This window comes from Taudactylus pleione, unplaced genomic scaffold, assembly GCF_031769625.1.
Source record: "Taudactylus pleione unplaced genomic scaffold, aTauple2 ptg000007l, whole genome shotgun sequence".
Taxonomy (NCBI): domain Eukaryota; kingdom Metazoa; phylum Chordata; class Amphibia; order Anura; family Myobatrachidae; genus Taudactylus; species Taudactylus pleione.
The window spans coordinates 4,893,275-4,965,363 of NW_028284410.1; the positions used below are offsets into that span (position 1 = coordinate 4,893,275).

Here is a 72,089-nt window from a genome sequence, read left to right on the forward strand (position 1 = left end):
AAGTGTGAGAGACATGTGCAGGGATGGTCTAGCCTGCCTCGCTGACTTGACATTGGCTGAGTGCAGATGTCAGTCAGTGGCAGCTTGTGCCACTTGCCTCTGACGTTAACGCGGTCTCTTCTGCACATGCGCAGGCTTTCGATGGTAAAAAACATTGATGGTACACCAATGCAAAGGTTCATATCATCAATAGTGCCTTCTATTTTATTTCCCAATTTCCATTGATGGCTACCACTGATGGAGGACACACAGATCAATGGCCATCCCTAAACTAGACATTTGTAAGAGCCTCTACGGGCTGCCTCAGTTAGAAAAAAAAACATCACATACACTTATGGGGCATTGATGATAAGACAGATGCAACCTCAGTATAGAGTAGTTTTGGCTAACCTTGACACTCCAGCCGTTGTGGAACTATATATCCCAGCATGCCCTGCCACAGTTTTAGCATGCCCTAATAGCAAAACTGTAGCAGTGCATGCTGGGTTATGTAGTTCCATAAGAGCTGGAGTGTCAAGGTTAGCCAACACTGGTATAGACCCTCCAACATGACCCCTTCCATCAGGTACAAAATGCTCTGCTCCTGAACTTCCCACCTAATTTATGATTGCTGTCACCTGTGTTTGAACACCATTCTCTTGGGAAGTCCAGGAGCAGAGCATTTTGTAACTGATGGAAGGGGTCATGTTGGAAGGTCTGCTCAGTAGTGTTACTTCCTTACTAATATAAAAGTTACACCTTTGCCTGTATGTGTAACTGTGCAAAAAATATAAGATTTAAGTTGTAATATAAAGAATATAAACAAAATCTGCGTGTGAGTGATCACAGCATCTATTTGGCTTACTCTGTGGACCAATTCTCATAAAGGCCCTCAATTGTCACCATGCACGTAAAGTTGCTGTTATTGCTCATCTCAACACTACCCTCTGGCGGCCGCCTGCGCATCTACTGACTCTGCGGTCGATTATTTCAGCCTGTTCAATATGTCTGCGCCCTACTGATTCTTTACGGTGACCGACTCGGGATGTTTGGGCTGCGGATAGCTGTGTGCGGGGGTCTCCGGACAGCCCCCAGGTTGGTATCAGCAGCGGGAAGACCGATAGCAACGAGTCAGCCATGTCTGGGAGAGAAGAGGGCGGCAGCTGCAGGTATGTGCGGCAGCTGTCCATGACAAGCCGTATAGTATGTTACATGGGGTCACATGTGACGCTCAGAGAGAAAGAACAGGAGCCACAGAATGCGGCTACATGTATGGGAGGCAGATGCCGGGGATGCGCTGAGCTCTGTCACTAAATATATATAATTACTTTTTATTCCGGACTACTGGGAGGTGTGACAGAGCTACACGTTGCTGTGCTGCTGCCAGTGCCAGATTAATGTTGACAAGGGCCTGGAGCTGAAATTTATGAAGGGCCTATTGTGTGCTGCTGCAAGGGGTGTGACCAGCACTGTCGGATTTACCAAGCTACAGAACGTGAATCTTATAGTAGTCTACATTTTGCATGCAGATGCACCCGCAGTCTCACATAGAATATAGGCATGCAGCATATCATTTTAATCAGCATAAGCTGTTTGTGCATCCTATTTGCATTGCTTTGTGACTAAGATGCATTTTAAAGGGAAAAAAGTTGCATGCAAAAGATGCTCGGCACTATCAAGTGCTGTTTAACGCTCAAAGAGGCTAGATGAATGTGGACATATCTGTAATACAGAAAGCATCTCAGTGTCCGCCATATAATACAGAGAGCATTGTAGTGACTGTTATATAATACAGAAAGCATCATAGTGACCGCCATATAATACAGACAGCATTACAGTGACCGCCAAATAATACACCAAGCATCCAAGTGACTGCTAATACACAGCTACACACCATGGCTCCTCCATTGGGATAAATCATACAACAAGCTGCTGGCAGTTCTATATACGTATACAGGGGCAAATGCAGGATCTCTAAAGGGGGGGTTTCCACGTCACACCACTAAAGTGGGCATGACCACCATGCAAGGGGGTGTGGGTATATTTATGGCTAACTCTAGGGCACATCCACATGAAATATGATGCCTTAAGCTAGGTATCCACTAAAGCAACTGAGTGGCTGAACGGCAGCCGGCTGACCAAGTGGCCAATTTGGTAAGTGATACATACTTACCAAAGGGCCGCTCGATGTCTGAAAAAACAACACAACTTGGCGGGCATTTAAATTTGCCCGCCCAGTTGTGATGTAGGGGCGGATCTAGACTTTTCTTTTAGGGGGGGTTCCTCCCATTTTCAGGCAATAACCTTACGTCATCGCTTTGTGTATCCATTCCTGTCTCCATCTATTTATCTTTTTGCTTCTTCTTTCCTTTTTTTCCCCTTTCATTTTCAATTTTACACTCTGCTCCTTTGTTATTATGTGACATGTATGCTGTGTGCATGGCTGCAGTAAGAAGGCCCCCCACATGAAAATACCAAACATAAGGGCTTTGCATAAAAGAAAGAAAAAAACACATAGGCCCCAGCATGAAAAAAAAAACAACAAACATATTCGCTACCACATGAGAAAAAACCCATAAAAAATTTCGATCAATATCCATCACACTTACTGTCAGCCTGATTCTGTGAGCTTGTGGTGGGCTGCTGTGGCATCCTTAATGTAGCTGCTTGGCATTTGTGGCTAGTGCAGACTCAGGGGGAGCAGTGACAGTCCTCTCCTCTGAGCAGTCCTCTCCTGGCACTAAGCAGTCAGTGCCAGGAATCCCTGAATGGTTCCTTGAATGTACTGCAATGCATTCACTGCCACAGCGCAGCCTCCGCCTTCCTCCACTCAAGAAAGCGCCACATTGAAGCTCAATCTTGGGACAGTGAGTCAGAGCAGACTGTGTGTGGGCCGCAGCTGATGCCTGTGCCTGCCCCCTTAGTCCTCTCCTCCTCTGAGCAGCCTCAGTGGCAGGCTGTTAGACAGAGAGGCAGGTGGATCACTCAGTGATGTGGGAGGAAGGGCTTGAAGTGGCAACCACGGGTGCCTCCACAGCTCACCCCGGCCGTCTCCGTCTGCCCTGCCTGGAGCTGCACTGCTGCCTGCAGGATCAGCAGGTGGGTGGGGTTGAGGCTGTTTGTTACGAGGGGCGTTCGCACTTCTCACCCCCACACCCCCCCGCCCGATCCGCCACTGTTGTGATGTCAGTATGGGTGGTTCCTACGGCTAGTGCGTGGGTTGTCAGTGGGTCACCTGTACACACAGGCAGAGATACCAATATATATGCAGGATATATCGGCATTGTCTGTGTTGCAGGGCCGACCTGATATGTCTGTGAACAACGTCGTTCACAGACATATCGTCTGTACAGACCCGCAAATGCACTTTGCTATATGTTATTTGCTGTCTGCACGAACGGCATATGGCATAGTGTGTACCAGCATCACACTCACAAGGCATTAATGAGGCTTAAATGGGCAGTACCTGTATTTTATTTTTTTTATATAGATAAAAGGGACTCACTTGATTCTTCCCCAGTGCAGGTCCCACTTCTCCCTGCACCCCCAGCACTGGGCAAACTAGCAGGCACTGTTTCTGCTCACCTCTTCTCTTGGGTTTCCACTTCATGCACACACTCTCCTACAGAGGGTCCCTGGAACTCTTCTTACAAGCCAGTTCGTCTGCTCCTATCCCTCCTGCACTTCTCAATGCTCGACGACTCCTCCCTATCCCATTCATTGCCTGGCTGCCATAGATGTGTCACTGCAGGGTCCCGTCTGCACCGAGTAACAACACTATGCTTTGCTCCATTGATGACCTGGGGGGCGGAGCTTCGGCCGGTCCGGGGGCGGAGCTTCGGCCGGTCCGGGGGCGGAGCTTCGGCCGATCCGGGGGCGGAGCTTCAGTGGGCCCGAGGGTAGGCGAGGTTTCAGGTGGCCGGGGACTCCAGGGTAGGGTAGCCAGGACTCCAGGAGGCTAATGATCGGAGTAGTGACAGGAAGAAAAAAAATTGCCTGTCATACTGCCTGCTCTACAGAGGATGCTGAGGGCCTATTTTCATGGGGAGGCCTGGAGCTGTAGCTCCACCCGCCCCATTGTTAATCCGGCCCTGGCTGCTGCCATCTCTATGGTAGAGATGTCATATAGGGCTGCTGCACATTTACACACAGATAGTATAAGATGCTGAGTTGTTTGCTTATTGTGTTAGGCGTTGCCATTAATGTTAGCTGAAGTACTGTCAGTTGGGCGTATTCAATAAAGTAATTTTGCAGGAAATCCCCCCCAAAATGACCGTCAGCTGACCATGCATGAGCAGTAGCGCAGCCACCCCCCCAATACAGAAAGTAAAGTGACTACATTAGAAATCACTTTACTGTTACACATTGCAGGGCCGGACCCCTTTTGGAACCCCTGTCCCTGCCTGTGTTTTTTAATACATCTGGGCGCACAATAAGAAATTATAATTATCAGGTCTAAAACCCGATAATAAAAAAGCCCCATAAGCCACAAACTCTGCAAAAAAAAACCCAGCTTCTGTGGGCTTGTAGCTGATATCTAACGCTATCTTACCCTATGGAGAAGAAGGCCCAACCAGAGAGGTGATCCATGTATGGCAGGATTCCTTCCCCTCCCTCTTTTCCCCAATGTTTCTGTGTGTAGGTCACACACACGCAGTGCTATGGCTGGAGCAAGATACAGAAGTATAGTGATAGCAAAAGCTTTCACTACTGTATGCTCTCGCTGGGACAGTATCTTATCAAGACACTATACCTGCAGTAGTTCCTTCATAAATTCTCAACGCTTCAAATAACAGCAATAAGAGATGATCTTTAATGGGTGAAATATGCAATGCTTGATAAATATAGCCCTCAGCACTGTATTTCCAAATGTGACCAACTAATGTATTGATTTTGTTTGCCATGGGTGGTTCTAAAGGAACGTACACACTAGACGATGTATGTAGCCAGCGATATCGGCAGCGGCGGGGGTGCCGGCATCAGTAAGTGCATACACACTTGCCAATGCTGGCAATGACAGTGCGGGAGGGGGTGCGGGGCCATGCTGCATTCGGCAGCATGGCATCGCTAACGATATCTCTAAAGTAAAAGAGAGAAGAGCTAGGATTTGTAGTCAGTGGGTGTACACAGGAAGAATTTCATATATTAAAACATAACTTTTATTCCTATTGGTATAAAATTGTCCCATTCTGTGGGGTACATACAGTGGAATATAGAAGTAATAACTTCTTACTAACTCACGTATATGTAAACTTTGCAAAAAGTTGCAAAATGTAAAAAGATAGTTAAAAAGCAAGGTCCACTACTCATTCTCTTGTAATATAATATTGAACACTGCACAGCAACTAGATGATGTGGATCTGTAGACCACAAATAAAATCTGATATATTTGTGTGTGTGTGTATATATATATATATATATATATATATATATATATATATATATATATATATATATATATATAATGTTCTCTCTATCCATCCACACCACATTAAGCAGGGTGGAATGAATCAAGACAGTCTGTATTCAACGCCTAGCATTGGTGTGTAAACTGCGATCTATGTGAGTGTGTAGCTAGATATATGGGTCATAGAAAATATAAAAATCTTCAGATATATATTTTCATGAGAATATTGTTCAATGTATGGTAGTGTCAGGTTTACTGATTATCTGATTTATTGGCAACTCAGTACAATACAAGTTTTTAACTCATGTAAAATAAATTAGTATTTGCAATTGGTTAGAGCTATTCAAGAACTCACTCAATAACACTAATCCTACTGTGTTCTGCATTATATTCATATCCCTTTATGAAATGCACCGCTCATAGAATGGCTACTATTGGCAGGTTGTAACAATGTTCCTTCTATTACTGCTGCTGGCAGTCCGAGGTTTGCACTGCCCAATATGGTATTAGGGATGATTCGCATAGGTTTTATAAGCCTTGGGTAAGCCACAATGTGACTTTTTAAACACTTATTATAGTTAACACTGCAGTGTTTATTCAAGATTAGAATAACAACATGTCTTTTAAAAATATAAATTATGCCAATTAGGTAGGTATAAGATGTAATCTCCAAGAAATACACTTTATTGTAATTAAAACTGCAAAGTTTGTTCAGGATTAAAAAATCCCCATATGTATTGTCATGGTGCTACCACGTTATTTCACTTCGTTATTAGTGACCATGTGGGTATTACTTTTGTATGATATTCAGCATGCAGCAAATAGTAGTAGCCCTTATACTACCGTAGTATAGTGTTATCCTCCACTAATAATAGCACTCAATGGCTGTTCAACATGTAGCTCAGACCACCTGCCACGCAGCTGCCTGATAATAAGATTGCTATTATCTGTTATGGTGCGTACACACAGCCAGATATTCTGGTCGATATATAAATAATGATATAGTTTATATCGGAATATAACCCCTTTCAACGACTAAACGATGGTCGATGTGTGGGCACGGATCGCACATGCATGCAGGCCAACCTGGTCGATATCGACCAGGTTAGCCTGTTTACTATAGTGACCCGCGATCGTTAAGTTGTTTGGGGGATGCTGGATATTCAATAACAATAACATGCTGGTCGATCAGACAACAATATCCGATCGTTGTCTGATCGACCCGCGTGTATGAGCCATTAATGTCTCTGTAAGCTCTCTCTCTTGCAGCTCAGACCACCACACTATATATTACATAGTTTCAATATTAAGCTAGTTGCAGGCAACTATAGGCATAATTCATTAGAGCATTTAGTGGACCAGCTGAAAAGCTAACACACGTGTTTCACTGTGTAAAACTTATTTATCAAGGCTTTCCCTTTCTAGGATATTGCTAACGATATCCCCAGATTGTACTGCAAACACAGACGACTGGGGATATCGTTAACGACCCGCAGAAGCTCGCATCGTTTACGATATAGTGTGTATGCACTAGACGATTAAACAAAATTGTCGTAACGATGTGTCGTCATCGGCAGTATCTTTTAAAAATCGTCTAGTGTGTACACACCTTTACCCAATAGGACAAAAGTAATTATTATTATTATTACATGTTATAGCAAAGTAATTAAATAAACTGTATCTTATGTTGTATTTGTTTTCAGGCTCAAGTCTTATTCATGTTGCAAGAACATACGCAGTGATGAAAGATGGTCAGTATTGTAATGCTAAAAGAATAAAGTTTCTGCATACTAAAGTACATTTGTTAAAGACTCATTAAATGAAAAGTATAACTAAATGTAACTAAATTAAATGTAATTTCAATAGTCTCAAAATTAGTAAAAGAAATGTAGTGTGTTTACAAGTACATAATTACCTTCAGGGGCAGTGACTAGAAAAACACTAGTTTCTTAAGGCTGCATCACTTTTGTGTATGCAGCATACAGTAAATGTAACAGTTGATGTTGCACTCCTGTAACATCCGAATTCCATCACTTGTTTCAGGTCTTTGGTTTGGGAATAGAAGCTTCTTTCCGTTACAGGCCCGGATTCAATTTGAGGCGAAAAGCAGTTTTCGTGTGTTTTTTGGCAGAAATTTTTCGCCGATGATGTCATTTTCGCCTGTTTTGACTTTCCTCCGTATTCAATTTGGAAGACTTTTGCCTAGGCGGACAGTCAATGCAATGTAATAGGCGGAAAAGTTTTGCCTATGAATAGCAGGCGGAAAAAAGTGCAGAATTGGGATTTTGGGGTGCTACGTTGCGGGAACCCCCGTGCAGTCTTCAGACAGTCCCCCAAAGGTGATCAGTGTTTTTTTTTTTTTTTTAATTTACACAGATCACCCCAAAAAATCACTTTGAATTTGGGGGCGGAAAAAAAAAATGTTGAGGGACAAAGTTAAGAACTAGCAAACTTGACTCTGAGGGGGTCCCCAAGTATGCCCCCGGTGTTTTTTTTCATTGCAGGGGCTTGCGGAAGGTGGATTTTTCACGATTTTTTTAAAACTTAACTTTAGCAACTCTTAAATATGCTGACCCCCATTTTCAAGTACCCCAAATTTACAGGGATAAGTTATTTTCTGCAAAAAAAACCTCCTGAATACTATTCTTCACCACTTATACAGAAACGCTATTTAGCAGCTATTGAGCCCGTTTAAAAACACCAAATACCTTCAGCAAGCCAAATCGGAGGGTACCATACCTAGCCCCCATGTCAGAGCATCTTTTGGGGGGTGTCAGGCTGATTTCTTCAAATCTGACAGGACTTTCCGCTTGTTTAAGTTTTGTCGGGTCCCGTTTTCACGTACTTTCAAATTGAATACGGCGATACGCGGACATGCGCACAATACTTTTACGCCTACAAAACCCTCGATAAGTCTGGGAGGCGGAAAAGTATTGCGGGTCCACTCAAATTGAATACAGCTCACAGTTGAAAAATATGGTACAAAAATAAAACAAATTAGAACACTTTACAGCAAATACACTTTTGTAAATGTACCCATGGTGTGTCTGCTATGGTTTCGAGCTTGCGTGTAACCTTTCACTACTGCATTACTTCTTTTTTGGGATTTGCCTGTTTCATTAATAGTAACTTTTTTTTTTTTTTTTATACTCCACTTAAGGAAATGTGCTCATCCTTTTGGTATGGATAGAGTAGTGCACTGGAATATTTGATGGCTATTAGATTTTTTAATTTGTTTCAAGAATTGCACATAACTAAATCATCTTGGTAAGACAAGAAGAAAGTCAAAATGATCAGTAATAGCAGATGAGGCACGGCAGGGCAACTAGGAGAGGAGTGGAGGATAAACCACGCATAGACGTAGTGGTACAGAAGCAGCTCCAGAAGCCTTGTTTGGCTGGTCCAGAATGGATAGCAATGAAGCTTTCTCAGGTACCAAACAGATGTTGGGTGTGACTTTCCTTTTGTAGGGAGGCCTGCACCCAGTCCCTGCGGAAAATAGTCATAGTTTTTCCCTAAACAAATTCAGTTGTCTGGATCTGTATCTGGAATATACTCCTCCTTCTTTTTTTTTTTTTATTAGTAGTTTTTCTTTATACTACATCAGTGATTCTCAATCTCTGTCCTCAGGACCCCACACAGGTCACGTTTTTCATGTCACCCAGCAGCTGCACAGGTGTATTCAATACTCACTGACAGTGGCGTAACTATAAATTTGGCTCCCCCCTGCCAAAAATGTTTCTGACGCCCTCCCCATGGCATTTTGGTAAAATCATTACAGGGCCATTTATACGCAATTTGGCTCCCAGTGCAAAAGTTTAGAATGTGCCCCCATCCCCCCTAGACAGTTTACAGTATTTTTCGTATTTGTAGTAATGCCCATTACACATTATGCCGCACACCGTAATGCCCCTTACACATTATTCCACAAACCATAATGCCCATTAAACATTATGCCACACACTGTAATGCCTATTACCAAAGTGCCACTTATATATTTGCCCCCTGACACCATTTTATGCCCCACAGTAAGGCTTCTGATTGCTTTTAAATGACCTGCTCGTTGTCAGGGCTCTTATACAGTGCCCCAGGTAGTGGTCCCTCTATGCAGTTCCCCTTACATAATGCCCCCAGTAGTAGTAACCCCCCCCCCCCAGCAATGCCCCCAGTAGTAGTCCCCCACCAGTAAACCACACCTATGCAGTGCCCCCAGCAGTAATCCCACCTATGCAGTGCCCCCAGTAGTGGTCCCACCTGTGCAGTGCCCCCAGCCCCAGTAGTGGTCCCACCAGTGCAGTGCCCCCAGTAGTGGTCCCACCAGTGCAGTGCCCCCAGTAGTGGTCCCACCCCCCCCAGCAATGACTCCAGTAATAGTCCCCCCCCCCCCCCCCCAGAAATTCCTCCAGTAGTATTCCCCCCACAGCAACGCCCCCAGCAATGCCCCCTGTAGCAGTCTACCCCCCCCCCCCTGCCGGTGCCCTCAGCAGCCCCCCCAGGATTGCACCCAGTAGTAGTCCTCCCAGCAGTGCCCCCAGTAGTAGTCCAGCAGTGCCCCAAGTTGTAGTCCCGTCCCCCCCCCTAACAATGCCCCCCGGTAGTAGACCCCCCCCCAGCAGTGCCCCCAGTAGCAGTCCCCCCAGCAGAGCCCCTAGTAGTAGTCCCCCTCTATGCAGTGTCTCCCAGTAGTGGTCCCACCAGTGCGCAGTGCTCCTAGTAGTACCCCCAGCAGTGCCCTTAGCAGTAGTCCCCCCCCTCCCCCCCAGCAGTGCCCTTAGCAGTAGTCCCCCCCCTCCCCCCCAGCAGTGCCCTTAGCAGTAGTCCCCCCCTCCCCCCCAGCAGTGCCCTTAGTAGTAGTCCCTCCCCCCCCCAGCACTGCCCTTAGTAGTAGTAGTGTCCCCCCCCACTGCCCTTAGTAGTAGTCTGTCTCCAAAGCAGTGCACCTCGCCCGTCCAGAGACACAAACACAAAGAAATGAAAACTCCGCTTACCTGGCATGCTCCTCCGTGCAGCGTCCTCCCGGGCCAGCCCGCTCTGCATGATGGGTCCCTCCCATCACTCACTGCAGGAGCCCTAAGCCCGGCTCCCTCAGTGGGCGCAGCAGCCGATGAGTCTGACAGACTCTCATCGGCTGCTAAAACAAACACACAGCTGCCGGCGGCTGTGTGTTTGTTGCTAGTAGTGTAGTGCGGATGGCATTTATGTGCCGTCCACACTACCACCCTGCCTGGGTGACTAACAGATGCTAGAGGTCCAGTAGGATCTCTAGCATATGTCTCCTCCTAGGCGGCGGCCATATTGGGAGGGCTGTTTTCTGCAGATTTCATGCGGACGGCTAGTCCGTATGGATTCTGCAGCCACCTCGACCCACAAGCCTACACGCCCCCAAGCCACCGCGGGGGCTGCGGGGGCAGTAGTTACGCCACTGCTAACTGACACATTTTAAAAGGTTCACAGATGGAACTAATTATTGCACTTGTGATTATGTGAGGAGACCTGGAAAACATGCACTGTTTGGGGTCCTGAGGACCGAGTTTGAGAACCTGTGTACTACATAATACCCTTAAAAAAAGCCAGAGGTACTTTTCATAAAATAAGATTTTTGAATGATCTTTTATCGATGTAGGAGTTGTATTTCTAGATGCATTAGAGTTTGTGTTAGTAATATTGTAGGACACTACAGTCAGCCATTTCTAGTCCCCATTTACAGAAACTGACTTACATTTGAACAATCGCTTTCAGCCAGCTGCATACAGTACCCATTGCAGTTAAAATGCCAAACACTACTTCTATCATTGTGTGTCACATTCTGTCAAGATATCAGGACTTTTACATATATATTTGAGTTAGTAGCTCTTTTGTATAAGGTAATTTTGCCTTTGAGGCACAATAGTTCAATTAATTTAATTACAATCCAGGGACTAAGAACTAATAGATTCTGGTTGTATTTCATGATTTATGACCTACAAAGGAACTCTATGAAGTCTGTACCATTCAAGTCGGATAAGAAAAACAAAACTTGGTTTTAGACAAATTTTCTATCTTAAAATGGTTTGTTTCTATAAAGTGTATTTGTAGAAATAATATATTGGATTACTATGGTAAATAATTAGGGATTATACCACGAATGTGTTTATATGCAATCTATGCTACAGAAGCTGTATACAGAGAAGAATACGATCAGACTGGAAATATAATGGCGGATGGAGGGGGTTTGTGTATTATAATGGAAATGGGCACTAGTGGAGCTTGCTAAATTCATGATGACAAATCATATATTTGAGGTTTGATGTGATCTGGAAACGGTCTGTGTTTTAATATATAAAGTGAAAGCTGCATATAACCTGGTGAATGCATGATGTCACATTTCTTGATTCAGATATTTTCTTTGTCTTCTATTAGGAGCCCCAAGCCAATTGGATGACTTGTCACCTACAATGCTTAAAAAGCAATATGTTGGGGTACAGAGTGTAGAACGGTAAGACAACCTGATGGGGTTTGGTATGATATTCCGACTGTCAAAATCCCGGCAGTCAAATTACCGACACCAAAACCCCAACCAGGTCTAAATCCCTGCAACCATAATACCGACACGGACCAAATACCGACAGGGACATAAGATAGGAATGGACAAAGGGCCTGATTCAGACCCGTACGCTATTTGCTTCCACTTGCTGGCTAAAAGGGTCTGGCTATTTAAATCATGCTCTCGCACTGTCGCGTAAAGCCGCCCACTAAGTAGAAGTAAAATCTAGAGCCTTCGGAGCTGCTCGCAGTGCTTGTGGTAGTCTTTTCCCACCACAAAATTGCGAGCAGTTCAGGCTAAAATACAACCTAGTCACGTGTGTAATGACGCTACTTTGCTAATTATGCACACCCATTAAATGCCGTTCTGACAGTCGGGCACGCCTGCGTTCGCACATCCAAATCGCTCAATCCGAGAGAGCGCAGCATAGCGTCCAGGTCTGAATCAGGCCCAAAAATCAAAATACTGACAGGTCACTATGCCGACACATTCAAAATCCAGGCAAATACAAAATCCCTACATTCAAAATGTATTTACACTCAATATTGGTGTCAATTGTGCAACAAAAGAAATACAACTCCTACATCGATATCATCTGTAGGTATTTTTATTTCATAAAACCATATTATAGCAGATGACATCAATTACTGTGGTTGTGTGACTTGATGGCATCAGTTACTGAGAATATGGGTTTATGAGGACACATCTGTAGGTATTTGTATTTCTTTTATTGCACAATTGCCACCCATACTACAAGTCTCAGCATGGAAATACCTCTTATCATTAAACACTAGGTGTGAGACTTTTTAGCTGATAGGGTTAATTACTGTGGATATAGGTTTATGAGGTTTTTCTTTTGTGGCACAATTGCCACCCATATGGAGTGTAAATACATGGTCGGGATTTTGAATGTCAGGATTTTGTCCTTGCTGGGATTTTGATGTCTGTATTATGTACTTGCTGGGATTTTCATGTGTCTGTTTTTTTTTGTTGGTGTCCGGATTATGTCCACCAGGTTTCATTCAGATGGGATTTTGACTACATTCCACCTGATGGGTGTTAGTTTGTATAACAAATTGTAACAGTAATGACCCCAATATAATCTACAGTAAATGATCATCCACATTTTTACATCATTGTTTGTATTGATAATGATCCTTTCTTCTTCAGGGTCCATAGGGATTAGGGATGTGCAGGCTCGGATAGGTTCGAGTTTGCACGTGGAGTTCGGATTTTTCCCTCCAAAAAAACGGAACTCAGAACGAGGCAAAACGTCATCTTACATGGACGAACATCATCATTCCTGGTCTTTTGTCCAGGAATGATGATGTTCGTCCATGCAAGATGACGTTTTGCCTCGTTCTGAGTTCCGTTTTTTTGGAGGGAAAAATCCGAACTCCACGTGCAAACTCGAACCTATCCGAGCCTGCACATCCCTAATAGGGATCCACATGGATACCATGGGGTAATGTGGTTGGAGAGATCCAGGCATCAAACAGTTAAAGCTTTCAGCTCCCAGGATGCCTCAGGTCCTCCTTCATATATACCCCGCCCCCAACCACAGGCCTTAAGTTGTTTGGTGCGGCAGGATTCAGACGCACCTTTGTAACAGGACTGCTCAGGCAGTCCTAAGCTTTTATTTTATGTTTTATTTTCCATATTTTTGGGTTGGCAGTACTGAGCGTCTGAATTAAGACTCCACTGCATCTACCTCCGCCGGGCCGCAACACGGCTGAGCTCGCTAGCAGTGATTATGGGACCCGGACTGCAACCGAAAGCACAGAGATGTCAGGTAAGGCGATTCCTTGCTTACAGGGAATCACGCGCGGCAGTCCTTGCTTCCAGCGTAGGAGACGCATCGGATTCAGTCAGGGCTCGGAGCGTCCGCGTCCTCACTAGACAACCGGTGCCTTGTTGTCTGACGCCGGGGATCAGCAGCAGACTCTTCTACTGCCACGAGGCCAGAGTACCCGGCCAGTTGATACAGCTTAGGGGAGGTAGGCGCTCCCCCCCCGACCCAGATGCAGTCCCTTCAAAGGTTTTTGTGCGTCTTGGTCGCTGCACCTACCCACCTCGTGTATATGAGACGCTCACAGTCCACTTTTGGTGCACTGATACAGCTGTTGGTCTCAGGAGGTTTTGGGTCAGTCTCCCTGTATACCTAGACCAAAAGGGCCAGGTACATAGTGCTCTATATCCTACCAAGCATTGTGCTTTTGAGTAGTTGATTCAGAGCCCCGTGCAAATTAATTTGCATATGCATTGTATGTGACTGTTTGCTAGCTGCTGTGTTAATACAGTCTTTTATTTCTGACTGTCAGTTATAACTATCACTGTTTTTCTCCTCATCCCTCTGTTGCAGGTGTGTGGGGTTTTCCTTTATACTTCACATTTATTTGTTGTTTGTGAAGGTTGTTACATTACATTGCATTGTTACCATTATAATTGATATGTCAAAAAGTAAAGGTAAGCAGGAGGGGGGAGACCCCTGTGCTGGTTTCATGTAAAGCCTCTTTTTCCAGACTTGTCCTCTTAGGACATTATAAAGCAGGGGTGGGGAACCCTGCTTAGGGATATATATATAACTTGTGGGCCGGTGCAGGCCACGCCCCCTCCATGTGATGTCACATAGGGCGGGTCCACAATCACCGGTGATTACAGCAATAGCCGGAGCATCCTGAGGATACTCTGGGTATTGCTGTAAAGGGCAGCGGTTTGACCGTCTGAAGTGTGATAAGGAGGCTCCAGATGGCACTGCTGCATAGATTCTGGCTGAAGGGCACCCTGCTAGCCAGATCAGGCTAGCAAAACAAAGCTCTGAGGGCCAGACAAAATGATTCTGGGGGTCTTATATGGCCCCCGGGCCTGAGGTTCCCCATCCCTGATATAAAGAATGGTTTGTGTGCTGTCTGTTATAAAGAACCACCTCACCAGTCCAGTATACCAATCCCTGAACAAGAGCCATCTTGGATGTCCTCCTTGTCTCAGATTATGAAGCAGTTTGTGGATCGTACAGCTACTCCAATACTGCCACCTTTTTATGGGGTATCCACAGCATGCTATGTTTGCACCTCCTATACATCCTTCCTGGATGGATGCTTATACCCACTAATGTCAGAGTATGGCTCAGTCAGCTGTTGCAAGCAGACCGGTAGTTACTAAAGTGCCCAAGCGAAAATTATCTGTTTCAGTCTGTTCAGCATATGGATTCAGACGCATCATTAGGGGAATCGGATGATGCGCAGGGTTCTTCTACAGGGTCTAGCTTGGGAGAAGAGGACCATCCGTACACAGTGGATGTTCCTTCTTTGGTGAGGGCAGTTAAATCAATCCTAGATATTCAGGATGATGAACCATCCCCTAGTAAGAAGGCTCCAGAGGGTGGCTAAGAGTTTTCTAAATCCGAGCAGCTCACTGATCTTATGGAAGTATTTGGTAACTCGGATAACCTGTTTTATGTGAATAAAAGATTAACTTTGTATACTTTCCCAGCTTCTGAATGTACTAAGTGGTAGGTACTTCCTACTGTGGATGCTCATGTGATGCACTTAGTCAGAAATGCTACGTTGCTTATTCTGTCAGCATCTTCTCTTAAGGATTCTACAGATAGGAAAATTGAATCCTGTTTTAAGACAATATTTTCTTCATCGGGAGCTGTTCCTCATCCAGCTATGGTTGGAGCCTGGGTAGCCAAAGCTGTTGAAGAATGGGCAGGCTCTCCCAGAATGGAAGACTCTCTACCAGATGCCACCAGAGAACAGATGATGTATATCTCCCACATACAGGAAGCGGTCTCCTCTTTGGGAGGAGCTGCAGTAGATGCTGGAAATTTAACTTCTAAAGCATCAGTAGCTTCAGTAGTGGCATGGAAGGTCCTTTGGTAAAGATCCTGGAAAACTGATACAGCATCAAAGAAGGCTCTGGAAACCTTACATTTCTATGGAAATATACTTTATGGAGCAGAGTTAGATAAGATAATAGCTACTCTGGTGGCTTCAAAGTCTGCAGGTCTTCCATCTGTTGGTACAATAAAATCAAGGCAGTTTTCTTTTTTCTTTCAGGTCCTTTCGTCCTCAGGGACGAGCAAAGGACAATCTTCCTCCAAGCCGTCTAATTTTCGCAGGACATCCAGGCAACAGACTAAGAGGTCTGGTCCAGCTTCTGAGGCCGGACGATAAAACCCCTCGGTCTGATGGGGCAGTCCTTCTCCTGGGGGATCCCAGGGTGGCAGATTGACTTCTTCAGTTTGCGGATGCTGGCATCAAACATTAACAGATGGCTGGGTCTGAGAAGTGGTCTCTTAGAGACATGCTGTTGGTTTCCGGAGGCATCCACCCCAGAAGTTTTTATTTTTTTTTAGTTTTTTTTGCACGGATCCTCCATCAGGTGCGGTCGGGGCCTAGGCCCTTCACTGCAGTCAGGGGTAATAATCCCAGTTCCTGTGTGGCAACAAGGAAGAGGTTCTTCTATTTTTGGTTCAGAAACCGAATGGGTCTCATCGCCCTATTCTAAATCTAAAAATCCTCAACAGGTTTATCCAAGTTCCGTACAGAAACTCTCCGGTCAATTATCTTGGCAATGGAGCATGGGTATTTTATGGTTTCCCTGGACATTCAGGATGCGTTTCTGCTTGTTCCTATTATGCCATCCCATCAACAATTTCTACGGTCTGCTGTCCTACAACAGCATTACTAATTTCAGGCACTGCCCTATGGCCTATCTACGGCCCCCCGGGTATTCACCAAGATAATGGCAGTCCTGAATCAGAATGCTACCATATCTGGACGATCTTCTGATATTGGCACAAACTCCCAGTTGTTTTAAAACGCCATCTTCAACTGACCATAGCCTGATCAAAAGCACGGCTGGGTCATCAATTGGAAGAAATCCACTTTCTCCAACACACCAGATGATACATCTGGGAGCACTTCTGGATTCTCAGATACAAAGGGTGTTTCTACCAGAGGACAAGATTGCGGCCCTATCATTGCGAGTACGCAAACTACTATGCAAGCGAAGGGTATCCATTTTATCAGCAATGCAGGTCCTGGGATCAATGGTATCCACCTTCGACATGGTGGAGTTTGCTCAGTTTCATTCCAGGCATCTGCAAAGATTGATTGGAATGGACAGTATCAGGTAATAAGGTCCCGGAGGATCCTTCTCACTACAAAGGTTCGTCTCACTCCTGTGGTGGCTGAAGAAGGATCATCTGGACAAAGGGCGCCCATTCTGGATTCCAAATTGGGTGCTTCTCACCACGGACCCTAGCCTTCGCGGATGGGGGCAGTGGCATGTCATCACACCTTTCAGGGAAAATGGACAAATCGGGAAAGTCATCTGCCAATAAACATTCTGGAACTGAGCGCAGTATACAAAGAACTTATCATGGCACAGGACCTGCTCCAAGACAAGCTGGTCAAGATCCAGTCCGACAATGCGACTACACTGGCCTATCTCAATCATCAGGGAGGCACGTAAAGTCATGCGGCTATGAAGGAAGTGATAAACATTCTGATTTGGGCAGAACGTCATCTTCTGGCGATCTCTGCAATATTTATCCCAGGAATCCTCAATTGGGAAGCGGACTTCGTAAGTTGTCAGAACACAAATGCTGGGGAGTGGTCTCTCCATCCGGGAGTGTTTCAACTCCTGATGAACAAATTGGCTCTACCAGACATAGACCTTATGGCATCACGTCACAACCACGAGGTTCCCAGGTACGGGTTCAGGACCAGAGATCCCTTAACAACATTCGTGGATGCACTAGCAGTAAGATGGGACTTCAAGCTGGTGTATCTCTTTCCTCCGATTTGCCTCATCCCAAGGGTTCTCAGAAAATTCAAGCAGGAAGGTGGAACAGTAATACTGGTGGCTCCTGCTTGGCCCAGACGTCATTGGTTCACCGACATACAGAATCTATCCATAGACAGTTTGTATCCTCTTCTTCTATGGCTTGATCTGTTAATGCAGGGTCCCTGCAGGCATCCGGACTTACTTCGTCTGTCCTTGACGCTGTGGCTCTTGAATCTTCCATGTTAAGAGCCAAAGGTTTCTCCAACTCTGTAATTCAAACGATGCTTAGGGCACGAAAGCCTGCCTCTGCCCGCATCTAGTACAGGGTTTGGCATTCTTTTGGTCAATGGTGTTCCCACAGGAAGCATGATCCTAAGGTGTTTAGTGTTTCCCGGGTACTGGCTTTTCTCAAGGCTGGTTTTGACCTTGGTCTCCGTCTGACCACTTTTGAGAGTGCAGGTTTCTGCATTATCAGTCTGGTTCCAGAGGAAAATTGCTTCATTACCAGATGTTTGTCAAAAAAATGTTCTGAGAGTTCAGCCTCCTTTTGTCCCACTGGTAGCACCGTGGGATCTGTCTTTGCTTCTTAAGGGGTTACAAGATTCCCCATTTGAACTTCTGGACTCTGAAGACTAGAAATGGTTGACAGCGAAGACACTTTTTTTTTTTCTCTTCACTCTTTCTTCTGCACACAGTGTCTCTGATTTGGCAGCGCTCTCTTGTTGCTCCCATTTTTTATTTTTCACCAGGATAGAGCTGTTCTTCGTACAAGGGAGGGTTACCTTCCTAAGGTAGTGTCCTGTTTTCATGTAAACAAAGAAATTGTAGTTCCAGCTTTTCAGGCTCCAGACCTCTCTGTAGGTGAAGCCTCCCTGGATGTAGTTCGTGCTCTCTGTATATATGTGGCGCGCACAAACTCTATTAGAAAATCAGATGCTCTTTTTGTATTATTTTTTTTACTCAAATGAGGATGGCCAGCTAACAAGCAGACCCTGGCTCGATGGTTACGTATTACAATCTCTTAGGTATACACCCAGGCTGATCTCCCTGTTCCAAACACTGTGACAGCATATTCTACTATGTCTGTAGGGCCATCATGGGCATTTAGTCGTGGTGCCTCTGCTGAACAATTGTGCAAGGCAGCCACGTGGTCTTCTGTCCACACTTTTCTTAGGTTCTACGCCTTTGATACTTTTGCCTCTCAGGATGCTTCCTTTGGGCGACTAGTTCTTCTTTCTGCTCAGGAGCGCCCCCCACCCTTAGGGGATACTGCTTTAGGACATCCCCATGGTATCCCTGTGGATTCCTATGGTTCCTGAAGAAGAAAATAAGTGTTATGGTAGACCATTGATGACTCTTTTTCTTCGAAGTCCACAGGGCAACCACCCTGAGGCACCTGACTTAATTGAGTATTATTTTTTTCAGTCAAGAATTTCCCTCATTTTGTGTGAGCGAGTTTCTGGTGTATGATTGTTCTTCCTTCTCCTCTTTCCTTCCCCTGCCTTGAGGCTTGTTTATAAAACTGAAGGCCTGTGGCTGGGGGCGGGGTATATATGGAGGATGACCCGAGGCATCCTGGGAGCTGAAACTTGTAACTGTTTGGTGCCTGGATCTCTCCAACCACATTACCCCATGGTATCCCTGTGGATCCCTATTGACTTCGAAGAAAAAGAGTTATCAATGGTAAGTCTACCATAACTCTTATTTTTTAGTAGTTGCATGCTATATTGTTGCACAAAGTTTAAAAAAGCTTTTAGTCTCAATTATCTATAATGTAACCTGTTCTACTCCAGGGTAGCCTTGGTAGGTGACTGTTGACATCAAGAGTCTGGTGGTTATAGGCCAAAGCCAAACCGGGCAGCTCAAGGGTAAAATTAGAATCCAGTCCTAGGCAAGGGACTAACAAGCAGTGGGTCCTCATCACAAGCAAACTAATGCAGTTGAACAAGCTGAGCCAGAACACAGTGATTGACATAGAACATAGAGAAGCTTAGACTGCTAAGGTACTGCACCTGTTCCTCATGCATTGGTCACAGGGAAAAAGCGTTTAGAGGGCCACTGACCATGTGAATATGCGTCTGAACATGCGCACCAGTGATGTGCCCAATATTTCTGATGATAAAGGGAGTGTTCTGCTATTTGAGTTATCGAGCCTGCAGTGTCTGAGCCACATGGATAAATATATAATGAAATGACCATCATGCTGTCCATGTAGTTGGCAAGCTAGGTTTTATTCAGCAGAATTAAAAATAAATGTATTCATATACAAAAAAATGACAAACTTTTGGTGGAGACAATATGCTTCTATAAACAGCAGTTAAATAACCAGTTTGACTAAATAGTGTTAGAGGAGGTCTTCCAAATGCAAAACCTTAGTTAAACTACTGTCATACATTTAAGCTGCTTTTTACTTGCCCTCATGGTAGGAGATTTCCAGTATTGGCAAAAGTGGAAACAGGATGTGATTTGGTTCTTGGTGCCTACTGAAATGAGCTAAAAATAAGCTTTCATGTATGCACATGGTTCCCTTATCCCGTGTACCAAGGTAGCATCAAATAAACATGGAGATCTTGGAAATATATAGCAAATGTAATTGTTTTTTTAGGCTCTGTCATCTGAATGTTCAGGAACAGGATATTAAAAAGGTCTATCGATCACTACTGACATTGCAAAGGGCCTTTCTTGGCTTTGTGGCGCAATGCATGGTGGCTAGAAGCAACTTGCAGTACTTTGTGTGAATGATGGAAGTCTCTTGCTTTCAAAAAAAGTTGAACAGAACACAGCTCATGCGGAGGAGTAACGTGGTTGAACTCCTGTTGGAATCCTTGCTAAAAACCTAATTGGGTTTCCAGTGCCGGGTTGAACAAATCTCGGGCACTAGTTAGCTAGTGTATGGCTGATGGCTAGTTTTGAGAATAATTTATTTAGATTGCCAAAATAATGCACATTTTCCCTGATTCTTTTAAATATTCTGATTTCTGCTATAAATGGTTGCCTCCTGAATTCTACGTTACTTATGGCCACCCCATTTCATAAATTTTTCATTTTTTTTCCCTCCAGGGTTGATGATGTTGTTAAACGATTATTGTCCCTAGATATGGCGAGCCAGGTCAGTATTACTTTGTCAATTAATCTTATTGCTACATGAGACCTAAATACATTATTTGCTGATCTTTAAATGACAAAGATCACATTTTACTGGAAAGTGAGATGTCACAACATACAGCCTATGAATTTGAGAGCTCCAGGTGTTACAAAGACCTTTTACAAAAAAATCACAGGTTGTCGTATGGTTTAATGTACCTGGACGTGACACCGAGCGAGGATGGAAGTCTGATTCCATGCCCTTACAGTGCTGTTATTTTGTCCCAGTGTAGTATCTGGCCACCAACAGTAGAAACTTGTGCCCTTGCTTCTCTCACCACGCTTCGGGCAGGTTACTATTACCAATAGATGTTCACGTGTGTGTGTGTGTGTGTGTGTGTGTATATGTATATATGTGTATGTGTGTGTGTGTGTGTATATATATATATATATGTGTGTGTGTGTGTGTGTAGTAAATGATGACATCAGGGTACATTAATTAACTGAAGGGGATATGGCTGTAAACCCTTGTCGTATGGCTTTCCTTTCTATAATTTAGTTTCTCCTGTGTGGAATTTAATTTGTTACTTCATTCATAGTATCAAAACAGACTATTCATTTGATGAGTGTTCTCTATAGGCTTATTGTTCCATAAAATGACTCAGCCTGTTTATCGTGCTGCTCTTATTCTATGCCAGCAGAACATTGTTGATCAGCAAATGTTACACGCAGCACTGACCTTCAGTTTCCAGTTGTCATTTTTTTTTTTTTTTTCTTTTGTCTTATATAAAAGATAAAAACAAGAGACATTATAGCTGTCCGGCACTTACTAAGTAGATGTCCCTCTGTAAGTGTGGAGGTTCTAAGACCCAATGTGCAGAAGCAAAGGTTACATGCAGGGTTGTTACACTTGCAGTAGGCCAGGTGTGTGTCACTGCTTATGCTTCCTGCTTCTTTCTCTAGCTCGTGAGACAAACACAGTATACGGACACTATTTTATTTTAGCTCTTGCAGGTGCAGTTATAGTTTACTTTCTGGCCAGATCTGCCCTCTCTCAATTCGGAATCTGTATGTAATACCGCCTGCCGCATGGCTGGCAGTTCGATTCCCGGCAGCGTGAGGCAGACAGATGAAGAGATCCCGGCAGCGGCAGCCCGATAGCGCTGGAAATACTGATCGTCCCCAGGTAAGTATATACTAACCTAACCTACCCTCCTAACCCTCCCTTAGGGGTGCCTAACCCTAACCTCCCCCCCAAGTGCCTAACCCTAATCCCCCCCCCCCCCCCTTCCCCGCTGCCTAAACCTAAGTCCCTCGCCTCGGGGGGTGCCTAACCCTCCCTCCCCCTAGCCTAACCCTAACCTCCCGGGGGGGTGTCTAACCCTGTCCCCCCGGGAGCCCTAAACCTAACTCTCTACCTCCCCTCGGGGCTGTCCGCTTGCGGCGCCCGGCATCCCCTGGATCGGGATGCCGGTCTCCCGGCATCGGTGAAATGAGCAGCGTCTACATCTAGACGCCGGTCATTTCACCCTCACTGGGGTATGATAGTCAGGAAGCCGGCTGTCGGTATGTCAGCAGGCTTCCTGATTGCATCCCCTCCATTCACTCCGGGAAACCTTTTAAAATGGCTCTTACTTTTGGTAAAGGATCTATCCAATATACAGATGTTTCCTCATTCACCTGGTGTTTTTTGCACCATATGATGTGAGACGTTTGTTTCGACTTAGACGTTCTGCCATGGTTAGTGATGTGTCATTTTTACTAAAGTCGCATTGTAACTGCACATAAAGACCCTTGCAGTGTACGAGGGCAGAGTATAACTGTGAATCTTGTTCTCTGTCATCCTCAAGTTTTACCTCACTAAGCGATGGCTTTCTCAGAGTATGTCCCTAGCTTGAAAGCTGTATCACGCCAGAATTAAGGGATGGAAGATAACATGTGATACATGAGGTAAAGTCGGAATTTCCAGCTTGGAAAGAAGAAACTTTACCAACCACATAACATTTTGGAAGGCTTTAATCTAAAAGTTCTACACTTTTGTATTTAATGTAAACTGTAAAATACTTTTGTAGGTGAGGTCCTCTCTCCCATCTCCAGAGTCCAGATACTGCTGTAAGCTGAGGACCAAACTTGTGTTCCTAAACATCCCAAGATGTATTGGTCAGCAATAAATGTTAGCGCGTATTATATATTAACAATCCCTGAAATGTATGAAATGATACCCTGGAGTACACTGGTGTCATGCTTCTTTCTATGTAACTATTAATAATCCCTGAAATGTATGAAATGATACCCTGGAGTACACTGGTGTCATGCTTCTGTCTATGTAAGTATTAATAATCCCTGAAATGTATGAAATGATACCCTGGAGTACACTGGTGTCATGCTGCTTTCTATGTAAATATTAATAATCCCTGAAATGTATGAAATGATACCCTGGAGTACACTGGTGTCATGCTGCTTTCTATGTAAATATTAATAATCCCTGAAATGTATGAAATGATACCCTGGAGTACACTGGTGTCATACTTCTTTCTATGTAAATATTAACAATCCCTGAAATGTATGAAATGATACCCTGGAGTACACTGGTGTCATACTTCTTTCTATGTAAATATTAATAATCCCTGAAATGTATGAAATGATACCCTGGAGTACACTGGTGTCATACTTCTTTCTATGTAAATATTAAACAGGACCTGGAGGACATGGAAAATGTGTAATTTAAGATCCTAATTTCTTTCTGTTAAAGTATGTGGCAAAAGAACAAAATGTAGAGCTTTATTTTGTGGGAGAAATGTGTCTGATGTATGCCAGTCTTCATTTTGGGAGTTAGTGCCCTTATATGCTAGGAAAAGTTATTTGACCTGTGGTCTATCTGCTGCATAGCATACATGTGACAGCAACTACAATACCTGTTCTCATAGAGATCATTTATAGCAATGGTAAAAGCATCCTCCATAGTCACTGAAGCACTGGACCAATGAAGTATCCATAATGGTTGCAGTGCACATGGGCCCTTTAACATGGACCCGACGTAAACGCTGCAGGCACCACATTTCCTGTGCTCTCTTAAATTATGGCACAGTGCCAGAGTCTTTGCTGTGTCCTGCGCAGATGTAGGTGCCTAATATTTTGTCACAGTATTGACCAGGGCTTCGATATGTACAGATATATATTATTTGTATAGTCACTGCATTAATAAAGAAGCTAACTACAAAACTGGTAAAATGCTATTTTATCTACTATTTGTGCTTCAACATTTAACAAGTGTGCTGTTAGATGTTTTGTAGTAGTTTATCCCTTTGTGGTGAGAGATGCCCCTACAGAATGTGAGAACAGCCTAAAATAGGATTTTATAGTCTAGTACCTCAATTCCCTCTCATTTTGCTGCTCTGTTCATCTTCTCTAGTCTGATAAACTCAAGATTAAAATGCAGCAACTTGTGGATAAAGTGAAGACAAGTCCTGATGACAGTACATCTACAGAAGTTCGCAGTGAGTGTGATGGATCATTAATGGGCTGGGGGTTATGTAGAAATATACTTGTAAACAGAATTTGTGTACATGAAGCTCTAGGATAAACCACTTTAAAGATGTTTTCTTCCAAATGAGCACTCCTTCAAACTTACTGTAGCTACACACATTGTCTATTCTCAAAGAAAAGGTAAAATGTTAACATAATATTTATTGTCAAATGAGTTTACTGTTAATCTGCATAAAATATATTTTAGATTTTTTTTTAACTGACTGTAGAGATCGATATTGTGGCACTTAATCCCAATAGATTATTGTGGTGGAACGCGTGGTTTCACAGGGCTGGGACAACAGTGGTCAGTTCATTCTGCGCTGTGTGGTTTGATGGTGTGGCATAGGGTTTGTTTTACATTCATGAAAATGTTTTTGTTCATTTGAATATTAGAAAACAAATGTGCCACTTCTCATGTATGTTTAAGAAATTGGATCTTTTTTTTTATTTTTGTATTTGTGATTTCAACAAGTTGGCGTTTTCATTTTGGGCGCAGATTAATTTAAAGTTGGTAGGAATAATTTTAATTGGAGTTTGTCTTTCTGTACTGGGCCCTAAAGACCCTGATTCACCTCACGGTTTAATGATTCTTTGTAATCATTTCTGCCATAAAATGAACTTGTGAATAATATTATAGCCCCCAACATGTCATGCAAAAGTGTTATGCTTGAGTAAAAGATTGTTGGTTTAATTATTATTCTTCTTGAAGGCCAATGATTTTAGTGTAAAAGATCCATGCAGCTATACACTGCAGGACAGATAAAGCAGTAAGGATTATGACAATGTAACATGTGTAGGCGGCCAGTGCTGTCCGGCTGACAGGTGATGGTTTATATCGCTGTGGGATTTCATTAGTTTAAACTTTACAGTGTTTCTTTGGTTTGTATGCTGCTAAATATGTAGTTTTACAGTAAATCTCCATAATTTCATTGCTCAAAACTTTCTGTATGTTGGAGATGTAGTAGCTGTTGTGTATTTATGGGCAGTTGCACAGTACCAGTCTACATTTTTTTGTGTGTTGGAGATGATTCTCATTTGCTGCACTTATTTGTGCTTATTTCTGATTAAATGCTGTGCAGTACCACTCATAATGCTTATTATGTTCAATGCATAATATACATATGACTTTATTACAGTATTACAGTACACACATCCTGTGGTGTACTACTGCCGCTGTAGGGGTGCAACCGATACAATGACCACTTTTGTGGAGGTCCTGGCAATGCACAGTCCAGGCTCCCAAAGTCCCGACTCTGCTTTTTATGCTTTGGGATAGTGTACCGGAATCACCGGGCTTTCCCCTCATATTTTGCTGTGGCGTCTGGCGATGCCATGTTCCCACCCCTTTTATTTGTCCATTTTAGATTATCTGTTTGATGGTACATTCACTGGTTATCTTTTTTTTTTTTTTCCTTTTTTTTTTTTATTTTTTTTTTTGCCTCAGATAACTCCATTTTACTGTAGCCAGAGATGTGTTGCGTTTCCAGCTTCCAAATTGACTTCTATTTTTCAGTCTAGAGATGCAGCAAATTGTCTAAGCTGCTCTCACTTTTATTTACATTACACATCTTGCAGCGCTTTTCAATAGTTCAGGATACCTCAACTAACTGCACCCCTGTTTAATTTACTGTATCGTCTATCTAATGTGCTATTTCATTAGTCACAAATCACTGGTTTAGTCTGATCCATACATGTGTTTCTTATGGTGTAATTGCCTAATAGTATACTTTGTTTGTTCAGCACAGAATGCAGCAACAATGATGAATGTTGCAAAATGTGGAACTTATTTCCTGACATTTCTACAATGCAATGTTTTATGATTACCAGAAGCTAGAAAATAAGGCAACACATATATATGTAATGCCCTAGCCACATGGCTGCAATGTTTCTTCATACGTGTGTACAGGATGTAAGGTTGCTCTAACAATCACATAAGATCAGGGAATACTTTTCATTTTTTGTTAGCACACATTCGTAAGTGCTGTAAGTACAAAGAAATTGAAATTCAGGTAGAGATAATTAGTTCATATTTATAACTAACAACCTGTAGTTTGTAATAAGTAATTAATCCAACAATAGTAAGCTATAAAGTCTTATCATCAAGTTAGTGCATATCATTGTGTATGAAGAGATGTCATATTGGTTTGTAACCAGAGAGTTGAAGATAAACCATAATGTATTTTTGGTTTGTGTTTCCTTTTGTATTGGCAGAATGCATTAATATTAAGTTATGGCCTAGTGGTTAGTACAGCAGGCTGTACTAATTTTAATTTGCATCTACACTTTGAACTGCAGAGGTGTAACTGGGTTGTAACGTGTAAACACAACTGCAGGCTTTGTAGAGTTGCCGGTAAGTGCAGATACACGTTTCCAGATATGTTTTTTTTTTTTTTTTTGCCCTTATTATAGGGTGTGCACTGATGATGACTATTAGCAAACCAAAAACCAATCTAATACCCTCAGGTGCTAATCACATGGCTGGTGTATTCAAATTAATAGTCCCAACAAGAAGTAAACCTGGCATACACATAAGGGTGGTTGCATTGAATACAGGCGAATATATCTTTTTTTTTGCATGCATTTTTGGAGCAACATACATCCAGTTCGCCTCCAGATTTGTCAGGCCTGTAGTAGATATGTCGGCCCTTCGCTCGTGCGGTCGTCCGTTGCAACGTTGAGTATACATATCGTTAAATGTGCCCCACCACCCAATATGTCAGTCACGTTGTCGGATTGAGTTGCATGTAGGGCCGATGCGACTGACGACCAAACGGGAGCGTGCGTGGCCAAACAGTGTGAACACATTAGGAAGTTTTGTCGATATGTTGGCCCAATTTGTCGTATCGGGCAACATGTTGTCTAATGTATACCCACCTTAAGTTTCAATGGTTGGATTTGGGATTGGCCTGTTAGGGTGGTGTTGGTAAAATTTGGTTTATTTTCCTGTTCCAGATATTCAGGATAAAGAATCTTCTAATGATTGATTGTTTATACCATTAGAAGAACTAGGTGCCGAAAAGGGGGCGTGGTCTTGAATAGGGGGCATGTCTATAAGACGCGTCCCCTTTTCGTCATACTTGGGGGCGTGCCCGGCACTTATGGACACGCCGGGCAGCCCCCAAGCGCTGCAGCAAGGGAGAATAGATGCCGGGCGAAGGTGCCCGGCGTCTATTCTCCGGCGGTGACCGGGTCACCGCACATTTCTCCACCCGCGGGACACTGCGTCCCGCGGGTGAAGACTGCACCCGCAAGCTGTGAGGACAGGGTGCTTTTCGCCCTCCTCCTGGAGGGCAGGGTGCTTAACAGCCTAGTGGGAAAGCTATGTAAAATATACGACAGTAAAATGTAGAATCTGAAATGTTATATAAATGTTTGTTGTGTATTGTGCCATAGGTGTTACCGTGCGTATCCACCAGGCGATTAAAATGAATGATTGAAGATAACGACATTATCGTTTAATGGTGCATAAATCGGGTATTAAAATGTCGAAAACAACCAGCGCGCTGATCGTTTTCGACCTCAATTATTGCCTGAACATGCAGGTCAATCTACTGATAACGACAGATTGTGCATATTTGGAGATGAGGGAGTTTGCCTGCACTAAACTACATAACGTTCAGTGTAGGCACTTACAGGATGAGGAACAACTGTACGATTTATAATGTTGTAATTGTACTGTCGTTCCTCTATCGGCAAGTAGATATGGATCTTAACATTTAGTTAATCAAGATGGAGCCCTTCTTTTTACTTGCATAATTTCAGATTCCATGTTATTGATAAATAGGAAGGCACGTGCTGTACTGTGCACATTAATGCATCCAATTGTTAAGATCAGCCTGTCTGTCACTGTATATAGGGCCTGATTCAGAGCCGGTCGCTATTTGCGCTCGCTCGTCCAGAAAATAGGGGTGGCTATTCAAATGAACCGTTCGCTGTTTGCGGTCTGTTCACGCCTCTAGGTCTGAACGAGCGAACAAAACTTGCGGTCGTTTTTTGGGAAACTACGCCCCCTGGCCGCTCGCATCCTACGTCATGTCCGCTATTTATTAGATTAATCGAGTACATCGAACAGGGCATGAGCTGCTCGCTATTCTTGTGGTTGGTTTTTGCTACCACAATTTTGCGAGCAGTTCTGGCTATAAAATACCCCAGTGATGTGGTCAATGACGCTGCTGTTTTAAATATGCACACCTATAAAACGCCCGTTTTGACCTTTAAGCACGCCTGCGATCGGATCTCCACTCCCCGTTTTCAAGCACCTTCCCCTGTTACCACCCACATACGCTTCATCCTGTCACTCAAATTAGCAGGCATTCGCTATTTTGCGAGCACATGAATTTCGGCCGCACTGACTGGTTCGCGCATGCGTATAACGATCCGTACGCATGCGCAGTTGGGCAAACATCGCTCGGAGCGAACGAGCTGCCACTTACGAGTGGCTCTGAATCAGGCCCATAGTTCACATATTTTGCAAGAAGGAGGATTAGACCGTGTGCTTTTTTGACTTGTGTTGGGTCACTTGCCTGTATTACACTTAAAGATTGCTGTTTTTTAAGCAACTTTTTAGCTTGACCGTTGATTCTGATGTATCTCAGAGAAGAGGTGTAGGGATTGCAGTTTCTTCCCAGTATGAGGTTAATTTTTTTTTTTTGTTAAAGCTTTGTCATTCATAGGTGTTATGTGGAGACATGGGTGTTCGTTTCTGCAGATACAAGTTCATTTCTTGAAGTCTGGGAATGTGTTTGAATGTCATAGGAGCCTCTAGATAGAAATGCTGGATCTGGGTGCTGGAGGAGGTGATCAGGGATGAGGAGAGGCTCCAGTCATTGACAGAGTGATGTAAGCACAATGAGGTGTGTAAGGGAATGAGGCATGAATTGTATGGGAAATTAGTGTTTGAGGCCTTTGCAGGTGAAGTAAAGGATTTTGAACTAGATTCTGACTGTCAGAGGTGGAGCAAAGGGAAAATGAGGCAGGCAGCAGAGTTAAGGATAGACTTGTAGGGCAAGTTGGGAGACCAGTAGGCCGGTGATTAGTAGTTTAAAGTAGTCTATGCGAGAGATTATGATGGTGTGACTGAGTATATTAGTGGCTTCCTCGATGTGTCGCCAGATCCGGTGGATTGGGCCAACATATCGTCCATGTTGGCAAGTGTGTATGCACTGTGACCGACCATGCGTACACCCGCAGGTTCGTTTATCACGTCGACATATTGAGTGTACATGCCGCTCAATCTGTCAATTTGATGAACGACCACATGCGTTTTGATGCAACTTGTGAACGTCATATCATGCGGTCGTCCACCGGATTGTGTGGTGTGTACAGCCCGCACGATATGACGTACGTCACATCATGGGTCGGCTGGGTACACAGATTGTCTAATGTGTAGCCAGCTTTAACCTGGTCTCAGATAATAAAAACAAAATATTTCTTCTGTGCATCCACTTTGTGACCCATGGCGCGTGTTTTTGTTTTTTTTTAATTGAGAGTTTTCTCATTTAAATGTAGAAGAAACAATAGGTAGTCAGTGCTCTCATCCATTTTCTTTCTTTTTCTCTGTTAATTGTATGGGGTTTTTATTTTTTTTAAATACATTTATTTTTATTTTATAATTGCAGTTGCTTCCTTGACTGCCAGGATCCAAAATTTTAAGGAACATGTTCAGAAGTCTCCAAAGGTGAGCTTGCTGCTGCTTACATAGGAGGCACTGGATTAAGGACACTGGATAATTTGCAGCGATATTCAGCTTTCAGACTAATTTGTAGTATCTTTTACTTGCTGACACTTATTGCTATATGCAGTAATAACACCACAGTAACTAAGTCCGTTGTGTAGTCACAACAGTGAGACCCATGCAGAATGGTTTCGTGTACATGCATGTATAAATGTATCTTGATAGTGTCACTAGATGGCAAATGGCATGCAGCTAGATATGTGCAAGAGGTATGTATACAAAAGTCATGGCACACCTAACCTTGTGGTTCTCCTACATGGAAGTTCTTACTCATATGCACGTTGGACTTATGTTGTTGCCTATTTAGAGAGGCTCCATTTGCTCTCCACAAATCTCCCATTTTGGTGGTACGTATGTAATGATAACGTTATGAGCATATAGTGTAACTTGTGGCTAGATCCCACCACTTTTACAACGTTTCCAGGCAGGCTGGGGAGACCGAGTGGGGCAGAGAGCGAATCTCAAAGCTGCCTTCTATCAGTGTATTATGTTTAAGGGTCATATTCAATTAGCGTCGAAAACGGACGTTTTCTACTTTGGGTTCCATAGGAGGTCCACAGGTAACCTTGGGGTATAGGTGATGCAGGGTCATCTGGGCACCACACAGTTAAATTCTTCTCCCAGGATGCACTGAGGCCTTCCCCTATACCCTGCCTATATCCCGCCTATACCCCGCCTATACCCCGCCAGGCCTGGAGCTCCTCAGTTTCGTTAGGTGTCCGGCCAGAGCCGGTCACTGAACACGCAGTGAGGCTGTTTGGTGCAAACAGCCTTGAAGTTCTTCGTTATATGCAGTAGAGCAGACAGTCCAGTGGAAGTTCGCACTACTGTGTCTTCACCCCGTCTGTGCTGGGTCGCCGGCACTGATCCGTGCTTTGCAGCGGGCCTCTGAGGTTTTAGCTGGCAGAGACCTCGGAGGTTCCCTAGACTGCGGCTGGACAACGGGGACGCAGGTAAGCGCCACGGTGGTGCGTGCCGTTGCGCAGTCTTTTTCCTCCAGGGCTGGGGACTCCCTGGGGTTGACAGTGTGTGGCCAGGCACTGCGTCCACACTAAGCCGCCTGGGACAGCGGGCTCGAGTTTGCGGTTATACGCCAGTGTCCTGGGGGGGGTTAAATGCTGGCCAGGGGAGGTTGTTTTCCCTGTCTTACAGGCTGCTCCTCCCCGCTGTACAGAAAGTCTTTCCTTTGTGGTCTGCCTAAAACTGTGACAGCTTCCTCCTTCCGGCTCCACCCCCAACGAGTGCTTCTCCTCATGTTGCAGATCTCACAGGGCAGTGTGGAGCACGGGTCCCCCTACATACCTCTCCTCCTGCGGGTGGTTAGTGTATGTAGTACTGTTGTCCTATTAGACGCATAAAAGAAGTCTTTATAGTTGACCAGTAAGTGCCATTTAAATGCAGCTATTATTATGTATTCTGCATTTGCCTGTGACTGTATGCTAGCGCTGTCTGTCGGAATTTTCTCCTTTCAACTATCAGTGATTTTTCTGCTATCCCCTGTACTTTGTCCTATTTTGAGCCATAAGCACTGGTGTTGTGCAGGTGTGGTTAATCACAAGGGTGCGGCCCTTTTTCAATCACAGCTATTGAGTAGTAATCCTCTTCACTTTGTCTGGTAGTGAGAGTGATATATCGATTCGACTTTCTGATAGACTGCTTTGCAGGAAATGTAGAGCCGTTTTAAAGGAAGGAGACATGGGCCCTCATTCAGAGCCGGACGCTATTTGCGGTCGTTCGTTTAAAAACAAGGGGTGGCTATTCAAATGATCCGTACGCACATTGCAGTCTGTTCACACCTCTAAGTCTGAACGAACGAGCAAAACATACGCTCGTTTATTTGTTAAAAACGCCCCCTGGCCGCACGCATCCTACGTCATGTCCGCTATTTATTAGATTAATCGAGTACATCGACCAGCGTATGAACTGCTCGCTATTCTTGTGGTTGGTGTTTGCTACCACAAATTTGCGTGCAGTTCTGGCTATAAAATAACCCAGTGACGTGGTCAATGACGCTGCTGTTTTAAATATACACACCCATAAAACGCCTGTTTTGACCTTTAAGCACGCCTGCGTTCGGATCTCCACTCCCCATTTTCAAGCACCTTCCCCTGTTACCACCCACATACGCCTCATTCTGTCACTCAAAATAGCAGGCACTCGCTATATAGCGTACAAAGGATTTTCGGCCGCACTGACTGGTTCGCGCATGCGTACTAAAAAGCGTACGCATGCGCAGATGTGCAAACATCGCTCGGAACGAGCGTACTGCCGCTAACGAGCGGCTCTGAATGAGGGCCATAGTTTCTAAAAAATGATGTCTGCGGTGTTATGCCCCTCCAGCTTTGTCTGCTGCTTCTGAAGCACAGCAGCCACAGCCAGAGAACTATGAGGGACTAACAACTACTAGGCTGCTTTGCAGGAAATATGCAGCAGTTTTAAAGACAGGAGACAGAATCTCTGAGTAGGTATGTCTGCATTGTTATGCACCCTCAGCTTTGTCTGCGGCCTCTGACGCGCAGCAGCGGTAGCCAGGAAACTATGTTTCAGGGGCACAGACAACTAATAGACTGCATTGCAAGAAATGTACAGCAGTTTTAAGAATGAGACATAACCTCTGAACAGTTATGTATGCAATGTTATACCCCTCCAGCTTCCTCTGCGACTCTTGCCGCAAAACAGTCACTACCAGGGGACTATGTTTCAGGGGTACTGACAAAGATGGCAGAACGTCTTTTGCCAGCCCAGGTCTTGCCACAGATATATGTACCCACACAGGTACTACACCCACAGTGGATTAATACAGTTCCTGTGGCATTACAAGGTACGACCGAGGTGCGGCAGGTTAACGCACCTAGCACTAGATCTAGGAAAAGGGTCAGGTGGCCCTCACAGGCCAATCTATATGAGGATGTAACATCAGGTGAGGGTCTACTCCCTGATGGGTCCGACATTGAGTCCCCTCCCCAGGAAGTGGAGGTCAAGTCAAGTTTAAATATTACTGGGCTAATACAGGCTGTTAAAGCAGTCCTGATTAGTGAGTAGGATGCGCCTCCCGCTCCTAAATCTAGACATGCATGTTTTATGGAAGAAAACATGGTTGAACATGTATTCCCGTTGTCTGATCAACTAGTGAATCACTTTGAGAATGCGTGGAAGACGCCAGGGAAGCGTTATCAGCCACAGAGGTACCTGGCTTCAACTTACCCACTTGCTGACAATTATTTCTCCAAATCAGAAACTCCACCGGTTGTGGATTCGCATATTACACGCTTAGTAAAGAGTGCTTCTCTTCCGATGCCTTCCATGTCGTCTCTAAAAGATCCTACAGATAAGAGAATGGAGAGCTGCCTTAAATCTGCCTATTCCCTTTCGGGGGTTGCGTACAGACCAGCTATGGCTATTTGCTGGGTAGCTCAAGCGATGGAGGTTTGGGCTAACTGTCTGGAAGAATCCTTAGCCTCTAATGCTACCAGGGAACAGCTGGATTTAGTGGGGAATCTTCGAGATTCCACTAAATATATAAGGCAGCCTTAGATATTGGTTTGCTACAGGCCAGGGTTTCTACAGCAGCCATAGCAGCTCGACGATCCCTGTGGCTTCGTTCTTGTACAACGGATGCTGAATCCAAGAAGGGATTGGAGGGTTTACCTTATGATGGGAAGCTCTTGTTTGGCTCTGCGTTAGGCAAAATTGTCAGTAACTTGGCTACAGCCAGAACAGCTTGTTTGCATTCAGCTCCAACCACTTCAGAGACTTGGACTCCCAGGCCATCTAATACCAGAAGGGCGGCCGGGCCTGGTAGGCAGCCTTGGAGTGCCAGGCGTCCAGTTCCCAAGCCTGATGACAAGCCCTCCGCCTGACTGGTTGGGCCTCATCCTGGGGGGTCCCAGGGTGGGAGGCCGACCTTTTCAGTTCACCCAGGGCTATCTTGCATGCCAGGGTTAGAGAATGCCTGGGGAATGCCCTTTCTTTCCATAAAGATGGTTTCCTCATCATATTCTTTGTATAAAAACTTAAGAGGCTGATACTTCACAGAGGGTCTGTGAAGTCATAGTCGGACAACGCCACAACAGTGGCTTATTTAGCTAGTAACCCAAAATCGAGTAGCAATGACAGAGCTGTCTTGCACTCTGACATAGGATCATCCACCAGTTTCAGTTCCTAGTGGACAGGTGGGGTCTGCCAGAGGTGGACCTCATGTATCCAGGATCATTAGGTCCCTGTAGGGCTCTCCATTTGAACCACAGGATTAGTGGATTTCAAATGGTTTACTGACTGCAGGGACAGGACAGTGTTGTAAACTTGCCCTGGGTTCCTTTCTAAGGTAATCTTTAATTTTTCACTTTTATGCAAAAATTGTGACACTCATTTGTTTTAGGACGTACCCCCAGGATTCATGGGGATCGTATCAATTTTCTCTCTGAAATTCAGACTCCTTGTTTATTTTTTTTTATTTTTTTTAGTTTGCACAAGAGAGAATGGCCAGTTAAGCTACATTTAAGCCATACAGCTTGGTAGGATGGCCACGTGGTTTGTTATTCAGACCTTTAGTTTTCCACTCGGGATGCTCCCCTTGGGCGGCGGATTCTCCTTTATGTAAAGGAGTGTCCCCCACCCCTGTAGATAACTGCTTTGGGAAATCCCCAAGGTTACCTGTGGACCTCCTATGGAACCCGAAGTAGAGAGATGGAAGAACTTGCCCTCGTTATCTCTTATTTCTATGAGGTCCACAGAGTACCCGCCCTGACGCACCTGTGCTTCACATGGGCTTTGCTCTGGTCACCGGTTTTTCCGTCTCCTGTGTGAGAATGTAATTCTTGAGTGTTCCAGACTTCCTTCCCTCTCTCTCCTCTGGCCTATGGCTTGTTACGTAACTGAGGAGCTCTCGGCCTGGGAGCTGGTTATAGGGGAAGGGGCCGTTGCATCCTGGGAGAGGAATTTAACTGCGTGTTGCCCAGATGACCCTGCATCACCTATACCCCAAGGTTACCTGTGGACCCTATGGACCTTGTAGAAATAGAGATAACGAGGATAGGTTCTTACCATATCTCTTATTTTTCTCGCCATTGGCCAAAATGGACGTTTTCGACAAACAAACGGCAACATTTTTGCCAAAAAACATGTGAAAAAAAAACCTCTAGAAAAGTTTTCTCCATCCCAGACCAGGCGAAAAAAAAAAAAAGCAAAATCCCCATTTTTGGCTAAAAATTTGGGGATTTCTTTCAGAAACCTTTTGGACACCCCCCCCCCCCTTCCCCTCCCTAATGATAAGTTGCTGGGGGAAAAAAATCGTGAATCGCGTACTTTAGCGAAAAACTACAGCGCAAAAAAGAAAAAAAAAAACCTTGAAAAAAGATAAGCAATTTTTTTTTTCCAGGAAATTACTGCTCCACATAAATTGGGGGTACGTTAAAATGGGTGCAAGTATATTTTTGTGCCCTAAAAACACAGTTTTAAAAACCGTTAAACATTGCACGTGGTCGCAGCATGTGGTTTTTTAAAACCCTTGACTCATCCATACCACCCATCGAAAATTAGACACAATACGTTAAAACCATTTTCAACAAATTTTTTTTTTTCGGCCAAAATTTGCTCAGTAATTTTTTGCCAAAGTACGCAATTTAGGATTTTTTTTACCACCAATTTATAATTAAGGGGGATGTCCAAAGGGTTCTGAAAGAAATCCCCACATTTTTAGCCAAAAATAGGGATTTTCCATTTTATATATATATATATTTTTTTTTTTTTGCCTGGTCTGGGATGGAGAAAACTTTTCTCCAGTTTGTTTTCACCTGTTGCCGTTTTCGCCTGTTCTTTGGTGAAAATTTCGCAGTTTTTTTGCCGAAAACAGAAGTTTTCGCCAATGGCGAAAAAAACTGCAGTTTTTGCGGTTGGCGAAAAAAAAACAGCCGTTTTTGCCGCTAATTGAATACGGCCCTAAAGATTAATTTCCTTCACTATTCACTGCCACCCAAGAACAATTTAATATCATTTGTAGTGGTAAAGTGCTTTTCTTTCTATAGTTACTTCAGGTTACCTTATACCGCTTTTACACCGAAATTCCGGGTCTTAACCAGAGTTGGAACAGAGGTCCAACCCGGATCAGACCCCCAATTTCCCCGGCGCCGACCCAGGATTTTCCTGAGTTCGCGCCCTTCACACCGGCTTTTCCGGCGTTGGATATGACGTCATCTACAAGTGTACACTTCAAGTGCCACTGAAGCCGGACCAATCGGCCGGCATGCGGCGGCTCCAGGTCATCGTGACCCGGAGCGCGCCGTTCACACTGCAGGGTTTCACACTGCAACTTACCTGGGTTGGATTACAGGGTCACTTGACCCGGCAATCCAACCCTTTCCCCTTTTACACTGAGGAGCTACCTGGGTTAGCCCTGCAATAACCTGGGTTTTAGCTCTGGTGTGAAAGGGGCATAAATTGGCTTTGTCTAAGCATTTACTTTTGCTACCATGTCTTGTCATTGTATCTTTTTAAGTTGATATCTCTCTCTCCCAATGAGGGTGGTGTGTGTATTACTTTTATTATAAGCAAGTAATACCCATTATATGTACAACCATATGTAAATACTATCCGTATATACTGAGAGTTGTGATATTACAACGTTAGTGTTCTTTAAGTACTGTACATCACTGCAGGCCCCTTTTCATATCTTCATGTGCACTATGTTGTGTCATTACACCCTTTGTAATTGCATTGTACTCCTCTGCCTGATCTAATTGATTTTGCCTGTTTATGCCCCACCATGTCTTTTCTAGGATAAGGCAAATAAAAGAAGGATGCTGATGGCAATAGATCGGCGCAAAAAGTTGTTAAAATATCTGCGTCGGACCAAATATGATTCATTTGAACATGTATGTACACAGCTGGACATTGAGTACACATTCCCTCCAGAGTACTACAGACGGGCAACTAAAAGATGGATTGCCAAGAAAGCTTTCTGCTTGAAGGTCTGATTCATGTCTTGGTCATAAACATATGCAACAATATCTCACAGTGACGATCCTAAATATATTACAATTTCAGTGCATGTCCAATTGATAGACATAGGTTGTTATTGTAAAAAAAACTAGCTCAGGAAATTTAAAATTCACTACCACACTTTATTTTTTTGTCAATTACTAAAACACTTTATAGGGTTGTAACTAACCTGTACTGTATATCATTTTTTAGGGGCCAGATTAATAACCTTTAGAGATATGGACTATACTTTCCAAGCCTTAAAGAAGAACTCCAGGAAAACTTATTTTCTTTGTTATCATGTTGGTGATCCCTGGCAAATGGCCCAATAACCAGCCGTGGCAGGGTATTGCAGAGAAGGTTGTGCGGGGGCATCTCCTACTCGGGACCCTACAGTTTATGCTAGTCAACTTAGTGGTCAACTATTGAATTCCCCTATTAGTCAACTTTAGTTTTTTTTAAAAATGATCACTTGCATGGAGTAATTAAAATAATGTTGTTTTTTGTTTACCACTAAAAACTGTGTCCTCAATATAAAGCCATAATTGATTTTAGACAAAGACTTTTCTAGCAAAAGCGAACGTGTGACTGCTTAATGAGAACCTTATTAAACTAATTTGACATCACTAAAAAAAAGCATGAAAAAAACAAACAGTGTTGTGGTAATGATTAAAGGACACAACAGCCAAAGAGATGATAATATTGGAGGCTGAGTGGTGATTAGGTGACAAGCAGTCTGGAGATGAAAGCATTATGTAATAAAATGTGACCAGTTAGTGGGATGGGAGCAACAGTTGCTGATATAAGATGACCTCTTTGTATAACCAAAAATAGAAAAGTATGGTTAAACGACACACAAACGTATACTATCTACATCAGTGGTGCCAAACTCGAGCCATCCAGATGCAGTGGAACTACACATCCCAGCATGCACGGATACATTTTTGCTCTTAGGGCATGCTAAAACTGTGGCAGGGCATGCTGGCATGTGTAATTTCACTGCAGCTAGATGACCCGAGTTTGACACCACTGGTCTACATGTTTGTCTTATCAGCTGCACAAATAAATGTTTTACCGGCTGATAGTCCAGTCTGTAGGCCTTGTCATGAAGGTTATAGTCATTAAGAGCTGTAATCCTGTGCCACACCCTTGAGATCTGTTGGATGTAATGCTGGGTACACACCCAGCGATGCGATCCACGATCCCAGCACCGACATATCAGGTGGTCCATACACACTGGGCGATCCGGTGCTCGACCGCCTCATATGCCGTCCCCCGTCTGATCTTCCTGCATATACAAAAGAACAGGCGATGCGGCTGATGACCCTATGGGAGTTAGCACTACACGATGTAGTGCATACACACTGCACGATATTGACGATTTGTCCGATGCATAGGAATCGGCCAAATCGTTAGCAATATCGTTCAGTGTGTAGGGGCCTTAACTGGGAAGCAAAAAAATTACACTATCAGCCATGACAGCTGGCGGCTTTTATAGTGAATCCAGCAGTGGTGTTTGTTGTGTTTTTTTTTTTTTGTTTTTTTATTAAAACCTTGCACAGTCATGGTTGGAGGGGAGATTTTTCACAAATTAAATTATATACACTGTATGTTTAAGGTTTAGAGGCGAATTCAATATGAAACGTAAACTTCGCTGTCGAAGTTTACGTTTCATATTGGAGCTTTTACCTGGGATAAATAGGGGAATTCAATATGGAGGGAAAACTCAGTTTTTGCGTTAATATCGCACCTATGACGTCATTATCGCAGGTTTTAGTTTTACACTGTATTCAATTTCAAAGACTTTTCGCAGGTTCGAAAAGTCTTTGAAAAAAAACGGGGATAACTTTTCACCACTGAATAGGTGGCGAAAAAAAGTGCAGAATTGGGGTTTAGAGGTGCAGGCTTAAAAAAAATAGCCTGCACCCCTGGGAATGACATTTTAAAAAACTGTGTTAAAAGAAATTGAAAAAAAAAAAATAGGGACACCCCAAAAAATTTTATTTAAAAATTGGGGTGAAAAAAAAAATGGAAAAAAATTGTTTAACAATAGGGAAATTAGGTTCAGGGCTATTCTGCAAATATGCGGCAGGTGTATTCTAGAATAGATTAATAGCGGCAGGTGCACAGTTGCAGAATTAAAAAAAAATTACTTTAGGGACATAAAAATATGCTAGTACCCATTTTCATGTACCCCAAATTTGATGGGACCACTTGAAAAAATGAAAAAACAAAAAACCTAAGTGCTCTTCTGCATCACTTCTTCAATCTTGGGAAAAAAACACCTGCCGCAGCTATTTAAATCAGCGACTTTCAATTGCAGGCTAAAACGGGGGTACCCATAGTGATCCCCCATGTTTTTACATCTTTAGGAAAATTTCGTAATTTAACGCAAATACCACTTCGCAGGCTCCCGTTTTCGTAAGTTTCATATTGAATACGGGGATAAACGGGCGCGCACCCGATACTTTATCCCAGGTAAAAGCTCTGATATGAAACGTAAACTTCGACAGCGAAGTTTACGTTTCATATTGAATACCCCTCAAAGTATCGGGCGCGCGCCAGCTTTTCCCCGTATTCAATATGAAACTATCGAAAACGGGAGCCTGCGAAGTGGGATTTGCGTAAAGTTACAAAATTTTCCTTAAAAAAATTTGTAGGACCCCCCTAAAGTTGTAAAAACATGGGGAATCACTATGGGTACCCCCGTTTTAGCCTGTAAATGAAAGTCGGGGATTTAAATAGCCGCAGCAGGTGTTTTTTTTCCCGACATTGAAGAAGTGTTGCAGAAGAGCACTTAGGTTATTTTTTTTCGTTTTTTTAAAGTAGTCCCATCAAATTTGGGGTACATGAAAATGGTTACTAGCATATTTTGATTTCCCTAAAGTAAGTTTTTAAAAATTCTGCATTTGTGCACCTGCCGCTATAAATCTATTCTAGAAAACACCTGCCGCATACTTTCAGAATAGCCCTGAACCTATTTCCCTATTGTTAAACAATTTTTTTCCCATTTTTTTTTTCACCCCCAATTTTTTAAAATTTTTGGGGTGTCCCTATTTTTTATTTTTTTTTTAAACTTTTTTTGACAGTTATTTTTTAAATGTCATTCCCAGGGGTGCAGGCTATTTTTTTTTTTTTTTAAGCCCTAAACCCCAATTCTGCACTTTTGTTCGCCACCTATTCAGTGGTGAAAAGTTATCCCCGTTTTTTTTCGAACCTGCGAAAAGTCTTTGAAATTGAATACAGTGTAAAACTAAAACCTGCGATAATGTTGTCATAGGTGCGATATTAACGCAAAAAACTGAGTTTTCGCTCCATATTGAATTCCCCTATTAGTCTTTTAATGTGTTTGGTTTGATTTTCTTTTACTGTTTTTGGTTTCACATAGTTCATGGACCCGGCTGTCCAGCTCCGAGTAAGTTTCAGCGCGCGCAGCCTGGCCAAAGCAGAAATCATCGGTTGCTCATCATTAAGGTTGCTCTAGTGATTCGAGGCAGCGTCTTTGGGCGCTGCACTCTGATCGCAGATGCATGCGGAGGTGTCTATTTCCTACAGACCCCTCCATGCATGTGCATTTAAGTTGAATGGTATTGCAAACCGCTTCCCTGCGCTGAGCAATACCGTCCATATCCGAATATATTTAAGTATATCAACCTCGCTTGCATATTTTTACATTTATTTAGCTGCTTTCAGGGTTTATCTGTTCATATTTCTTTAGCCATATAGAAAAGCTAGTTTAGTACATTAAATGTATGTATGCATGTATGTATGTGTCAGTACCAGTCAAAAGTTTGGACACACCTTCTCATTCAATGGTTTTTGTTTATTTAAATTATTTTCAACATAGTAGATTAATACTGAAGACATCAAAACTATGAAAGAACACATGTGGAATTATATTGTAAACAAAAAAGTGTTAAACAAATCAAAATATGTTTTAGATTCCTCAAAGTAGTCCCCTTATGCTTGGATGACAGCTTTGCACACTCTTGGCATTCTTTCAATCCGATTCATGAGGTAGTCTCCTGGAATGGTTTTCCAACATTCTTGAAAGAGTTCCCAGAGGTGCTGAGCACTTGTTGGCTGCTTTTCCTTCACTCTGCTGTCCAACTCATCCCAAACCAGCTCAATTGGGTTTAGGTCGGGTGATTGTGGAGGCCAGGTCATCTGACGCAGCACTCCATCACTTTCCTTCTTGGTCAAGTAGCCCTTACATAGCTTGGAGGTGTGTTTGGGGTCATCGTCTTGTTGAAAAACACATGATGGTCCCAGTAAGCGCAAACCAGATGGATGGGATGGCGCTGCAGAATGCTGTGGTAGCCATGCTGATTAAGTGTGCCTTGAATTTTTAATAAATCAACAACAGTGTCACCAGCAAAGCACCATCATACCTCCTCCTCCATGCTTCACAGTGGGAACCACACATGCAGAAACCATCCGCTCACCTTCTCTGCATCTCACAAAGACACAGCGGTTGGAACCAAAAATCTCAAATTTGGACTAATCAGACCAAAGTACAGATTTCCACTGGTCTAATGTCCATTCCTTGTGTTTCTTGGCCCAAACAATTCTCCTCTTCTTGTTATTCATCCTCAGTAGTGGCTTCTGCGCAGAAATACGACCATGAAGGCCTGATTCATGCAGTCTCCTCTGAACAGTTGATGTTGAGGTTTGTCTGCTACTTGAACTCTGAAGACTTTATGTGGTCTCTAATCTCAGGTGCTGTTAAGTAGCAGTTTCTGAGGCTGGTAACTCTAATGAACTTATCCTCTGCAGCAGATGTAACTCTTGGTCTTCCTTTCTTGGGGTGGTCCTCATGAGAGCCAGTTTGATCATAGCGTTTGATGGTTTTTGCAACTGCACTTGAGGATACATTCAAAGTTCTTGAAATTTTCCGTATCGACTGACCTTCATGTCTTAAAGTAATGATGGACTGTCGTTTCTCTTTACGGAGTTGAGTGGTTGGTGCCATAATATGGATTACAACAGTAGTCAAATAGTGGTGTCCACTGTGTACTAATCCTACCTCTGCACAACACAACTGATGGTCTCAAACACTTTAAGAAAGCAAGTAATTCCACAGATTGACTCTGGACAAGCCACACCTGTTAATTCAATACCATTCCAGGAGACTACCTCATGAAGCTGATTGAGAGAATGCCAAGAGTGTGCAAGGCAGTCATCCAAGCAAAAAGGGGCTACTTTTAAACAAATCAAAATATGTTTTATATTTTAGATTCCTCACACTTTTTTTTTTGTTTACACAATAATATGTGTTCTTTTATAGTTTTGATATCTTCAGTATTAATCTACTATGTTGAAAATAATTGAAATAAACAAAAACCATTGAATAAGAAGGTGTGTCCAAGCTTTTGACTGGTACTGTGTGTGCGTGTGTGTGTATATGTGTAATATATATATATATATAATTTTATTTTTTTTATTTATTTTAAATGTTTTTGTTATCAGGCTTTTCATGCAGGCATTTGTGTTTTTTCAATAGGTATATCAAGAGGTGAAGAAGCAGAAGGCTGCAGGACTATTCACAAAGAAAACGCGTAGACCTAAAGCTAGAATTCCTCTTTACGTGTTCCCTTCTGTGTAGAGTTTAATTTGGCACTGCATTTTTGCATGTTGGATTATATGCTTGTCCCATTTTATACCAAATGTTTGCAGTTAAATATAAACTTTAAGGTTTACCTACTTCATACAAGATTGTGCTGTCCAAAATGCTCTAAAATAAATGTTCATTTTGTTATAGGCTGGAAGTTTGTGAATTAATAAATTGCTGGAGATTAAAGGGCCAGTGACATGAAATAAAGTTTTCGTATAAATTGTAATATTCTATCCAGCATGGGTAAAAAATAAATAGAAATCTCTTAATTGGCAGTCTTTTTTTTTATTTTTTATACCATATTGTTCGGACTGCAAGTTAAAAGAATGTCACTTACTCACTAACTCTTTAAATCAAACAGTCAATCTGCATAAATATATATTACATTCACTTTGTGTGTTAGCCATGTCTTTTGTATTCACCTCTTGACATTACTGGATGAAGTCAGCCATTTTCCAGTACAATAAAAATATGAGTGTTTACGTCGGGTACTCACTAGACAATGTCTAGTGTGTACGACATCTGCAGCGACGGGACCAGCAGGGGTTCCGGCAGCGGGAAGTGCATACACTCTTGCCGATGCAGTCAGTGTCATTCGGCAGCATGGCACCTGATAACGATATCGCCCGGGCAGAGGATGACGCTGACTATGTGGGAGCACACAATGTCGGTGATATAGCTGGTACACACTGGCCGATGTGGATGACATGTCGGCACGATCTGCCGGATCGGGCGACATAACGTCTAGTGTGTATTCAGCTTTAATGAGGGAAAGAACATCCCTTATAGCAGGGGTGGCCTGACTGATCCTCTAGGACCCCTAACAGTTCATGTTTTCCAGACCACCTATGAATTGTAGAATGTGTCGGTTAGAAATGAATGCACCACATGCTTTAAATGTGACCGTTAGCTGTTGCACAGGTGGGTTATTACTATGTGTTCTGCAAAATGTGTAATGTTAGGGACCCTCAAGAATTGGGGTGGCCACCCTTGCCATATAGTGTCAGTAGCATGCTCATTGTGCTCCTTATGCTGGGTATACACTGGCCGACACATCAGCCGTTGTTCGGCTGATATATCATAAGCAGGTCGGCAGGTGTGTCCAAGTGATATGTCTGTCAACGATGTCATTCATAGACATATCGCGTCAGCTATGCAGCATAGCTGATGCATCAATATATCTGCAGATATATTGATGCATCATTCTGTGTGTAGGGATGGTCATGTAAATTCCTGCCATTTGTGACTTCAATCTCGACGCATTGGGCTGACAATTGGTAAGTGTGTATGCACTTATTAATCAGATAGGACTGCAGATCAGTCAGGTGGCCGATCTGTCGTTTTAGTGTGTACCCATCTTAAGCCACTAGTCTAGCTTGTAAGATCTACTGCTGATGATCATTTGAGATTAGTGTCACGGAATCCCCAGCTCAGTGGAAAGCTTAGAAGAGCAGCTAATTGAAATGAAGCCTGTACGACTTAAAAGTATTTCACAACCATTACATTTTAACCACTTGCCTGGCACGGCAGTATCAGATACGACCATACCAGACTGGGCTTTCCCTGACCTGGTCGTATCTGATACGGCCAGTCAGAAATGCTCAGTGTGTGGCTGCCAAAAGACAAATTTCTGGCAGCCGCCATTCTCGGAGGGACCTTCTGGCCCCTCTGCATGCTTGAATATCCCCACAGTGTCTACCGATCCCAGCAGCACCCCCTTTCCGACAGCTGCTCCTCTCTGCCAGTCAGCGCGCCGTCCCCTGAGAGTACCCGGCGACTTCAGAGTGAAGCGGCCGCCGGAGAGGTATGACCATCCAGCGCCCACCCACCCTCCCTCACTGCGATTACCCGCCAGCTGTAGGAGTGAAGCAGCCGCCGGGGAACTGTGGCCATCCAGCGCCTGCCCCCACCCACCCCCGTGATTACCTGGCGGCTGTAGGAGTGAAGCAGCCGCTGGGGAAGTGAAGGGCTGTCAGCGCCTGACTCCTGCGATTACCTGGCGGCTGCACTGTGAAGCCGCTGGGGAAGTGTGGCCAGCTAGCGCCTGCCCCTGTCTGTATCTGACAGCTGCACAATAAAGCAGCCGCCCGGAAGTGTGGCCCTCTGCACCTGCGGCTCCCTCCATTGTGACCCAATCACTGATGGCCACAGTGACCGGGACCAAGCGGTACCGCCCTCCCCTCGTTGCGCAAGTGCTGCCGTTGAAGCAGCAGCCGCCGTTCCTGGTAGCCGCTGCTGCTGCTGTGTCCCGATCACTGGCCAGCTGTGATCGGGCAGACAGCTTCACTCCCTCAATGGAAGCAGCAACCTTGGCTCCTAGCAGTCGCTGCGGCTGCTGCGTTCTGTCTGCCGGCAGCACCTCCATCCCATCGCTGCTGCTTCCTGCCCCCGGGACGTCCCCCCCCCTTCCGGCCGGCATCTCTACTGCTACTGTGTCTGCACTAGAAGCAGATAGCTATAGCAGCTCCGCCTCTCCCTCAATGTTCCCAATCACTGCTGGCCACAGTGATCGGGCAATGTGTATATGCCAAATATAACATGAGTAATATATAGAAAAGTTTGCACTCACATCAAACAGTCCAAAAGCAACTGCTGGGGTGTCCACCACACAGAGTCCAAAAACCACCAATTGAATAGAGCAAAAAAAAGGGGCACTCACCAGGCTTTAAAAAGAACAAATTCATCCAATTTTATTCTGGTGATGACATATGTCAATTGGTGGAGATAGATACATACATACATACACACACACAGTGCCTTTCAAAAGTATTCACCCCCCTTGGCTTTTTACCTTTTTTGTTGCAACCTGTACATTTTTTTTTTAATCTGAATTTTATGTGATGGATCTGCACAAAATAGTCTAATTTGGTGAAGTGAAATGAGAAAAATATATATAAGAAAAGAATCTTTATAAATAAAATTCTGAAAATTGGCATGTGCATATGTAATAACCCCCTTTGCTAGGAAGCCCCTCAAAAGTTCTAGTGCAACCAGTTACTTTCAGAAGTCACATAGTGAAATGAAGTCCACCTGTGTGAAATCTAAGTGTCACATCATCTGTCAGTATAAACACACTTTGTCTGAAAGGCCCCAGAGGCTGCAACACCACTAAACAAGAGGCATCACACCATAAAGACCAAGGAGCTCTCCAAACAAATCAGGGACAAAGTTGTTGAGAAGTACAATTCTGGGTTGGGTTATAAAAAAAATATCCAAATCTTTGATGATCCTCCCGCGCACCATCAAATCCATCATCAAATGGAAAGACCATGGTACTACAACAAACCTGCCAAGAGAGGGCCACCCACCAAAACTCACAGACCGGGCAAGGAGGGCATTAATCAGAGAGGCAGCACAGAGACCAAAGGTAACCCCTAAGGAGCTGCAGAGTTCCAAAGCAGAGACTGGTGTATCTGTGCATGTGACCACAATAAGCCGTACACTCGATGGAGCTGGGCTTTATGGAAGAGTGGCCAGAAAAAAACCATTCGTGATAAAAATAAGAAGACACAATTTGAGTTTGCCAAAAGGCATGTGGGCGACTCCCCAAATATATGGAGGAAGGTGCTCTGGTCAGACGAGACAAAAATTTTACTTTTCGTCCACCAAGGAAAATGCTATGTCTGGCGCAAACCCAACACATCCCATCACCCCAAGAACACCATCCCCACAGTGAAACATGGTGGTGGCAGCATCATGCTGTGGGGATGTTTTTCAGCAGCAGGGATTGGGAAACTGATTCGAGTCGAGGGAAATATGGATGGTGCTAAATACAGGGATATTCTTGAGCAAAACCTGTTTCAGTCTGCCTGTGATGTGAGACTGAGACGGAGGTTCACCTTCCGGCAGGACAATGACCCGAAGCATACTGCTAAAGCAACACTCGAGTGGTTTAAAGGGAAACATTTAAATGTGTTGGAATGGCCTAGTCAAAGCCCAGATCTCAATCCAATTGAGAATATGTGGTCACACTTGAAGATTGCTGTTCACAAGAGGAAACCATCCAACATGAAGGAGTTGGAGCAGTTTTGCCTTGAGCAATGGGCAAAAATCCCACGGGCAAGATGTGGAAAGCTCATAGAGACTTATCCAAAGCGACTTGCAGCTGTAATTGCCGCTAAAGGTGGCTCGACAAACTACTGACTTTAGGGGGGTGAATAGTTATGCATGCTGTAGTTTTCTATTATGTAATCCTAAATGTTGTTTGATTCACAAAATAAAAAAAAAATTAGGGGTGTGGACCGGCCACTTTTCGTGTTTTGGATCTGGATCTTTATTCGTGTTTTGGATCTGGATTGGTTTTGCCAAAACCACCCTTCCGTGTTTTGGGTTCTGGGTTTTGTGTTTTGGAACTGTATTTTTTTGAAAAACAGCTAAAATCACAGAATTTGTGGGTTTTTCTGCTCCTAAGCTATTATTAACCTCAATAACCTTAATTTCCACTAATTTCCAGTCTATTCTGAACACCTCACACCTTACAATAGTGTTTTTATGTCCAAAAGGTTCTACTGCGGTAGCTGGATGACTATTCTAAGCGACACGAGTGGGCGGCACAAACACGTGGCCCATCTAGGAGTGACACTGCAGTGGCAGACAGGATGGCAGTTTGAAAAAGTAGGCCCCAAACAGTATATAATGCAAAGAAAAAAAAGAGGTGCAAAATGGAATTGGCCTTGGGCCCTCCCACTCACCCTTATGTTGTATAAACAGGGCATGCACACTTTAACAAACAAATCATTTGAGCGCCAGGATCTGCCACACGACTGTGGCTGAAATGATTGGTTCGTTTGGGCCCCCACAAAACAAGCTGGTAATTAATCTGTCCCTGCACAAACTGGCTCTACGGAGGCAAGATGTTGTCCTCATCCACCGATTCCTCACCCTCTTCAGTGTTGTGTACATCCTCATCCTCACAGAGTATTAATTCGTCCTCGCTGGAATCCACCACCACAGGTCCCTCTGTACATTCTGGAGGCTGGTCTCCCTGGAAGAGTTGATAATTCATTTTTATGAACATCATCTCCACATTTTGTGGAAGCAACCTCCTACGCCTTTTGCTGACAAGGTTCCCGGCTGCACTAAACACTCTTTCGGAGTACACACTGGAGGGGGGGGGCAACTCAGGTAAAATAGAGTCAGTTTGTAGGGCCTCCAAATTGCCTTTTTTTCCTGCCAGTACAGGTATGGACTGTCTGACATGCCTACTTGGATGCTGTCACCGATGTACTCCACCATTCTGTCACTGGTGACAGTATCATATGCAGTGACAGTAGACATGTCAGAAATTGTTGCCAGGTCCTTCAGTCTGGACCAGATGTCCAAACTGGCAGCCCCAGTTGCGGGAGAAAATGAAGAAGGAGCTGTTAACGTGTCACGTTCCGCTTCAGCTGACAGTGCTTTCACCAGCAGGTCTTTGCACCTCTGCAGGCTTGTTTCGGCCGGAAAGAGAGACACCACATAGACTTTAAACCTAGGATTGAGCATGGTGGTCAAAATGTAGTGGTCTGATTTCAACAGATTGACCACCCTGGAATCCTGGCAAAGCGAATGAAGGGCTTCATCCACAAGTCCCACATGCCAAGCGGAATCGCTCCGTCTTAGCTCCTCCTTCACTTTCTCCAGCTGCTTCTGCAAAAGCCTGATGATGACCTGACTCAAGCTGGCAGTGTCTGAACTGACTTCACGTGTGGCAAGTTCGAAGGGCTGGAGAACCTTGCACAACATGGAAATCATTCTCCACTGTGCTTGAGTTAGGTGCATACCCCCTCCTTTGTCTATGTCATAGATGGATGTATAGGCTTAAATGGCCTTTTGCTGCTCCTCCATCCTCTGAAGCATATAGAGAGCCGAGTTCTGCCGCGTCACAACCTCTTGCTTCAGGTGATGGCGGGGCAGGTTCAAGAGTGTTTGCTGGCGCTCCAGTCTTCGGCACGCAGTCGCTGATTGGCGAAAGTGGCCAGAAATTTTTCGGCCCACCCAGTGCATCTCCTGCACGCCCCTGTTGCTTTTCAGAAAAGTCTGCACTACCAAATTTATTGTGTGAGCAAAACATGGGACATGCTGGAATTTGCCCAGATGTAATGCCCGCACAATATTGGTGGCGTTGTCAGATATCACAAATCCCCAGGAGAGTCTAAGTGGGGTAAGCCACTGGGTGATGATTTCCCTCAGTTTCTCTAAGAGGTTGTCGGCGGTGTGCCTCTTACTGAAACCGGTGATACACAGCGTAGCCTGCCTTGGAACGAGCTGGCGTTTCTGAGATGATGCTACTGGTGACGCTGCTGTTGTTGCTGCATAAGGTGATACATCTACCCAGTGGGCTGTCACAGTCATATAGTCCTTAGTCTGCCCTGTTCCACTTGTCCACATGTCCGTGGTTAAGTGGGCATTGGGTACAACCTCATTTTTCAGGACACTGAGGACACTTTTTCTGACGTTTCTGTACAGTCTTGGTATCGTCTGCCTAGTGAAGCGGAATCTAGACGGGATTTGGAACCGTGGACACAGTACCTCCATAAATTGTCTAAATCCCACTGCACTAATGGCGGATACCGGACGCACATCTAACACCAATATAGCAGTCAAGGCCTCAGTTATACGTTTTGCTACAAGATGACTGCTGTCGTACTTCATCCTCCTTGCTAAGGACTGTTGGAGGGTCAATTGTTTAGTAAAAGTAGTGGTGTTCCTACTTCCTCTCTGGGATGATGAACGACTCCCAGCAGCAGCGGCAGCAGTAGGCGTAGCAATGCAGGATCCTCCGGAGGAATCCCGGATAGGAGAGTCAGTTATGCCAGTGACATGGCCTGCAGGACTACTTCCGATCCTGACTAAGGAGGAAATTGACGAAGAGGGAGTTGACAGTGTGGTTTGCAGGCACTTGGATACAACAGGACGAAGGGATTTAGGTGTCCCTGGACTGCTTACGGTCTTAGCCAAAGTTTCTGAACTTGACAGTAACTTTTTATGAATGTGCTGCAGGTAACATATAAGGGAGGATGTTCCTAGGTGGTTAACATCCCTACCCCTACTTATTTCACCTTTACATATGGTACATATGGCAAGACAGTTGTTGTCCGGATTTGGATAGATATATTGCCAGACCAAAGAGATGGAATGTTCGGTCTTCTGCCCAGGCATGTCCGTGATGGGCTTTTTCATCCCACGGACAACAACTGTCTCCCCCGGAGCCTTATTTAAACAAACCACATCACCATCAGAATCCTCCTCGCCAACTTCCTCCTCAGCGCCAGCTACACCAGTATCCTCATCCTGTTGTACTTCAACAGTGACACCTTCAATTTGCATATCAGCAAGTGGACTGTGGGTGCTCCTTTCAGCACTTGCAGAGGGCGTGCAAATGGTGGAAAGAGCCACCTCTTCCCATCCAGTGCTGGGAAGGTCAGGCATCGCAACCGCCACCACACTTGGACTCTCCTTGGGGATTTGTGATATCTTCTTAGAACGCACAGTTCTTCGCTGTGCTTTTGCCAGCTTAACTCTTTTCAATTTTTTAGCGGGATAAGGGCTTCCATCGTCATGTGAAGCTGAACCACTAGTCATGAACATAGAGAAAGACCATAGCCGTTCCTTGCCACTCCGTGTCGTAAATAGCATATTGGCAAGTTTACATTTCTCCTCAGATGATTTAAATGTTTTTTTTAAGGTCATTTCCTGAACTTTGTCATTTGGTATTGTATATGCCCTCTACTATGACATTGGGCATCGGCCTTGGCAGACGACGTTGATGGCATGTTATCGTCTATGTCATGACTAGTGGCAGTAGCTTCAGCACTAGGAGGAAGTGGTTCTTGATCTTTCCCTATTTTATTATTATCGGAGAAAGTTTGGTCCTCCATTTATGTTATATTGATATATACGTGCGGCTAAGGCGCACACAAACACAGAAAATAATTTTTTATTTTTGTTGGAGACTAGTGCACTTTGTGGGTTACACCACCCTTTAAGAAATGAGCCAGTTGGCTCTTTACTTATGGGACACAGGCACACACTTGGCGCTGCTCCTTTGTTGATGCACATGCAGCTACAGTGCACACAATTCACAAAGACAGAAAAAAAAGATTTTTTTATTTTTGTGGAGCGCACTTTGAGGGTTACACCACCCTTAATAGACAGACGCACGCTTGGCGCTGCTGCTTTGAAGATGCACGTACAGTGTAGACAATTCACAAACACAGATGAAAATGTTTTTTTTTGTTGGAGTGCACTTTTTGGGTTACACCACCCTTTAACAGACAGACGCACGCTTGACGCTGCTGCTTTGAGGATGTACGTACAGTGCACACAATTCACAAACACAGAAGAAAATGTTTTAGTTTTGTTGGAGTGCACTTTGGCGGTTACATCACCCTTTAACAGACAGATGCACGCTTGGCGCTGCTGCTTTGAGGATGCACGTACAGTGCACACAATTCACAAACACAGAAGAAAATGTTTTATTTTTGTTGGCGTGCACTTTGGGGGTTACACCACCCTTTAACAGACAGACGCACGCTTGGCGCTGCTGCTTTGAGGATGCACGTACAGTGCACACAATTCACAAACACAGAAGAAAATGTTTTATTTTGTTTGGAGCGCACTTTGGGGGTTACAGCACCCTTTAACGGTCAAGCCAGCCGGCCCTTTACTTATGACACAGGCGCATGCTTGACACTACTTTGTTGATGCACGTGCGGCTACTGTGCACACAATTCACAAACAAAAAAATATATATTTACATTTTTTTTGGAGTGCACTTTGGGGGTTACAGCACCCTTTAACGGACAAGCCAGCCGGCCCTTGATTTATGACACAGGCGCACGCTTTGCACTACTTTGTTGATGCACGTGCGGCTACTGCGCACACAATTCACAAACAAAAAAAAATGTTTTCATTTTTTTTTGGAGTGCACTTTGGGGGAGCACCCCTGATGCACAGATCACCCCCTGGACAACACTACAGCATGCCTCTAGGACTACAGCCTTTATGGGACACTGCACAACACAGTCCAGCCAGCCCCTATAGACTTTGGAGTGGACACAGCCCCTATGGACAACTGACTGCACAACACAGCCCAGCCAGCCCCTATGACAGCAGCACAACACAGCCAAGCCAGCCCCTATGGACAACAGCAGCACAACACAGCCCAGCCAGCCCATATGGACAACAGCAGCACAACACAGCCCAGTTAGCCCCTATGGACTGAGTGGTCACAGCCTCTATGGACAACAGCAGCACAACACAGCCCAGCCAGCCCTAGGTCCCACCCTCCCTCTTCACTGTCCACAGCCGAAGTGAGAAATGGCGCCGACGCGGGGACCTTTTATAGAATCCAAAACCCTCGAGATCCGGAAGGTGGGATGATGACGTTTTGCCTCGATTTCAGATCCGAGTCAGGCGGGAAAAGTCGAGCCTGACTCGGATACGACTCGGATCGGGGGGGTTCGGATTTCAGAAATCCGAACCCGCTCATCCCTAATATATCTATATACAGTGTCTTGTAAAAGTATTCACCCCCTTTGCATTTTTCATGTTTTGTTGCCTCACATCCGGGAATTAAGCTTTTCAGAGTTTAGCCATGGTAGTTTATACCCTCTTCAGATGGTGTAAACTGGTGTATGCCTATGGGGGACTCCAGGGGCAGGAGAGAGATCTTTCGATCTGAAGCTGACTGTGTGCGCAGTCAAACTGTATGACGGGCAGCGGCAGCCTACTGCAGAGAATGGCGGCTGAGTCTGAGTGGCTTCACACACACACACTCGCCTGTTCGGAATGTACCCCCTCCTCCTGGCAGGGCATCCCCTTCCTCCCCTCCCCGCTCCTCCCTGCTGTGCTGTCTCTGAGCCTTACCTGCTGTTGAATGACACTGTCACTCATAAGCAGCTCCTTACCACCAGGGGCACCACAGCTTGTTTCCCTGGGCCGGGTCTCCCCCTTTATCCCCTCTGCAGCTGTGATACCTGCTATTTAATGACAGTCAGGCAGTGGGCTGAGCGGCTCCTCCACCGGCGGACATACCGCCGCTCTTGTCCCCCCCCTTGTTCCCATCTGCGCTACTGAGTCTGATGTGCTGTGAAACTGAATGACAGCTAAGCCTGAGGCTCTGAGCGGCTCTTCACCATTGGCACTGCTGCAGCTCTTGGTCACCTGCCGGGTCCTCCCCCTGAGTCCCCTCCATTCTCCTCTCCTCCCCACCTGACCTGGCTCCCCTCCCCACCTGACCTGGCTCCCCACCCAACCTGGCTATCTGAATAAAGGCAGTCTCCAGTGCCGATGGCGTCCAGCCGAAGAGGAGCATCAAGAAATTGAAAAGGAGTGGTGAAAACAGAAGAAGCAAATAGTTGCAGAAAAAAGTGGTGTTTTTTATTTTAAATGTGTATAATATGTCTATTTAATAAGGTAATATGTGTATTCATATAATATATTTAATATTTTAAATGAAATATACACTGTATATTTCATTCAAAATATTAAATATAGTATTCATTAGGGATGCAGTCATATTCCCGACTGCGGGAATTTCGGCGGTCATAATGCCGTCACTGGCATCCCAACACTTATCAGAATACCGGAGGTACAATAAGTACTGGGGTTAGGGGTAGGCACTAAGGGGTGGGTTAGGTTTAGGCTGCGGGGGGAGGGGTAGATTAGCTTTAGGCTCTAGGGGGTTAGGTGTAGGCTGCGGGGAGGGTTAGGGGCATGGCCAGGGCAACGTAATCAGCCGGCAGGGCAGCAGCTGGTTGGAGAGGCGCTGCTGCTGCCTACTCCATTTGCCGGGTGCCCACTGAGATTTTGTTATCAGCGGGCACCCAGCAACTCCTTCCCAGAAGCAGCAGCCAGAGGCTGTAGCTCACTCCTGAGCTCCTCCTTCCGGCTCCCGCAGTGGGTGAAGGGAGAGACTTCATGACATCTCTCCAATATTGCACAGCGTGAGAACAGAGGATGGAGTAGTTAGTGGTGGGGGCAGGAGCAGGGCTTCAGGTAAGTATAGTATTGGATTGTGTGTGTCTGTGACTTTATGTGTAAGGGGCACTACTACTGGGGGCACTAATACTGGGGGTACTCCATAAGGGGCACTAATACTGGTGGCACTGCATAAGGGGTACTACTACAGCATGCATTGCAAAATAGGCACTATTACTAAAGGGGGACATTGCAAAAGGGGCACTACTACTGTGGGCATTATGTATAAGGGACACTACTATGTAGAGTAATGTGCATAAGATTGTCCTACTGTGTGGTTTAATTTGAATTGGGGATACAATTATGTGACCATGCCCCCTTTTTTGTGAGATGGCGCCCCTTTGTGCACCGTGCACCTACGGCACGCACTGTCCCTTTGTAAAAAAACTGGAAGGAAGGGCTCAAAATTAATAATTTGCAGGAGGGCGCCAAACACCCTAGCACCGGCCCTGCCTACACCAACCTTTACCTGCAGCATAACCCTAACCCTCCCTCCCCGCAATCTAACCCCTAAATCTAAAAGTGCCCACACACTGGGTGATTTTTCCACCTGTGATTTATTGTCTGATATGCATCATTTGAGTGGCATTTGACTGTTCACTCCCACCCTCCATTTTGTGCAGCATCGTGAGGAGACCGGAGTGACAGCACACACAGCATACAGCCAAATGTCTCCCCCCATTCTTCAGAGTTTGGTATGTTTACTTCTGGCCACCAATATGTATTCCACTGAACACCAATGTAGGGACATATGTGTATTTATTTTACCCCCCTGACCACCAATGTAGGGACATATGTGTATTTATTTTACCCCCCTGAACGCCAATGTGTATAAAATAATTGATAGATGAGTAAATGAACAAAACTTTATTAAAAATAATCTAAACATTAACTCAACCTTAAAAACACAAACTATGGCCCTCATTCAGAGCCGCTCGTAAGTGGCCGTATGCTCGTAGCGGTCCGATGTTGTCCAACCACACATGCGTCGGTGTAACTGCGCATGTGCGTATGGCTGATTGCGATCATTTTTTCAGTCGTTCGTCGAATAGCGAACAGGAAGTGACATGTCAAATGTGATTGACAGAACTGTCCGTTTTGGGGCGGTGACAGGGGTGGAGATGGGAAAACGCAGGCGTGGTGAGGCGTTTTTTGGGCGTACATAAAATATCTGATGCGAACGGCCAATGTGAATGGAAATAGTGTTATGTCACTGTCTGATCCACTTTCCATTAAAACTGTTCGCTCAGCTTGTGGTCTGGTATTCTCTACCACAATGACGATGGTCTCTTCGTTCCTCCCGTGGCTCATCGATGGTTTCCCAATTTATCAATTGAGGGCTCAAAAACAATCAGTTTTGAATTGCAAAAATGCTTGTAAGGTGTTAAGCAAATAGCCTTTTTTTAGTAGCAAAAAACCGTACACAGGTGAACTACTCAGCTGCTAATTTCTGGGTTAGACAATCAATTAGCTTAAAAATGTATTTTAAATTTGCGTGTTTTTCCAAAATAAGTTTATTACTTTTTTTCGGCCAACAATATTGTAGTCATGTTTATTTTTCTGCTTTTTTTAGGGGCCAAGAAAACAATCGTCCTTTTGTTTTTTGCTAAGTGTTAATTTAAACTCTTAAATGGTTTTTAACCCTTGTTTTGTTTTTTTTTAAATAATGTTTACATTTCCGTTGTATTGTTTGTAATTTTGTGTGTGGGATTACCTTTTAACCAGTTTTTGAATAAATTAACAATACAATTGTTCAGCTTTTCAACATTTTTTAATTTTTTAACACTTTTTTTGGGGGGTGTTTTTTCCAAAATAAAATATGGATAACTTAAAATAAAAAAAGAAATGTTTTTAGAAATGCGGAAACAAAAAAAGTGGCTTTTTTAAACCACTATCAAACAAACAAAATTTAAAAACAATTCACAAGAAAGGAGAGGGAGGTTTTGGGCATTAAGGAATATGGGGCAAACACAGATAAGGAATGTGGGAAAATTAGCCAGTGCTGTCATCGCCTTTTGGCCCGTTTGGCCGGGGTAGGGAGGGAGCCTGAACGGGTCCGGGAGGTCCTTCGGCTGGCCTGGCCAGAGGCAGATGTTGGGGCCTCTGGACTAGGCATAGGGCTAGGCACATTTGGAGGGATGGCTGTTGTTGTGCCAGAGGTGGAGGATCCTGATGTTCCGGCAGGAAGGGAGGCCGGCTCCAACATCTGCTGGCGAACGAGCTGCTCCAGGGCATTTGCAATACGGACGTTGGCCCCTGTATTTTCTGCTAGGGCCTGAGCAATGGTCACGTTGCCCGCAGCACTTTGCTCCAGGGCCTCCGCCACCCGTATCAGAGTGGCATCCAGCCTCACCAGAATCTCAGTGTGCTGATCCGTTTTAAGATTGAGCTCAGTGAGGAGGGCCACTGCCTCCGAGGGGGATTGCCCTGGACTGTCTGCCACAGGGTCCCCAGCTGGATCTACTGGTTCCTCCCCTGCAGAGCCAGTAGAAGTTCTGCGGCCAAAGCTCCCCTCTGGAGCAGACTCATCCGCCTGTGTCTCTGTGAAAAAAAAGAGAAAAGAGTAACATTATAATCTAGATATTGTCCCAAACACATTTCTGAGTTATTAACATTACTACATTTACCTGAGGCAACATGAGGAGCCGCAAAGTCTGGCATGTCGGTATCCATGTTCGACACGCCAAACACCTCCTCATCCTGCACACACCCCTGGGCCTGCTCCTCCAAATCGTACAGCTCCAGTGACACAGGGGTGGGACCCCCACCTGTCCCCCCTGCATGCCTAGCCCTATCAGCCAGTTTTTGCTTCAGCCGATATTTGAAGTCGCTCCATCTGTGGGTTAAAAAGTTGGCATTATTCCTGCAGTATTTGGACCTGTAAACACTTTTTAATAAAATGTAGTTTGTACGTACCGGCGTTTGACCTCCCAGGTTGAACGTTCAAACTCACCCACCCTATTGACAGCACTGGCTATGTCATCCCACATTTTCCATTTCTGGCTTGCACCCATATTCCTTGCTGCCTGGGGCAGGTTGTCCACACACATTTGGACCAAAACCTCCATCTCCTTTCTTGTGAATTGTGGCTGCCTTTTTTTTTTAGTTTGTTTAGTGGGCCTACTAGGACCAGCAGCCTCTTCCATTACATCCTCAACACCTTTTTGTAAATTGGAAATAAAATTTATAATGTAAAATGTACCTAAAATGTTGGTTCCACATAATCCTTTAGGCCCAAAAGTACAAATACTTACCTGGCGCCTCTTGGCCAGTGTTTTGCTGTTCTGTAGCCATTTTTTACTTTCAGGTCTCACTACAGCAGACCGATTGGGGTTTTCAGTGACGTTTTTATACATGCGTCAGCATTATTCGGCCGCATAATTGATTGTGCGCTCCTATTGTCCATCCATAATTTGACCGGGAAAATAAAGACTATTTATGGCTTGGTGTGACTCGAGTCGAGGTGGCAGGTGATGAATGTTGGAGGTTTGACGTAGGAGTTGTTGGCGGATTTTGTAGTTTGGAGTTTTCTAGTGTGATCGTTTTTTTGTTTTCTTACTTATTTTTTTTCCGTTAGCATTTTTTTATTGTTTAGCTTTTTTTTTGGGAGTTTTTGAGTAAGTCTTTTTAAAAACCACCTTAAACAATAATAGTAAATAGTTAAAAAATGTTAGTACTTATGTTTTTTTTTTTTTTTTTTACAGTTATTTAGGCCTTGCCTCATTGACGTTTTTGGACTTTGGGTTATTTGTCTGTTTTTGGTAAGTGTTTTTAGTTTCATGAAGTTACAATTTTGATGTGTTGGTCTTCGCATATGTTTTGCTAAGTAATCTTTTTTTTTTTCTAGGACCAATCATGTCTTACCACTAAATATAGCGTACTCTTTTGCGAAATAATGTTTGAGTTGTTTTTAATTTAAAATGAACGTACTATTTAACGCACTAATGTCTCCTTATTGAACTGTAAAAGTAGCGTAATATTTAGCGAACTCATGTGTCTTGTTTAAACAGTAAAAAATGCGTACTATTTTGCGCACTAATGTCTCCTTATTGAACTGTAAAAGTAGCGTAATATTTTGCGAACTCATGTGTCTTGTTTTAACTGTAAAAAATGCGTAATATTTAGCGTACTAATGTGTTTTTATTATTTCAGTGTAAAATCATGTTTTACCACTAAATGTAGCGTGCGATTTTCCAAACTAATGTGTGCTCCCTTCTCTTTTTTTTAACCCTAAAAAATGTGTTTACAATCCAAGTTTTCCCAATAATAAATAAATATATTTTCTACTTTTGAAATGTAAGTTGTTCTACTCATGACAAGACCCCGGCCTGTAAGCATCTTTGGATTTCTTAAAAAAGATAAGTATATTTTTCTTTACACATTTGTCTAAAAGAATAACTACCTAGCTTACCATTTCAGGTTGATGTTGGTCGTATTATCTTGGCCATGGTTCCAGAACCCAACCAACCTCAACTTCGTCCCAGGCATAGGCTTCGTAGGCGTGCAAGGCCCCAGATATATAGAACAAGTGTCACCCTTTTTGGAATGCCAGATGATGAAGTATTAAGACGATACCGTCTTCCTCCACAAATCATCCTAGACACTCTCTCATTAATAGAGAGTGATCTTGAACGGCAAAATGACAGTCCTACAGCAATACCACCAATTACGCAATTAATGTTGGTGTTACATTTCTGTGCCTCAGGATCCTTTCAAACCACGGTGGGAATAGTTGCCGGAATCTCCCAATCCTCCTTTTCAAGGATCCTGAGGGCAGTGATGGAGGCCATTTTTAAACACCTCCATCATTTTATGAAAATGCCAGTGGATATGGGTTCCCTTAGTGTGGCGAATGGCCAATTTTTACCAAATAGCTGGCTTCCCACACATCATAGGGGTTGTGGATGGCACTCACATACCACTTCAGCCTCCAGCAAGGCTGGAGGCTATTTTTAGGAACCGCAAACACTTTCATTCACTGAATGTAATGGTGGTATGTGATGCCTCCCTCCAGATCCTGTCCCTGAATGCCAAATTCCCCGGGAGTGCACATGATTCTTTCGTCATCCGGCAATCAGGGATTTGGCAGAAATTAGACAACCTACAAGCTGGTGATGCATGGCTTCTGGGTAAGTTGACACCTTCCGTTGCAACCACTGCAAAGCTTGTAACACAATGGTCCTGATGTTTGTTTTTGTTTTTTCACAGGAGACAGTGGTTACCCTTGCACGCCCTGGCTGCGCACTCCTTATTTGGCTCCCACACCAGGGCCACAAAGTGAGTATAATTCCGCACTTACAGCCACCAGGCAGGTGGTGGAGCGCTGTATCGGCCTTTTAAAAGGCCGATTCAGATGCCTCCACCACTCTGGTGGTGACCTCATGTATTTGCCGGATATGGTTTCGAAACTTGTGGTCCTGTGTGGGATATTTCACAACATCGCCATAAGGAGTGGTGTCCCAATGCAGCCAGAGGATGCCTTGCCTGAGGATGGCCCCCCGAGGTTGGTTGGAGGTCAGTATGTGGGGGGGCCATACGCGATGATGTGGTGGCCAGATTTTTAGGTAATTATTGAAAAACATTTAGTTAATTGACACAATGTAGACATGTAAGATTTTAATTGCCAATTTTAATTTGTGTTTTATATTTTTTGGTCTTTTATTCCCTAAAATTACCCGAAAAAACGATGCCTACTACCTGATCCAAAAAATTGTCTTCATGTGGCCACATTGGATATAACTTCATGAACAATTATTTCTTCGCCTCATTTGTGGATTCATGTTGGCCTGCTACTTCTTCAAACAGTTCTTGATTGTTTTTTTTTTGTTTTTTTGGGTGTTGGTTGTTTTTTGGAGTGTGTTTTCACTGTGTGAATTGATTGTCACAATTCACTTTCTGTTTATTATTTGTGTGTATTAAATTTTTGCTTTACGTTAAAAAGACTTTTCCTTGGTAAATTACAAGCAAGTGTAACCTGGTCCAAAAAAGGCAAACTTTCTTAATGGCTAATCCTGTAATGTGTTAAATTGTAAAGTATTTTAACATGCTTTGTGGCTAAAAGCAAACACCAAAGGTATTATGGTGAATCAGTATGTTTTCTAATCTAGGCCTAAGCAGGTTGGAATTAATATTTACATTACCCACCGAAAACAAAATAAAAAAAAATGCTGGTGATTCTACAAACCTATTGGTATTGTTAGATGTTTAATGTGCCAGCTTACATACTTACTTGAGCTTTCTACAATCTAATTTTCCTTACTTTAAAAAACATGCTCCAATAGTCGACTTATGGAAAGTTAAACAATCTAATATTTACAGACAAGGAATGAGACTTTAATAAATCAAAATATATTTTATTTGTAACACAATTTTTAGGGGTAAATCAAATAAAAATTAGTGGTGCAGGACCGCCAACATGTGATCAAGGACCACAAGCATCCCTATGACATGGCCCCTCAATGTGTGCAAGCCCGCCTGCATTGCTTGCAGCCACCTCTGGTCCTCTGTGGGTAAAAAAAATGTGTGGATTACTAAAATGACACCTTAAATTATATGTTACCAAACAACTTAAAAATCAGACTATACTTTAAAAAAAGAAATTAAATGTTAAAAAAAAAAAAAATAATGGCAAATGCAAAGATTGTATAAATACAAACTAAACAAATAACACATAAAAAGACAACCCAAAAAAGGGCGTAGTACGCAAAAACACTACATTTGTTGGTACCGTGAACTAGAAAGACACAAGTATGAGTGATTGGACATGTGTGATATATGTAAGTGGAAAACATCCTAGACATTGTTTTGCCAAGATATATAGCCAAAACATTAGAAATACTTAACAAATTGGAAATGCACAGGCAAAAGGACAACATCACCCAAAACCTAAAAAATACAAAAGCAAACATAGTTTAAAAGGGAAACATACCGTTCATATTGATGCCTGGTCCTGGAGCCCCGACATCGTCCTCCTCTGAGGTGGGCCAGTGCTGGTCCGAGGGGTTATTTCACTTTGTGTGGAAGGGAGGGTGATTAAAAGAGAGGGGGGGTGGAGGGGTGGGTGAATTTTGAGGGATGGTAATATTAGGAGAGGGAGGGTCCTCACGGACTAGCCGGTCTGGGGTGGAGGGGGAATTTTGGGAAGGTTGGGGAGAGGAGGTTGGGGTGGGAGTGGGGGATAGGGGACGAGGCCGACGTCGTGCTCGTCTTAGACGTAGTAGTCTGCGTTCAGCCCCTAAATGTTGGATTAAAAATTTGAAGCTTATTTTTTATTTTTGAATTTGATAAAAAATTAAACCACCAAAAATTTTAAAAACCCCCAAAAAAACGGAAAACATGCACACGCAGGTATGTCCTATATAAACAAACAGGGCTATACTGGAAACATGCACACGCAGGTATGTCCTAAATAAACAAACAGGGCAATACAGAAAACATGCACACGCAGGTAGGGCCAAAAAACAGAAACAGGGCTATACTGGAAACATGCACACGCAGGTATGTCCGAAATACACAAACAGGGCTAAACTGGAAACATGCACACGCAGGTAGGGCCGGAAAAAATAAAAAAAAGCAAACACAGAAACACTTACTTTCCTCAATCTGGAGCCGCAAACATGCAAGCAGGCGTGGGGTTCGGCAGCGCAAATCCGACCACCTACGCTCCAGTTGGCCGATATTTCGGCGATAGCCGAAGGAGCGCAGGTGGCGGCGCACCTCCGCGTACGCCATACGCTTGCGGAGGTTTGTGATGGGGGAGGATGATGCGTGATCCTGTGGTCCATGACCTCTGTGAGGACCAGGAGCTCACGCCTACAAAACGCGGAGGCTCTCATGATGGCAATGATTTTTTTTACACAAAACAGTTTTAATAAAGGCCCAAGAAAAAATTTGATTGGCTAATGTACTTGGAAAATTAACAGAACGCATTGTATTGGTTATTGTATGAGTCATGTGACCTACAGCCTCACAAATATAATGTGAGTTATGATAGGCTTGATGCAGTGACATGCGTAAGCTAATTTAAATAAACAAATTAAAGTACTAAAATATGCCTATAAAAAACAACGGAAAACAATAGTATCATTCCTAAAAACATTTAATTTTGAAAAAAAAGACCATTGGTGAAACCGTACATATTCTGCGGTACAAATGACACACACTGACAAGAATAAAGTTTATTGACAATGAAAAAAAAAAAAGGATTGAAAACATGTGAATAGCAATTAAGGTAATTAATATATTGATTATCATGAAACGATGAAAGTATGTTTGAAGAATGAAATAGCAGGCAATCGAAAACTGACAGGGCCACTTCTGGAATTGAATTGTGCGAGCATTCCCTGCAACCAAAAAGGAGACGGACGGTCGCTATTTTGAACGTTCGCAAGCTAGAGGAGGGGTTGGGAGACTATGCGGCGGTAAATTAGCAACGAGCGAACTTACGAGCGAGCGCTTGAATTTAAATATTTCCGCTCGTACGGCGGACGAGCGAATGGCTACTTGCGTCCGGGTCTGAATTAGGCCCTATGTACAGATTTAAAAATCTTTAAAAAAAATGTAGCACAAAAATCCAAAATTGAAAAACTTTTGCAGAAATTTACTTTGTGTTAAAATAACTGTCCACAAATGTGTTTTATATGTTCATCCCAAATGTGTATTATATGCTTAAAATAAGGGTTAGGACCCCACTGTTGATTGGGACCACAATATTCCAAATTGTATGCATAATTTACTATACTTTGATTCTTTTCTCACAGATATGTCCATGGATAAGGATTGATAATTTATCCATGGCTTTACTGAAATGTACAGGGACCATGAGTGTCTTTGGCGGAAAAAAAATCAAAGGACAACGCCAACAAGTCCAAGCGTAACCAGGCGCTACAACAGTTGACCGACTTCAACAAGCTTTTTTATGAAGATGCCACACTGGATTGGATACGAAGAAAAAGCCAGAACCTTAAAACCGTTTTTGTCAAGGAGCACAAAAAAATACAAAATTCCAGGAGGTACTGTGTTGGGACCGATGAACTGTACCAGCCCACGCTGTGGAATTATGAACAGCTCATCTTCACACTTGAGCAGAAGCCACAGAGAACAGAACTGGTAGTAATGGCCGAGAGAGAGAATGGAGAGGAGCCCGTAGGTGTGGGTCCTCCTGCCATGGAACAGCACCTTCTCCATTAAAATAGGCCAATACTCCTCCCTTACCTGTTTTGCTTGTGCAGTCCCCGTCAACACAACTCCAGGTACTGTCACAGATGGCATTTGTACTACCTCCTGCAGCTGTTCTGGGTATTTTGGTACAGCTGTGCCTTCTGTCCTTTGCTGGGTGGCTTTGCAGTGGAGAAAGTTTTTCAGGACGCCCTTTGTGCGTATGGCTTCATTATGCATTCGTGCAGTGCGTATGCCTAACCTGCCACAAACACAAAAGTTAGGCCGTGCTTGTTTTCCAGGGTCTTTGAGGTAAACCTCTCGAAGAATGGCATATTTTTGAAGGACCTTTCCAACATCAAGAAAGGCGAACTCGTAATTAGCATTTACCACCATAAGCACGATACTGAAGTAGCCCTTATAGTTATAGTAGTATGATCTGGTGTTGGCAAGTGGGGTTATCCGGATATGTTTCCCATCAATGGCTCCCCCACAGTTAGGGAAATTCCAACGCCTTTCAAATTCCTCAGCAATGGCTCTCCACTCTTCCACGCTCGTAGGGAACTAGAAAATATGAAAAAAAATTGGTTATTACAAGTTCTTTCTTTTTTTTTTTTATCAACAGACTCCAACCCCAGAACAGGACATACTGAGCACCCGGACCTTTCTTTTAACGCAGAAAGTGAGCACCTCCTTCAGACCCACCTAATCCCCCCCCAAGAAACAGCGCCGAAAGACCAGGCACAACCAGGAGCAGGAGGATGCATTTTTAAAGCACACAAAGGAAGCCTTGGAAAAACCACTTGATAATTTTATTCATTTTGCAACATATGTGAGCAGTGCACTAAGACAACTGGACTCTGACCAGCAAGTCCAGTTTAAGTGCCTCATGAGTGAGATGATATTTCAGTAAAGAAGCCTGCTCCTTGCATCTGAGACACACCTGGCATGATGAGCAACTACCACCACTGCTCCTCCAACCCCATCACACTTTACTCCCCCACCCACCTACCCATCCACCTCATCACAACCTGCTGCCCCAACCACCTACCCGTCCACCTCATCACAACCTGCTCACCCACCTACCTGTCCACCTCATCACAAGCTGATCACCCATCACCTATGTATCCTTATTAGAGAGTTCAGATTATTTTAATCTGTGAAGTGTTCCCCAGCTCTTCACAAGTTTTATCGTGCCCAATAAATATGGTGCTGTATGCTATATGGCGCTTTGAAGTAGATCAATAAACATATGCTGTAAGTGCACATTGATGGGGCCATAAACGTCATATATCATGGTCGCAGCAAAAAGGTTTTCTAGTGTTTTGCGAAAAAGAAAACATATTACAAAGTTTAATAAAACTGGTTTTTGCATTCGCAACAAAAGTGTGATATATTTTTCTTACCTTGCAATACTGGTACTGCAGCACTTTCACAATGGCTTTGCAGGTCTCTGGGATGATGAGGGTTCCAAACTTCAGGTCTTCAAAAGATATTCCTGTAGCCAGGTACCTCAGGATAGCAATCAGCCTTTCGTCAGCAGGGATGGCCCTCCGCAGGTTAGTATGTTGCCTCTGGATATAGGGGGTCACCAGATGCAGCAACTCTTGGAAGGTTGGATCGTCCATACGCAGGTAGTTGGGGTAGTCGTCAAGATTGTTCTCACGGATCTCCATCAGCAGCGACATGTGCGAGTGACAATCTCTCTGCAGCAGCCAGTTCTTTGTCCAGCAATATCTTAACCTTTCCCTGTGCTGGGCCTTCTCCCTCTCACCTCTCACCTTCACCACAGCATGGGCTAACAGAACTCTATAGCAATAAGGATCCATCACCACAGAATGTAGTATAGAACACACTTTGTTAAGGCAAGCCAAAAACAAAGCAGAGCACAATAGCAATGTACAGCGTTCAGCAGGTATACACCAAGACTCACTAGTCACAGAGCAGAAGTGCACAGAGCTAAACTGGCGCCTGCTTTATATACCCCCTAGTTAGTTCAGCCCATTATTTATATTTAGAAGAAGTCTTTAATAAAATCGTCAGGTGTTTTGGTAAGCAAATTATATATCGTTAATGATTTGGAAATCGTTAGCGACACACGATATATTGTATGGTCATTAGTAAATCATTTGACAAAATGAACACTTTATACACGATATTGTTTGTCCAGGACTGCCATGGAGCTGCCGGAGAGTTCAAGGGAAATCGTTAACATTAAATCATTTGCGAGTCGTACAGTGTGTGAGCACCTTAACCCTCATACTTACCCGCCAGGATGCTGGTGCTGGCATTCTTACCCCTGTTGGGATTCCAGCATTCTGGGCACTGGGATCACAACTACATCCCGTTTGGACATACAATACTTTTTAATTATAATTGTTTTAAGATTGTATTTTTCTGCTTTAAATATTAAAATACATTTTATGATAGAGTTGAGTTTACTGTTCTCACTGCATATTGGCGAGAGATTAAACTAATATTAATTTCACTACATTAGCATGGGTTACCTCGGGTTTGGGAATTCATTCCCATACACCTACGTTTAGTTTTTGTTTCAATGGACAACTTTTTCTTTATTTATTGGTTGGAGTAATATCACTAATTGAAATATTTCTTTATACATTTATATTCAAACACTTAATTGTCACACTTTTTCTGTTTACATTTGACTCACAGCAGGTTATTTAAAACCCTAGACAATGAGCAACAGGTCACATACCCTTGAAAAAGTCAGTCACATTGTGTTAGACAGTAGCAAGTGTGGATTACAGATATTTAGAACTGTGCAGCATAGCTGATGTAAATGGGCAAGCATGCAACCTTTTTCACTGCCGTTCAATAACTAGAATTGCATCAGAATGCATTCCTGTCTGGCAGTGGCGTCACTAGGGTATTTGGAGCCCAGGGCAAATTTGAAAAGGGAGCCCCCCCCACCCCCCCATGTGTGCGCGCCAAAAAAATGGGCGTGGTCACTTAAAAATGGAGCGTGTCAACATGACACACCCCTTTATTTTCAAACTGAACATTCCTATCCATATGCACCTTAACCCCAGTAGTACCCCTTATACAGTACCCCCAGTATGCAGTTGTGGTCCCTCTCATGCAGGCCCATAGTAGTGCCCCTTATACAGTATCCCCAGTAGTGGTCCCTCTTATACAGCCCCCAATTAGTTCCCCTTACTCAGTACCCCCAGTAGTGGCCCCCCCAAATGCAGTGCCCCACGTAGTGTTCCCCCTTATGCAGTGCCCCCAGTAGCAGTCCCCACAATGCAGTGCGCCCAGTAGCGGTATCCCCTTATGCAGTGCCCTTTTATATAGTGCCCCCAGCAGTAGTCCCCCCCATGCAGTTTTCCCAGTAGTGGTCCCCTTATGCAGGCACCCTGTAGTGATCCCCCCTATCTAGTGCCCCCTGTAGTGGTCCCCGCAGTGCCCCTAGCAGTAAGCCCCTTATATAGTGCCACCAGCAGTAGTGTCCCCCCCTCCCATGCAGTGCCCCCAGTAGTGGTCCCCCTGATGCAGGCTCCCAGTAGTGACCTCCCCCTATCCAGTGGTCCCTGTAATGGCCCTACCTATTATTGCCCCCAGTAGTGGTCCCCCGAGTGCAGTGCATCTAGTAATAGGCCCCTTTTAGAGTGGTAGTCCCCCCCCAAGTAGTAGTCCCCAGTAGAGTAGCCCCCCCCAGTAGAGGTCCTCCCAATGGCACCCCCAGTAGTAGCCACACCTCCCCCAGTAGAGGACCCCCCAGTAGTAGCCAACCCCTCCCCCGTTGTGCAGATAGGTTTAAAAATAAATATATATAAAAATATACTTACCTGATTCCACGCTGCTCCTGCTCCTGTCTGCGATGCCGCTCCCGCCCTCCAGTCCGCCCGGGCTGGCGCGCTCAGCATTATGGGACTGACGTCATGACGTCAGTCCCATTACCCACTGCAGGAGCCGGACGGAAGTCCGGCTCTTGCAGTGGGTGCTGCAGCAGTCAATGAGAGTCTATCTGACTCTCATTGGCTGCTGTTTAACACACGCATCAACGCCAGCGCTGGCGGCGATGCGTGTGTTATGCACAGCCTGAGCCCACCTCCTGGGGTATTGGGCAAGCGCTCAGGGGAAGGGAACGGGCTCAGGCGTGCAGCACAGGACCGGCGCTGGAAGCCTAGTGCCGGTCCTGTGCAAATGTGTAGCGCTGACCGCACTCATTGCGGTCGGCACTAAGCTGGCTATCTAGGGCGGGCAGGCCAGTACCATGTCCAACGGCGCCCAGGGCATGAACCCCGCTCGCCCTGCCCTAGTTACGCCACTGCTGTCTGGTGCATATCCCCCTTAAGTCACCCCACCCCTTCACACACATTCTGTAAAGCATGCACAACACAAGACCATCCAGGACCAGCAAACACCATGCAGTATATCCAGGTAGGTACAATTTACCATACCTACAAGTTTGCACTATCATGTCTGGTAGTCCCTGATGCTGTACACTTGGTAAATTTGAGGTGGAGAGACGGTGAGCTTATGATGAGAGAGCACCTGATCAGAACGGACAACATTGTGGTAGTGGTGATCTGCATATCAGACGGTGTATTTCCTCTGCCATCAGATCAATAAATATACCAGAGTACTTCTCAGCACCCTACCTACAGATTTCAGATTCATCAAATTAGCACGGGACGCATGTGAGAGATCGCACGCACTCGGCCGCTGTGTGTATATGCTAATCAATGCACACGTATGGCATCCGCAGCACAAGGATGCAGACGCCCAGCAAGCAGCAATACATAGTGCCGCCCATCTCCCTTTACTCAATGCTCTATCAGTATGCAGGATAGTGCAAACATCGGTAACATCGAGAACCATCGGACCCAGACGCACAATAGAGGATGACCTGGTACAGGATTTTGGCCACTTCCTACGTGCATCGAGTTGCCTGGCTGCGTATGGCGCCGCAGAGCCTTAATTATCCACGCCCCTGTTCAGACGCACAGGCACGCCTGCATTCGCCCGGCCACCCCCCCTTCACCACCCACAAATGGCACTTCATGTCAATCAACATCGGCGGGATCTTTGTCCTCACTGCGTAAGCCGTGCAAACCTTTACCTGGCCGCAGTGACTAGTTTGCGCATGCGCATTGCGACGCATACGCAGAGATGCAACATCGGCCGAGTGCGTGCGATCTCTCACATGCGTCCCTTACTGAATCAGGCCCTCAGTTCCACACAATTGAGACCTTGTGGACATTATGATGTGATCAAAGAAGGCACATAAACCATTACTGCACAAGGAAAACATTGGACTACACAATTTACAATTGTTTGTTTTCAATTATTAACTTCCCATTATTTTCCCATTTTTGTTGCCTAATCTCATTCACCACATATTATTTTTTGTTTTACAATCATTGTATTTGTATAATCCAGTACCATAGAGTGCTTCAGACTCATTTTTATAACTACAATTTGAGGTTGGCACACACCTTTCTGTGAAGCTCAGGGCCGGATTACCAATGGGGCGGGTAGAGCTTCAGCTCCAGGCCCCCCAGTAAAATAGTCCCACACCATCTGCTGTGCTGCTGCAGACAGGAAAATGTTTTCCTGCTACAGCAGCAGCCTACCAGTGGCTTTCTGAGGCCCCGCCCACAATCGCAAGCCCCACCCCCTCCCGCAGGCCGCGACCCCCTCACCTCCTTCACAGGGAACGTTGGGCCACCCTGTCACATGCATGTCCTCCTCTCAGGTTCCCCCAGCGGATAAGCTTTGCCTTCTGTCTGCCTCGACAGATGCCCCGCCCCCAGCTCTCCTCTCCTGCTCCCATTGGACGGGCATAGTGTGTGCACTGCACAGAAGATGGCAACTTGGGTGAGACAGCGCTGCCATATACAGAGGTGCCTCAGCCCTTCTCTCCTTTCATCCTGTTTATCATTCCTACCCCTGCCACCTCCCCATATATGTGCCTCTGCTGCCTACCAATTTCTGTGCCTCACTCAGACTTCCATATTTTTGCCTTTGCCCCCTCATTATATGTGCTTCTGTCCTTTTCCCATCTTTCATTGCCCCTTCCCTATACCTGTGCATTTGCCCCTTCCCAATATTTTTGCCTCTGTTCTCCTTCATATCTGTGCCTCTGTCTCCTCACTACTGTATGTACAGTATACCCATGTCCCCTTTTCCCCTATGTGCCTCTCCCCATTTGTGCCTCTGCTCCCTTTACCCAATGGCTGCTGGCTGTCAATCAGAAAAGAGAAGACTGAACGGAGGAGCGACCGCCAGGTAAGCACAATTTTCAATTATTAAGCCATTATGGTTTTTTCTCCATTTAAAAAAAAAAAATTGCTTTATTTTTATTTATTAAAAGTTGAAAAAAAATTTTTTTTAACCACTTGCCTGGCGTGGTCACATCAGATGCAACCACACCAAGCTTGGCTTTCCTTGACATGGTTGCATCTGATGCAACCAGTCAGAAACGCTTTCTCTGCGCTGCTGGAAGTTAGCTGCCAATCTAAGAGGGACCTTCCAGCCCCTCTGCACCCCCAATTTATCCTGACCACTGCTGGCCACAGTGGCCAAGCACCCCGGCATCTCCCAGCAGCTGTGGCTCCGCTCTGCCCCCAATCACTGCTGGCCACATTGATCGGGCAATGTGTGTGTGTGTATATATATATATATATATATATATATAATACACACACACACACTGGGTATATATATATGTATATTGTATACACTGTTATACTGTGGGTGTATGTGTACTGTGTGTATATATGCAGTGTTTATCTCTGCCCCCCATTCCATCTCCACTCTGTCTAGCTGTCCCCCCCCACTTTGACAGAGCTCCACCCACCTCTCACCCCGCCCCCTTCTTTCGACCCACGTCCGTCTCCAATAAATTATTACATTATTTTGGGTGGGATGTACTAAGGGAAAAATGAAGTAAAAATCCTGTTTTCTGGGCTTTTACCGCATTTTCATATGTACTAAGCCCCGGCCACCCTATTTTCAGAGCGGAGGGTAATGCCAGAAAACCTGGCATTACCCTATAGAAGCCTATGGGCTTCTTACCACAACATGCTCCCGACGCTTCGCTGCCGTATCGCTGCCCCGCAGTCGCCCAGCACTGGCCCCACTCACCTCAGTCTCCTGATTGCCGGCCCATGCTCCTCCTGGGTCCTCCGCCTCCTTCTCCTCCTAATCTTCTGGGTGCAGAAAGAAAGAGGAAGAGGAGCCCGGGACTTCCTACACAAGTCACCAGCAGGAATCTCCCGGGGCATGGAGGGGACAGAGATCCCCTCACCCGGCATCGGCTGATTCGCAAAGGGCAGCTCTTATCGCAAGAGCTGTCCTTTGCGATACTAATCACATATGTTAGTACATATGTGATTAGTCATTTTGCGGTGACTGGCAGGATGTACATCACAAGGTTACTACATCCCGCCCTTGGTTTTTTTTAATCTATAAAACTACCTTTTTCAAAACATAATTTGATAATAAATAAAAAAATTTACAATTTTGGGGACATTTTTTGAAAAATTTTAGCCAATTAAGTAGTTAAATACTTTAGCTGTTTATTTATTTTTTTGTGTGTGCGTGCACGCGTGTGCATATATATATTATATTATATGTGTGTGTTTAGACCAAACCTCCAAAGCACTGGTCACCCTCATCATGCTGGTCATGCCTCCTGCGATAGTACGCAATAGGCCCTTCATAAATTTCAGCTCCAGGCCCATGTGGACCTTAATCTGGTACTGGTGAAGCTGCTAGGGGTCACATACTTTTATACCTTAAGGCCCCGATACACTAGATGATACGATTCGGATGCATCAAAACGACAAATCATTAATATTGTCCAGTGTGTACACTCGATCACGATGCGTGCTCCCGACGGTCATTGGTTGCATCTTCAGATCTTTTGTACATGCAGGAAGATCTGTCAATCTCGTTAATGATTCCCCTTTAGACGTGCAGTGTGTACACACTACAGAACGTATACAGTATGTTATTCAGACCTGCACGATACGGCCGTTACTTGACAGGCATTATCACTCCTCTCCCATACCTGCTTCAGACACAGATACATGCACAGATCAGTGAGATTTGTGCATGCATCTGTGTAAAAAGCTTGTAAAGTGTAAAATAAAAGAAAAAATTACGTGGGGTCCCTCCCTAAAAGACCAACCAACCCCGGACTTTACAGAGCCAGTCCTGGTTGTGAAAATATGGGGGGGAACAAAAGACGTAGGGGTCCCCTGTATTTAGCACAAGCAGCACTGGGCTCAGCGAGCCGGTCCTGGCTTTGTAAATACAGGGAACAAAATGAGTAGGGGTAACCCAGAATTTTCCATAACCAGCACCAGACTTTTTCTAGTGGATAATCCGGTGCTGGTACTTGTGGTTTACCGGGTGATCCGGTGCTGGTACTTGTGGTTCTGGTGCTGGTACCCTTTCACCAGGTAATCCGGTGGTGGTACTTGTGGTTCTCCAAGTACCAGCATGCGGGTAAGACTTGCTGGGACATGTAGTTCTCCAGCAAAAGACAATATTATTATATCTATTTTTATACACACACTATACACAATCAACCTGGCACCTGGGTGCTGGGGATATCCCCAGGCTATCAGCACAGGCCTGGTGTGCCCTGGAGAGGGGGACCCCTGGCGTGGGCTGACTAGCGATCAGGTGTAATATTTTGTCCGGGGGACCTGGTGAAATGGTTTCCCTGGCTGTGGCATTACACCCACCGCTAGAAAGATTCCAGTGTTGGTTATGGAAAATTAAGGGGATCCCTACTCATTTTGACCCCTGTATTTCCAAAACCAGGACAGGCTAGTTGAGCCCAGTGCTGGTTGTGCTAAATACAGGGGACCCCTACTTCTTTTGTCCCCTATATTTTCACAACCAGGACTGGCTCTGTAAAGTCCAGAACTGGTTGGTCTTTTAGGGGGGGGACATCATTTTTTTTTATACACAGATGCATGCACAGATCTTACTGATCTGTGCATGCATCTGTGTCAATAGTACAGCCCCCAATCACTATGTCACTATACTGTATGTGCTGATTTACGTTAATGCTACACATAGTTGGCACTTTGCATTCCATTTCTCTTAGTACTCATTTACAAATGGCTTTAGAAGACTGGCAATTACACGTTATTAATCTTTGAATTGCACAGTTGTTGATTGTATACAGTAGAGCCTCAGTGACACCATCTCCATTTTTCAAATGATCATAAATATACACCCATCAGCAAGATGGCAGGGGCAATGTATTGCTCTGGCCAGTGTTCTGCTTGGAAACCTTGGGTCCTGACATGCATGTGGATGTTACTTGGACATGTAGCACCCT

General features: G+C 44.3%; 1 protein-coding gene across 1 annotated transcript; it reads left to right on the forward strand.

Moving 5' to 3' along the window:
- Positions 1 to 909: 909 nt before the first annotated feature.
- On the forward strand, positions 910 to 42,786 carry MRPS15 (mitochondrial ribosomal protein S15). Its single transcript, XM_088461324.1, has 8 exons — positions 910 to 1,148; positions 7,090 to 7,137; positions 11,786 to 11,861; positions 20,766 to 20,814; positions 24,202 to 24,286; positions 29,936 to 29,994; positions 36,825 to 37,016; positions 42,530 to 42,786. Exons 1-8 carry the CDS (start codon positions 1,025 to 1,027, stop codon positions 42,629 to 42,631), a joined length of 735 nt encoding a protein of 244 aa, XP_088317450.1. The 5' UTR covers positions 910 to 1,024; the 3' UTR covers positions 42,632 to 42,786.
- The last annotated feature ends 29,303 nt before the right edge of the window (positions 42,787 to 72,089 follow it).

Coding starts and splice junctions, on each gene's coding strand:
- MRPS15 (XM_088461324.1), top strand. CDS start 1,025: ATGTTTGGGCTGCGGATAGCTGTGTGCGGGGGTCTCCGGACAGCCCCC. Junction 24,287..29,935: donor TACATCTACAGAAGTTCGCA/GTGAGTGTGATG, acceptor TTATAATTGCAG/TTGCTTCCTTGACTGCCAGG. Junction 29,995..36,824: donor ATGTTCAGAAGTCTCCAAAG/GTGAGCTTGCTG, acceptor TGTCTTTTCTAG/GATAAGGCAAATAAAAGAAG.